The sequence below is a fragment of the Bos javanicus genome, chromosome 13 (assembly GCF_032452875.1).
Source record: "Bos javanicus breed banteng chromosome 13, ARS-OSU_banteng_1.0, whole genome shotgun sequence".
NCBI lineage: Eukaryota > Metazoa > Chordata > Mammalia > Artiodactyla > Bovidae > Bos > Bos javanicus.
This window is the reverse complement of record NC_083880.1, coordinates 51117339-51189427: the sequence shown is the minus strand read 5'-3', so window position 1 is coordinate 51189427 and position 72089 is coordinate 51117339. Positions and strand designations below refer to the sequence as shown.

At 41.6% G+C, this 72089-nt stretch overlaps 1 non-coding gene across 1 annotated transcript; it reads right to left on the bottom strand.

Annotated features, from left to right (window-relative positions):
• Window positions 1-32249: 32249 nt before the first annotated feature.
• Window positions 32250-32321, bottom strand: TRNAS-GGA (transfer RNA serine (anticodon GGA)). The gene has a single exon. It is a non-coding gene; the product is annotated as a tRNA-Ser (tRNA).
• Window positions 32322-72089: the final 39768 nt, after the last annotated feature.

The following is a 72089-nucleotide window of genomic DNA, read 5'->3' as shown; positions in this document are numbered from 1 at the left end:
GGCAACAGTCATGGGGTTGCAAAGAGTCAGACAGGACTGAGCAACTAAACAGCAACAACACTGCCAAATGTGTGACTGAGTCTCTGATGAAATAATATATAGTTGCATATGAGATCGATGATGGTAACAGTGTAACTCTAGATACCAGAAGGAGCAGTAAGAGGGAATGTTTTCCTGGATGGAGAGTCTAGTAAGACAGGTGGTCCAGAGAATTTTGGATACAATTTTATGGCCTAGTCCAGTAACAGCACATTGAATAGCCTGTCAGCAAAATCTTTGTCAGACCTGAAAATGAGCATTCTCACCACTGTGGGATTAAATGGTCATGAAATGCCCCTTTACCCCCAAATCATGGTCAAGTTTATGACCAAGAAGGAACCCTGCCAACTGGAAATTGGCACTTGCCATCTACCTCTTCAAAGATTAAATCATGGCCACTGCAGCTGCTGACCTTCAATACCCTTGAAAGGAATTCAGGGTAAAAATCAGTAATAAGGCACTCTGTGCTATGGGAAAAACTTGTGAACAGGCCTTCAGATAGTTAGATCTTTTCAGGAGAAGATTTTATGAGTCCCAGTTCTTATATCTTCTCATACCTAGAGAAACTCTGACATCGTTTATGGTGACATCTGCATTGGCTATTAAGGAGAATATTACAATTAAAAGTCAAGATAGAGTAGCTATGGTTCAGACATCCAAGGAAATAACTAGGTGACACTATGGATGCAATTTCAGACTAGTCCTTCTACTGCTAAAAGCTTGAGTTTTCTGAGTCATGTCAGGCATGGATGCTGCCGAACATTTTCACAACAATGTCTGCTGGTAACTGTAACCTTACCTTTTATAAAACTAGACAACTGACTACCTGGCTACAAGTCTCCCTGAAGTGCCAGTTCTGGAATGGGTTTCAGGCCTAGTCTTCTGAAAAGAAGTGAGCTTTATATTGTCTATTAAAATTCCAGTTGTCACTTTTCTAACTACTTCTAATTGGGTGTGTTACACCAAAATGGCAAACCAAGGTATTGAGATTTTAATCATCAAGACTCAGATCTAAGACTTGGAACTCAGAAATACTTCCATTTCCATGTCTATTCTCCAAACTGAGGCAGTCCTGTGCCCCATTTTGATAGGAATTTAACAGAGTCATAGTTGCCCAGTTCCCTGAATTAAAACTGAGCAAGACTGCGTGGGGCTCTGGAGTACAGATCCATTCTCTGTTCCCCATTTCTTGTTTGTAGGACATAGGCTTCATTCAGCCTCCTTCACCTTCCCTGAGTCCCAGAGGGCAGATTCAAACAGTTGCTGATCATGGAAGGGAGGGGAAACAGAAAATAGAGAAGGAGCAATCGAATGATGGTATGGCCTTGAGGCTGGGTCCTGGTTCCTGCTCAAGAAATACCCATAACAATGTCTTTGAGCTCTGCAGAACTGGGGCCCCCAACCCGGTGAAGGATGGTAACTTCAGGCTGAGCACAAGATTCCTGGAGCACTGCTCTGTTGCCTCACTACCATCAGAAGAAAGTCACATACCCTGCAGCCCTCACACCAAATGTTGCCTTCTGTTTCCGGGGCCCAGCGATGACCATCTCGTTAGGCCTCCTGTTTGGCCCCTGTCTATTTCATCTCTTACAGGGCTAAATTGCTGTTCCTACAAGGGTGAATGCTGGTTTCAGGCACAGAATACCTTGACTTAGATAAGATAGAGAGAGACTTCTGCTCCACTAGGCAGGCTTAGCCTATGCATAGCAGGAAAAAGTTATAGAAGAAAGAGACCTCCACCAAATTCCCAAGAAGTATCTTGAGTACCAAGCCTCTTGGGGGATTTGTTAGGGGAAGCACACTGACTGAAACTGCCCACCCTGGCCAGGCACCATAGTAACCATGTGCATGAGTTGTTTTACAACAGGAGGTCCTGGTAAGGAACATGGAACTAATAGCCACCACCAACTGGAAGAGTTTTGAACTTTTCAACTGTGGTGTTGGAGAAGACTCTTGAGAGTCACTTGGACAGCAAGGAGATCCAACCAATTCATCCTAAAAGAAATCAGTCCTGAATATTCATTGGAAGGACTGTTGCTGAAGCTGAAACTCCAATACTTTGGCCACCTGATGCAAAGAACTGACTCACTGGAAAAGACCCTGATGTTGGGAAAGATTGAAGGCAGGAAGAGAAGGGGATGACAGAGGATGAGATAGTTTGGATGGCATCACTGACTCAATGGACATGAGTTTGAGTAAGCTCTGGGAGTTGGTGATGGATAGGGTAGCCTGGCGTGCTGCAGTCATGGGGTCACAAAGAGTCGGACACGACTGAGTGACTGAACTGAACTGAACTGAGACAGGACTTAGTGACTAAACAACAACAATGTGTGGGAGGAGTATTCCAGATATTTTGGGGAAGGGATGAGGATTTCCAGAAATTGGGACAGCTACCTACTTTTTGACCTTATGGTTGACCTTGGAACTGTCAGGGTACCAGGAGGTGTGTTATTTAGCTTGCTGATGTGTTACAATGGGAGTTGGCTCATCTGCCATCTTGGACCATGTCCTTGGGCAATGTCATTCTTTTAAAGGCTGTGTCCTGCCCCCTTCTTGTTTCACTTCCTTCTCCTACCCTCCAGGTCTCCTCAACAAAAACCATAAACAGCTCAGGTGCTTTGGGAAGCAAAGGTCCTTGTGAAAAGAGCCTGCAGGCAAGTTCCTTCTGCTCTGGCAAACCAAAAATGCCCAAAGTAAGAGGGGAAGTAAAGACAAACATCTGCAAACATCTCAAGTTACCAAATAGTCACAGTCCCCCAAGGTAAGAGATAGGTGGAGGCATGTGCTGGGTAGAGTGTGGCAAAAGAAAGGATGCCTGTCAACACCTATCTCCCAGCTCCTGACACCAAGAACTTTGGAGTCCTTTTCCTTTCTCTCTTCCTTCCTAGCTCAATTGGAGCAGTTACCAGGAGGGCCTTCACAACTCCAGTTGGTTGATACCTCTCTCTCTGTCTAAATCAGGCCTCCTCATCCCTGTCCAAGCCTATTGCTGAAATCTCAACCCATTCTCATGAAAGTCAATTCTCATGATATGCAGATTTGCCCATTTTACTGTCTTTTCTCTGTCCCTGCCTCAGTGACTCTTTAGCCCTTATTTTCTAGCCATTTCCAGAGCAGCACCAGGGTGTTTCACCTTCAGTACCTGTGTTCCTGCTGTTCCCTTGATTAGGGAGGCAACTTATCTAGCAACACTCAAAAGTCACTATTTTTTTTTTTAATTGAAGGATAATTGCTTTACAGAATTTTGTTGTTTTCTGTCAAACCTCAACATGAATCAGCCACAGGTATACATATATCCCCTCCCTTTTGAACCGCCCTCCCATCTCCCTCCCCATCGCACCCTTCTAGGCTGATACAGAGCCCCTGTTTGAGTTTCCTGAGCCATACAGCAAATTCCTATTGGCTATCTATTTTACATATTGGTAATGTAAGTTTCCATGTTACTCTTTCCATAAATCTCACCCTCTTCTCCCCTCCTCTCCATGTCCAAATGTCTATCCTTTATGTCCATTTCTCCATTACTACCCCGTAAATAAATTCTTCAGTACCATTTTTCTAGATTCCATGTACATGCATTAGAATAAGATATTTATCTTTCTCTTTCTGACTTACTTATAATAGGTTCTAGGTTCATCCACCTCATTAGAACTGACTCAAATGCATTCCTTTTTATGGCTGAGTAATATTCCACTGTGTATATGTACCACAACTTCTTTATCCATTCATATGTCAATGGACATCTAGGTTGCTTCCATGTTCTAGCTATTGTAAATAGTGCTGCAGTGAACAATGAGGTACATGTGTCTTTTTCAATTTTGGTTTCCTCAGGGTATATGCCTAGGAGTGGGATTGCTGGGTCATATGGTGATTTTATTCCTAGTGTTTTAAGGAATCCCCATACCATCTTCCATAGTGGCTGTATCAATTTACATTCCCACCAACAGTGTAAGAGCGTTCCCTTTCTCCACACCCTCTCCAGCATTTATTGTTTGTAGACTTTTTGATGACGGCCACTCTGTAAAGTCACTATTTTTTTTTTTTTTTAAATGAAGTCTTTCTGTCACTGAGTTCAAGCTTGCTCTGCTTGCTGCACAGTAGGCCAATGAATCATGAGATGAGGTGTTAAGGCAAGGACTAGGACTTTTTTCAGAAAGCCAGCAGACTGAGAAAATATCTCAAAATAACCAAAAGCAGTAAAAAGCAAAGGTTAAAGTCAAAGAAAGAGATCCAACATGGAGTCAGTATTGGCTCTTCCCTGTAGTATTTTTCTGTCCCCCCTTGTTACAGACTTTCTTAGCCACACTTAGGGTTCCTACTTTGCATATTTTCTTCCCTAACCAGAATGTGAGAAGAACGCCTTTTGAAGACCCAGCAGATGACTGGCATACAGTGGGTGTGCAATGGTTATTGGTGATGATGTTCCCTTGTGGGCCAGGGAGGGTCTACGGGGGAAAGAAGGGGTAAAACTCCTTTTGATTTCTCCTGCCTTCCCTCCTTCCTCCCCCTGCCCCATGTTTGGAAACCTGTTTTGTTTAGAAGGCTCAGCTAGGAATTTGCTAGTCTAAACAGACTGTAAGATAAAGGGTAAAGCTCCAGCTTCTTGTCCTTTATCCTCATGAAAATTAGGAGGGAAGGATACAGAAAGAGAAAGCTTAAAAATGTAAAGAGTAGGGGCCATGTTCAATTGCTGTTTTAATTTTCATATTAAAATTTTGTTGGGGTATCAGCTAGTCCAACTGCCCTTTGGGGTCAGGGAGAAAGTCTCGCCTTGGGACTGGACAGGTGGAACCGGACAGGTGGAACCCGTCCTCACAGTTTTCACAATATATAAAGCAGGATCCCACTCTTCTATCTGTAGTAGTGAATTGTTTCTTATCCTGTTTGGGGAAGCAGTGAATGTTTTTGTTCTCCTGGTGTCATTTGCTGAAGATTCACTGACTGATACGTGATCCTATCTGCTTAGTGGTACAGAAGGTTCTATTTTCCACTCATGCCTCCCAACACCTGTTTCTTTAGGCAAAATGCATATAGTGGGGTATGGGTGTTTTAAGGAGTTCTGAGCAGTTTAGGTGGTGGTTAAACCTTCCCTGGTAGCTCAGCTGGTAAAGAGTCCACCTGAAATGCAGGAGGCCCCAGTTTGATTCCTGGGTTGGGAAGTTCTCCTGGAGAAGGGATAGGCTACCTACTCCAGTTTTCTTGGGCTTCCCTGGTGGCTCAGTCTGTAAAGAATCCACCTGCAATGTTGGAAACCTGGGTTTGATCCCTGGGTTGGGAAGATCCCCTGGAGAAGGGCGTGGCAACCCCCTCTAGTATTCTTGCCTAGAGAATCCTCATGGTCAGGGAAGCCTGGGGGACTGAAGTTCATGGGGTTGCAAAGAGTCAGACACGACTGAGTAACTAAGCACAGCACAGCACATCCCCAAACAGCAGTCATCCATGAGGATTCTGGTGGTGGCAAGCATTATTTTGGAATCCTCCCTCTAGCTTATTAGCACTTGGATAAAGCCTTGTCCACTAGCCTGTTTGCACATGAACTGAGAAACCTCAGGCTAAGTAGCTAGTCAGATAGGGACACAGCCCCTCCTACCAGCCTGAGCACACAGCTGCCCTAGTGGGCCCAGGATCTAGCCCTGCCCACCAGTTCATCAGCACTAGTTATGGACTTCTGGGGCTCCCCTGCTAGTTGCTGGGACCTAGCCCTGTCCACCAGTGGGTCAACACTAGGACACACAGGGGCTGTAGCCAGAGACTCAGGGACTTGTCTCTGCCCATCAGCAGGCTGACATTACCACAGGGAGCCCTTCCAGGGTGCCAGACACACCAACTAACAGGCTGATACCAGCTCCAAGACACCTTGGAATCCTCAGCCAGCTGCCCTGGGATCGAGCCCCACTAACCAGTGGGTCAGCACTAGGTGTGAGACATCTCAGACCCCACAGCCAGCTGTATTGGAAGTGGACACCACCCATCAACATGTCATCACTAGATCCAGTTCTCCCAGCCCCTCAGCCTTTGACTCTGGAACCCAGTTTCACTCACCAGTGGGCCAGCAGTAGCCTGGGTAACCGGGGCTGCATAGCCAGTCACTTTGTGACCCAGCCCCACCCACCAGCAGCCAGCAGTCTCTGTGCAAATAGGACCTGGCAACCAACCAGACCAGGGACCAGCACATGTACCAGACGACCCAAAGTAGTTAGCCTACCACAATAGAAGGGCCACACAGCCCACATGGGAAGCACCCCTAGGGTATATAGATCTGCTGACTAGAGGAGTATGCTGCTGGGAGGCATAGGGCGTCTCCTATAAAATGCCATTTCCCTAAGACTGGAAAATATAATTAACTTACCAAACACCTGGAAATAAAAATAACAAATTAGGTGGAGTTAGGAGACAAAGAAGTAAGTTCCAAATGAAGGAAGAAGCTAAAACCCCAGAAGAAGACCTAAGTGATGTGGAGATAAGCAATCTACTGGATAAAGAGTTCAAGGTAATGATTGTAAAAACGCTCAAAGAACTTGGGAGAAGAATAGACAAAGTGAATAAGAGATAGAATTTTTAAAAATTTACTTTTTATTAAAGTATATTTGAATTACAATGTGTTAACTATTGCTGTACAGTAATAAACTCAGTTATACATATATACATATTTATATATATTCTCTATTATAAATTATGGCTTATCATGGAATATTGAATATAGTTTCCTGTGCTATAGGGTAGGACCTTGTTATTTATCCATTCTTTGTATAATAGTCTTCATCTTCTAATCCCAAACTCTTTCTCTGACACTCTTCAAACTCCCTTGCCCCTGAAAACCACCAGTCTATTCTGTGTCCCTGATTTTGTCCTCTGTCTCATAGATAGGTTCATTTGCATCATATTTCAGATTGCACATATCAGTGATATCATGTCGTATTTGTCTTTCTGACTTACTTCATTTAGTATGATAATCTTTAGTTGCATCTGTGTTGCTACAAATGGCACTAATTTGTTCTTTTTTATGGCTGAGTAAATTCTATTGTGTGTGTATATATAATATTTTATATATATATATATATATATGCCACGTCTTTATCCATTCATCTCTTGATGAACATTTAGGTTGTTTCCATGTCTTGGATACTGTGAATAATGCTGCTCTGAACATCGGGATGTATGTATCTTTTTGAATTATGGTTTTGTCCGGATGTATGCCCAGGAGTGGAGTTGCTGGATCATATGGTTATTCTATTTTTAGTTTTCTGAGCAACCTCCATACTGTTTTCCACAGTGGCTATCCCAACTTACATTCCCACCAATGGTGTAGGAGGGTTCCCTTTGATAGACAGAATTTTTAAACTGAGAGTTATAAAATATAAAAAGAACTGAATAGAACTAAATACAATAACTGAAATAAAAAAATAACTAGAAGGAAGCAACAGTAAATTAGATGATACAGAGGAATGGATCAGTGAACTGAAAACACAGTAGTGGAAATCATTTCAAACTGAATACAAATAAGAATAAAAAGAAGTGAGGACAGTTTAAGGAACCTCTCAAACAACATCAAACATACTAATATTCACTTTATAGAGATCTCAGAAGGAGAAGAGACAGAGGAAGGGTCAGAGATCATATTTGAAGAGATAATAGTTGAAAGCTTCCCTAACTTGGGAAAGAAAATAGACATGCAGGACCAAGAAGTACAGAGAGTTCCAAACAAGATCAACCTAATGCTGGTGTTGTTTTTTCTGTACAGCAGACAGACTCAGTTTTATATATATATATATATATATATATATATATATATATATATACATACTACATATCAATTACGGCTTATCAGAGGATATTGAATATAGTATAGATATAGAGCTTCTTCATGTTCAGCTGCACAAAATTTAATCAATCTGATTTTGATATTGACCATCTAGGGACATCCATGTGTAGAGTCATCTCTTGTGTTGTTGGAAAGGGATGTTTGCTGTGACCAGTGTAGTCTCTTGGCAAAACTCTGTTAGATTTTGCCCTGCGTTGTTTGGTACTCCAGGGCCAAACTTGCCTGTTATTCCAGGTATCTCTTGACTTCCTATGTTTGCATTCAGCACCCTAGATGAAAAGGACTTATTTATTTATTTTTTTTTTGGTGTTAGTTCTAGAAGGTCTTATAGGTCTTCACAGAACCATTCAATTACAGCTCCTTTGGCATTAATGTTTGGGGCATAGACTTGGATTATTGTGATATTGAATGGTTTCCTTGGAAATGAACCCACATCATTCTGTTGTTTTTGAGATTGCACCCAAGTACTTCATTTTGGACTCTTTCATTGACTATGAGGGCTACTCCATTTCTTCTAAGGGATTCTTGCCCACGGTAATAGATATAATGGTCATCCGAATTAAATTTGCCTATTCCCATCCATTTTAGTTCACTGATTCTGAAAATGTCGATGTTCACTCTTGCCATCTCTTGTTTGACCACTTCCAATTTACCTTGGTTCATGGACCTAACATTCTAGGTTCCTACGCAATATTATTCTTTACAGCATTGGACTTTATTTTCACCACCAGACACATCCACAGTTGGGTGTCATTTCAACTTTGGCTCAGTCTCTTCATTCTTTCTGGAGCAATTTCTCTGTTCTTCTCCAGTAGCATATTGGACACTGACTGACCTGGAGTGGGGGAGCTCATCTTTCAGTGTCATAACTTTCTGCCTTTTCATACTGTTCATGGGGTTCTCAAGGCAAGAATGCTGATGTGGTTTACCATTCCCATAAGCCTCTTATCCTTCTCCACAAGAGGGCAGACAGACTGAAAACCACAGTCACAGAAACTAACCAATCTAATCACATGGACTTTGACTATGTGATTAGATTGTCTAACTTTGCCTAGCTTTGTCTAACTCAATGAAACTATGAGCCATGCCGTGTAGGGCTACCCAAGATGGATGGGTCATGGTGGAGAGATCTGACAAAATGTGGTCCACTGGAGAGAGGAATGGCAAACCACTTCAGTATTCTTGCCTTGAGAACCCCATGAACGGTATGAAAAGGCAAAAAGATAGGACACTGAAAAATGAACTCCCCAGGTCAGTTGGTGCCAAATATGCTACTGGAGATCAGTGGAGAATAACTCCAGAAAGAATGAAGAGATGGAGCCAAAGCAAAAACAACACCCAGTTGTGGATGTGACTGGTGATGGAAACAAGGTCTAATGCTGTAAAGAGCAATATTGCATAGGAACCTGGAATGTTAGGTCCATGAATCAAGGTAAATTGGAAGTGGTCAAACAGGAGATGGCAAGAGTGAACATCAACATTTTAGGAATCAAGGAACTTAAATGGACTGGAATGGGTGAATTTAACTCAGATGACCATTATATCCACTACTGTGGGCAACAATTCCTTAGAAGAAATGGAGTAGCCATCGTAGTCAACAAAGAGTCTGAAATGCAGTACTGGATGCAATCTGAAAAATGACAGAATGATCTTTGTTCCTTTCCAAGGCAAAGCATTCATTATCATGATAATCCAAGTCTATGCCCCGACCAGTAATGCTGAAGAAGCTGAAGTTGAATGGTTCTATGAAGACCTACAAGACCTTTTAGAACTAAACCCCCAAATGATGTCCTTTTCATTATAGGGGACTTGAATGCAAAAGTAGGAGGTCAAGAAACACCTGGAGTACCAGGCAAATTTGGCCTTGGAGTACATAAAGAAGCAGGGTAAAGGCTAATAGAGTTCTGCAAAGAAAATGCACTGGTCATAGCAAACACCCTCTTCCAACAACACAAGAGAAGACTCTACACATGGACATCACCAGATGGTCAACACTGAGATCCGAATGATTATAGTCTTTGCAGCCAAATATGGAGAAGCTCTATACAGTCAGCAAAAACAAGACTGGAAGCTGACTGTGGCTCAGATCATGAACTCCTTATTGCCAAATTCAGACTTAAATTGAAGAAAGTAGGGAAAACCACTAGACCATTCAGGTATGACCTAAATCAAATCCCTTACAATTATACAGTGGAGGTGAGAAATAGATTTAAGGGACTAGATCTGATAGAGTGCCTGATGAACTATGGACAATGGTTCGTGACATTGCACAGGAGACAGGGATCAAGACCATCCCTAAGAAAAAAAGAAATGCAAAAGAGCAAAATGGCTGTCTGAGGAGGCCTTAAAAATAGCTGTGAAAAAAAGAGAAGCGAAAAGCAAAGGAGAAAAGGAAAGATATATCCATTTGAATACATAGTTTGAAGAATAGCAAGGAGAGATAAGAAAGCCTTCCTCAGTGATCAGTGCAAAGAAATAGAGGAAAACGATTGAATGGGAAAGATTAGAGATCTTTTCAAGAAACTTAGAGATACCAAGGGAACATTTCATGCAAAGATGGGCTCAATAAAGGACAGAAATGGTATGGACCTCACAGAAGCAGAAGATATTAAGAAGAGGTGGCAAGAATACATAGAAGAATTATGCAAAAATAGATTTTAGTGACCCAGATAACCATAGTATTGTGATCACTGACATAGAGCCAGACATCCTGGAATGTGAAGTCAAGTGGGCCTTTGGGAGCATCACTGTGAACAAAGCTAGTGGAGGTGATGGAATTCCAGGTGAGCTATTTCAAATCTTAAAAGATGATGCTGTGAAAGTGCTGCACTCATGCCAGCAAATGTGGAAAATTCAGCAGTGGCCACAGGACTGGAAAAGGTCAGTTTTCATTTAATCCCTAAGAAAGGCAATGCCAAAGAATGCTCAAACTACTGCACAATTGTGCTCACCTCACATGCTAGTAAAGTAATGTTCAAAATTCTCCAAACCAGGCTTTAGCAATATGTGAACCGTGAACTTCCAGATGTTCAAGCTGGTTTTAGAAAAGGCAGAGGAACCAGAGATCAAATTGCCAACATCCGCTGGATCATCAAAAGAGCAAGAGAGTTCCAGAAAAATATCTATTTCTGCTTTACTGACTATGCCAAAGCCTTTGACTGTGTGGATCACAATAAACTGTGGAAAATTCTGAAAGAGATGGGAATACCATAACACCTGACCTGCCTCTTGAGAAACCTGTATGCAGGTCAGGAAGCAACAGTTAGAACTAGACATGGAACAACAGACTGGTTCCAAAAAGGAAAAGGAGTATGTCAAGGCTGTATATTGTCACCCTGCTTATTTAACTTCTATGCAGAGTACATCATGAGAAACGCTGGGCTGGAGGAAGCACAAGCTGGAATCAAGATTGCTGGAAGAAATATTAACCTCAGATATGCAGATGAGAAATAGAAGAAGAACTAAAGAGCCTCTTGATGAAAGTGAAAGAGGAGAGTGAAAAAATTGGCTTAAAGCTCAACATTCAGAAAACTAAGATCATGGCATCCGGTCCCATCACTTCATGGCAAATAGATGAGGAAAGAGTGGAAACAGTGGAAACAGTGGCAAACTTCATTTTTTTGGGCTCCAAAATCACTGCAGATGGTGACTGCAGCCATGAAATTAGAAGATGCTTGCTCCTTGGAAAGAAAGTTATGACCAACCTAGACAGCATATTAAAAAGCAGAGGCATTACTTTGCTAACAAAGGTCCATGTAGTCAAGGCTATGGTTTTTCCAATAGTCATGTATGGATGTGAGAGTTGGACTATAAAGAAAGCTGAGTGCCAAAGAATTGATGCTTTTGAACTGTGGTGTTGGAGAAGACTCTTGAGAGTCCCTTGGAGTGCAAGGAGATCCAACCAGTCCATTCTAAAGGAGATCAGTCCTGGGTGTTCTTTGGAAGGAATGATGCTGAAGCTGAAACTCCAGTACTTTGGCTACCTGATGCGAAGAACTGACTCATTTGAAAAGACCCTGATGCTGGGAAAGATTGAAGGCAGGAGAAGGGGATGAGAGGATGAAATGGTTGGATGGCATCACCGACTCAATGGACATGAGTTTGGGTAAACTCCGGGAGTTTTTTGGACAGGGAGGCCTGGTCTGCTGCAGTCCATGGGGTCACAAAGAGTCAGACATGACTGAGCGACTGAACTGAACTCTCCAGTGGACCACATTTTGTCAGAACTCTCCACACTGAGCTGTCTGTCTTGGGTGGCCCTACACTATTGCTCATAGTTTCATTAAATTACAAAAAACTGTGATCCTTGTGATCATTTTGGTTAGTTTTCTGTGATTGTGGTTTTTATTCTGTCTGATGGATGAGGATAAGAGGCTTGTGCAAGCTTCCTGATGGGAGGGACTGTCGGTGAGGATAAGGAGTCTTGCTCTGGTGGGCAATGCCATGCTCAGTAAATCTTTAATCCCATTTTCTGCTTATGGGTGGGGCTATGTTCCCTCCTATGGTAGGAGTAATGGTGACCTCCTCCAAAAGGAGTTATGCCAGCACACCACATCTCCTGGGACTGCTGTTATCAGTGTCCTTGACCCCTTGTCAGGCCACTGTGGATCCATGCCTTTGCCAGAGACTCCCAAACACTCACAGGCAAGTCTGGGTGAGTCTCTTGTGGGGTCAGTGCTCCTTTCTTCTGGGTCCTGGTGTGCACAAGATTTTGTTTCTGCCCTTCAAGAAATTATTTTCCCCTAGTCCTGTGGAAGTACTGTAATCAAATCCTGCTGACTTTCAAAGTCAGGTTCCCTGGGGATTCTCAATCTCTTTGCTGGATCCCCAGGTTGGGAAGTCTGTTGTGGGGCCTAGAACTTTTGCAACAGTGCGAGATCTTTTTTGGTGTAATTATTCTCCCATTTGTGGATCACCCACCTGGTGGTTCTATAGCGGGATTAATGGTGACATCCTCTAGTGGGACTTGCACCACAAGCTGTGCATCCCAGGAGCTGCTGCCAGAGCTCTTGTCCCTGTGGCAGGCCATCTGACCCATGATTCCACAGGAGACTCTGAAACACTCAAAGGCAGATCTGGCTCATTTTCTTGTGGGGTTCACTGCTCCTTCCCCTAGGTCCTGGTGCACACAAGGTTTTGTTTGTGTCCTCCAAGCATCTCTGGTGGGTACGAGGTTTGATTTTAAATGGGATTGCACCTCTCCTGCTGTCTTGTTGCGGCTACTCCTTTGCCCTTGGATGTGGGGTATCCTTTTTTGGTGGATCCCAACATTCTCCTGCCAATGGTTGTTCAGCATCTAGTTGCAATTCTGGTGTTCTTGCAGGAGAAGATTGTGTGGATCACAACAAACTGTGGAAAATTCTAAAACACATGGGAATACCAAGCCATCTTACCTGTCTTCTGAGAAACCTGTACATAGGTCAAGAAGTGACAGAACTTTATGTGGAACAACTGACTGGTTCAAAACTGGGAAAGGAGTACACTGTCACCTTGTTTATTTACCTTATATGCAGAGTACACCATGTGAAATGCTGGGCTGGATGAGTTACAAGCTGGAATCAAGATGGCTAGGAGAAATACCAACAGCCTCAGATATGCAGATGATACCACTCTAATGGCAGAAAGCAAAGAGGAACTAAAGAGCCTCTTGATGAGTGTGAAGGAGGAGAGGGAAAAAACTGATTTGACACTCAACATTCATAAAGCTAAGATCATGGCATCTGGATTCACCACTTCATGGCAAATAGAAGGGGAAAAAGTAGAAGCAGTGACAGATTTTCTCTTCTTGGGCTCCAAAACCACTGTGGATGGTGACTGCAGCCATGCAATTAGAAGTTGCTTGCTTCTTGGAAGGAAAGCTATGACAAACCTAGACAGTGTATTGAAAAGCAGAAACACCACTTTGCTGACACAGGTCCGTATAGTCAAAGCTATGTTTTTTCCAGTAATCATGTGTGGATGTGAGAGTTGGACCATAAAGAAGGCTGAGTGCCAAAGAATTGATGCTTTTGAATTGTGGTGCTGTAGAAGACTCTTGAAAGTCCCTTGGACAGTAAGGTGATCCAACCAGTCAATCCTACAGGAGATCATCCTTGAGTACTCATTGGAGGTACTGATGTGGAAGCTCCAATGCTTTGGCCACCTGATGTGAACAGCCAACTCATTGGAAAAGACTCTTATGTTGGGGAAGATTGAAAGCAAAAGGAGAATAGGGTGGCAGAGAATGAGATGGTTAGATAACATCAGTGACTTAATGGACATGAACTTGGGCAAACTTGGGCAAAAAGATAGTGAGGGACAGGGATGCCTGGCATGCTGCAGTCCATGGGGTCGCAAAGAGTCGGACATTACTTAGCAACTGAACAACAACAAATAAGGCTATCAGCTGACTTTTCAGTAGAAACTCTGCAGGTCAGAAGGGAGGGCACTATATGTTTAAAGTAATGAAAGGAAAACACCTATAACCAAGAATATTTATCAGGCAAGGCTTTCATCAGATTTTATGGAGAAGTCAAAATTTTTACAGACAAGCAAAGGATATAAGAGTGTAACATCAGTAAACTGGCTTCACCAGAAATGTTAAAGGGACTTCTGTAAGCAAAAAAGAAAAGATTGCAACTAGAAATATAGAACTTATGATGGAAAAGTCAGTAAAAACTTGGTAAAGGCAAATATACAGTAAATGTAGTAAATGAACCATTTATAAAGCTAGTAGGAAGGTTAGAAGACAAAAGGAGTAAAATCATCTATAGCTACAATAAGTAGTTAAGGGATATACAAAACAACATGATGTAAAATATGATGTTAACACAGTAAATATGGGGGAGGAGCAGATTGGGTATAAGAAGACAAAGTTGTTAAAATGCATTTGACTTAAGAGATTGCAACTGAAAATAATCATATATAAGTATAGATTGCTGTATATAAACTTCATGGTGTGTGCCTGCATATTAAGTCGCTTCCATTGTGTCCAACTCTTTGGGATGCTTTGGATTGTAGTCCACCAGGCTCCTTTGTCCATGGGATTCTCCAGGCAAGAACACTGGAGTGGGTTGCCATGATCTCCTCCAGGGGATCTTCCTGACCCAGGGATCGAGTGTGTGTCTCTTATGCTGCCTGCACTGGCAGGTGGGTTCTTTACCACTAGCACCACCTGGGAAACCCACAGAGGGGACATACCTCAGTAAAACAAAAGCTATATATGACAAGCCCAGAGCTAGCATCATATTCAATAGTAAAAAGCTGAAAGCATTTCTTTTAGAATCAGAAACAAGTCTAGGATGCCCACTGTCACCATTTTATTCAACATAGTATTGGAAACTGTGGCCACAACAATCAGAAAGAAGGAATCAAGTAATCTAGATTGGAAAGGAAGAAGTAAAACTGTCACTGCTGACAGATGACATGATAGTGTACACAAAAAACCCTAATGTGGTTGCCTTTGTTTAGTCACTAAGTTGTGTCTGACTCTTTTGCAACCCCATGGACTGTAGCCTGTCAGTCTTTTCTGTCTAGGGGATTTCCCAGGCAAGAATACTAGAGAGGGTTGCCATTTCCTTCTCCATAGGATCTTCCTGACTCAGATATTGAACCCATGTCTCCTACATTGGCAGGTGGATTCTTTACCACTGAGCCACCAGGGAAGCCCCAGAAAACCCTAAGCTGTGCTGTGCTTAGTTGCTCAGTCATGTTTGACTCTTTGTGACCCCATGGACTGTAGCCTGCCAGGCTCCTCTGTCCATGGGGATTCTCCAGGCAAGAATACTAGAGTGAGTTGCGTGCCCTCCTCCAGGGGATCTTCCCAATCCAAGGACTGAACCCAGGTCTCCCACATCACAGTCAGATTCTTTACATATGAGCCACTAGGGAAGCCTAAATGCAAGACCAGATGCTCTATAACTGTGAGAGAAAAACATAGGCAGAATACTCTTGGATATAAATTGCAGCAAATTTTTAGATCTATCTCCCAGAGTAATGGAAACAAAAATAAACAAATGGCACCTAATTAAACTTAAAAGGTTTTTCACAGCAAAGAAAACCTTAAAATGAAAAGACATCTCCTGAATGGGAGAAAATATTTGCAAATGATGTCACTGACAAGGGATTAATTTCTAAAACATACAAACAGGTCATATAGCTCAATATAAAAACAACCAACCAACCCAATCAAAAAATGGGCAGAAAACCCAAATAGACATTTCTTCAAAGAAGCCTAAAGATGGCCTACAGACACCTGAAAAGATGTTCAACATCACTAATTATTAGAGAAATGCAATTAAATGCATCACTAATTATTAAAGAAATGCAAATCAAAACTACAATGAGGTATAATCTTAAACCAGTCAGAATGACTATCAGCAAAAATCTACAAATAATAGGGCTTCCTTGGTGATTCAGTGATAAAAAGTTCTCCAGCCAATGCTGGAGACATGGGTTTGATTTGTGGTCTGGGAAGATCCCACATGCCATGGGACAACTAGGCCCACGGCCCACAAATACTGAGCCTGTGATCCAGAGCTTGGGAACTACAACAACCAAGCCCATGTGCCGCAACTACTGAAGCCCATGTGCTCTGGAGCCTGTGCTTCACAACAAGAGAAGCCACCTCAATGAGAAGCCCACGCACAGCAACTAGAGAGCAGCCCCTGCAGGCCACAACTAGAGAAAAGCTTGTGCAGCAACAAAGACCCAGCAAAGCCAAAAAAAAAGAACAGAAAAAGAAAAAAATAAATAAAATTTAATTTTTTTTTTTAATCTACAAATAATAAATGGTGGAGAGAGTGCCAAGAAAAGAGAACTCTCTTAGTCTGCTGGTGGGAATGTACACTGAGGCAGCCACTAGGGAGAACAGTATAGAGTTTTCTTAAAAATCTAAAAATAAAGTTCCTATATGATCCAGAAATTCCACTTCTGGGCATATACCCAGAAAAGATAAAAACCTAATTATAAAAGATACACGTACCCCAATGTACATAGCAGCACGGCGTACAATCCCCAAGACATGAAAGCAACCTACAAGTCTACTGACAAATAAAAATATATATATATTTACAATGGAATGTTACTATAAAAAGGCTAAGCCATTTGTAGCATCAATGAACCTAGAGATTATCATATTAAGTCAAATGACTCATACAGAAAAAGAAATATATGATATTACTCATATGTGGAATCTAAAAAAAGTGACACAAACTTTTTTTATAAAATAGAAATAGACTCACAAACATCAAAAATTAACTTATGGTTACCAAAGGGGAAAAGATGAGGAGGGATAAATTTGGAATTGGAGATTAACAGATACAGACTCAGTTCAGTTCAGTTCAATTGCTCAGTCATTGTCTAACTCTTTGTGACCCCATGAGTCACAGCATGCCAGGCCTCCTGGTCTGTCACCGACTCCTGCAGTCCATCCAAACCCATGTCCATTGAGTCGGTGATGCCATCCAACCATCTCATCCTCTGTCGTCCCTTTCTCCTCCTGCCCTCAATCTTTCCCAACAACAGGATCTTTTCAAGTGAGTCAGCTCTTCGCATCAGGTGGCCAAAGTATTGGAGTTTCAGCTTCAACATCAGTCCTTCCAATGAACACCCAGGACTGATCTCCTTTAGGATGGACTGGTTGGATCTCCTTGCAGTCCAAGGAACTCTCAAGAGTCTTCTCCAAGACCACAGTTCAAAAGCATCAATTCTTCAGCGCTCAGCTTTCTTTATAGTCCAACTCTCACATCCATACATGACCACTGGAAAAACCATAGCTTTGTCTAAACAGACCTTTGTTGGCAAAGTAATGTCTCTGCTTTTTAATATGCTATCTAGGTTGGTCATAACTTTTCTTCCAAGGAGTAAGCGTCTTTTAATTTCATGGCTGCAATCACCATCTGCAGTGATTTTGGAGCCCAGAAAAATAAAGCCAGCCATGGTTTCCGCTGTTTCCCTATCTATTTGCCATGAAGTATGGGACCGGATGCCATGATCTTAGTTTTCTGAATGTTGAGGTTTAAGCCAACTTTTTCACTCTCCTCTTTTACTTTCATCAAGAGGCTCTTTAGTTCTTCTTCCCTTTCTGCCATAAGGGTGGTGTCATCTGTGATTCTGAGGTTATTGATATTTCTCCCAGCAATCTTGAGTCCAGCTTGTGCTTCATCCAGCCCAGCGTTTCTCATGATGTACTCTGCATATAAGGTAAATAAGCAGGGTGACAATATACAGCCTTGACGTACTCCTTTTCCTTCTTGGAACCAGTCTGTTGTTCCATGTCCAGTTCTAACTGTTGCTTCCTGACCTGCATACAGGTTTCTCAAGAGGCAGGTCAGGTGTTATGGTATTCCCATCTCTTTCAGAATTTTCTACAGTTTATTGTGATCCACACAGTCAAAGGTTTTGGCATAGTCAATAAAGCAGAAATAGATGTTTTTCTGGAACTCTCTTGCTTTTTTGATGATCCAGCGGATGTTGGCAATTTGACCTCTGGTTCCTCTGCCTTTTCTAAAACCAGCTTGAACATCTGGAAGTTCATGGTTCACGTATTGCTGAAGCCTGGCTTGGAGAATTTTAAGCATCACTTTACTAGCGTGTGAGATGAGTGCAATTGTGCAGTAGTTTGAGCATTCTTTGGCATTGCCTTTCTTAGGGATTGGAATGAAAACTGACCTTTTCCAGTCCTGTGGCCACTGCTGAGTTTTCCAAATTTGCTGGCATATTGAGTGCAGCACTTTCACAGCATCATCTTTCAGGATTTGAAATAGCTCAACTGGAATTCCATCACCTCCACTAGCTTTGTTTGTAGTGATGTTCCCTAAGGCCCACTTGACTTCACATTCCAGGATGTCTCGCTCTAGGTGAGTGATCACACCATCATGATTATCTGGGTTGTGAGATCTTTTTTTGTATAGTTCTTCTGTGTATTCTTGCCACCTCTTCTTAATATCTTCTACTTCTGTTAGGTCCCTACCATTTCTGTCCTTTAATTTAGCCCATCTTTGGATGAAATGTTCCCTTGGTATTTCTAATTTTCTTGAAGAGATGTCTAGTCTTTCCCATTCTATTGTTTTCCTCTATTTTTTTGCATTGATCACTGAGGAAGGCGTTCTTATCTCTCCTTGCTGTTCTTTGGAACTCTACATTCAAATCGGTATATCTTTCCTTTTCTCCTTTGCTTTTCACTTCCCTTCTTTTCACAGCTATTTATAAGGCCTCTTCAGACAGCCATTTTGCTTCTTTGCATTTCTTTTCCATGGGGATGGTCTTGATCCTTGTCTCCTGTGCAATGTCACAAACCTCTGTCCACAGTTCATCAGGCACTCTGTCTGTCAGATCTATCTAGTCCCTTAAATCTATTTCTCACTTCCACTGTATAGTCATAAGGGATTTGATTTAAGTCATACCTGAATGGTCTAGTGGTTTTCCCCACTTTTTTCAGTTTCAGTCTGAATTTGACAATAAGGAGTTCATGATCTGAACCAGTTTGCTCCCAGTCTTGTTTTTGCTGAGTGTATAGAGTTTCTCCATCTTTGGCTGCAAAGAATATAATCAATCTGATTTTGGTGTTGACCATCTGGTGATGACCATGTGTAGAGTCTTCTGTTGTGTTGTTGGAAGAGGGTATTTGCTATGACCAGTGCCTTCTCTTGGCAGAACTGTATTAGCCTTTGCCCTGCTTTATTCTGTATTCCAAGGCCAAATTTGCCTGTTACTCCAGGTGTTTCTTGACTTCTACTTTTGCATTCCAGTCCCCTATAATTAAAAGGGCATCTTTTTTGGGTGTTAGTTCACCTGTTGAAGGACTTTCAAATTGTTTCTAGTTTTGACTATTACACGTAGTCAAAATTATACAAAAGTTTGTTTACAGGTTTTTGTGTGAATGTGATTTCTCTGGGATAAATGCCCAGGAATGCAACTGCTGAGTCATATGGAAGTTACCAAATTGTTTTCCAAGCAACTGTATAATTTTACATTTCTACCATCAATGTATGAGTGATTCAGGTTACTTTGTATTCTTGTCCGCTTCTGGTGTCACAACTTTTAATTTTAGCCATTCTGGTAGGTGTGTAGTGCTATCTCATTGTATTTTTATTTTGCATTTTCCTAATGGCTAATGATACTGTATTTTTTTTCATTTACTTATTTACTATCTGTATATCTTCTCTGGTGAAATGTTAGGTCAGATCTTTTGTTCATTTTCTAATTGTTCATCTTATCAGTTAGAAGAAAGAAAACCAATTAGGTTTTTTTTTTTTGTTTGTTTTTGATGTGTATGTTTTTTAAACTGTTGAGTTACTGTTTGAGTATTTTCTCCTAGTCTGTGGTTTTTCTTTTAGTCATCTTAAAAGGCCTTTCATAGAGCAAAAGTTCTAAATTTTTATTAAGTTCAATTTATCAAAAATTTTCTTTTATGGATTGTGCTTTTGATGTCAAATTTAAGAACTCTTTACCTAATCTTAGATCCTGAAGGTTTTCTCCCAAATTTTTCCCTAAAGATTTAATTATGCATTCAAGTCCATGACTCATGACTCATTTTGACTTAATTCTTGTGTAAGGTGTGATTTTTAAGTTGAAAGTTTTGTTTTTTTGCCTTTGGATATCCAGTTGTTCCAGCACCATTTGTGGAGAAGGCTATCCTCCTTCTGTTGAATTGTTTTTGCAGGAAACAATTTTTTGTAAGAAATCAGTTGGGCATATTTGTGTGTGATATATTTGTGGGTTTTCTATTCTGTTCCATTGATCTATGTATCTATCCTTTTGTTATATTTTGTATGTATGATTTCAGTTATTTTAAATTGGTTGAGATTTGTTTCATGGCTCAGGTCATGGTTTATCTTATGAATTCTTGAAAAAAATGTGTGTGCTCTTATTACTGGTTGTGATATTCTTTTTAAAATTAATTTTTATTAGAGTATAGTTGTTTTACAATTGCAGTATTCTTCGTGTGTCAATTATATCCTTTTGGTTGATAGTGTTGTTGAGTTTTTCTACATCCTTATCGATTTTCTAATAATTTAATCATTTGCTGAGAATGGGGTTGAAGTCTTCATTTATCATTGTGGATTTGATTATTTCTCCTTTCAGCTCTATCAGGTGTTACAGCATATATTTTGAGACTCTTTTGCAAGTATGCACTTGGGATCCTTGTACTTTCCTGGAGGATGAATCCTTTTATTCTTATGTCATGTTGCTCTTTGTCTCTAGCAGGAAAATTATTATCCTCATTTACAGATGAGGAAACTGAGCTGTGAAAGAATTTAAAACTAGGTCTAGGGACTTGCAGTGGTTAAGACTCCATGCTTCCACTGCATGGGGTACAAGTTTGATCCCTGGTCAGGGAACTTAAAATCCCACATACTACACTATGTGGCCAAAAAAAAAAAAAAAAAAAAAGAAAACAGAAAACACTACAACAAAATTAGGTCAAAAAATGAGGGAAATAGAAAGTTGCCACGAGCCAACTCTACAGTAATAACAGTAGCAGGCAAGATCCATTGATGGTGACTAAAATTAGTGGATAAAAATCAATGAGAAACAAAATCTGAAAGTATCTCTTCAGCATATTTATTAATTATAAAGGGATAATATAAAAGTGGAGAATTCTGGCTGCCAATACTTTAACCAAGGGATCAAGGTAAAGATCACTAATATTAACAATGTTGACATTACATATCCCCTGACATGAAGGGTACACTATTGCTTCTTACAGTCTAATCATGATAAAACAGGTAAACCCAAATTGAGACACACTCTGCAGAGTCCCATAGAGTGCCTGGATTAGAACCCAGAGCCCATACTATTTCCACTTTAGTCAGGAGAGGTATGGAAGCCAGGGATATGGAGGTGTCTCCTTTCTGAAAGGACATGCACTTGCCTCAGTGCTGACTGGACAGATACTTCACTGCTTGGGACTCACTACTTCAGTGCTCTATGTGGCTGGAATCCACATGTCTCTGTCTAAGGGCTTTCTCAAAAGTGTGAAGGTAGTTCTGTTTGTGCTGGCCAAAGAACACCCTCCCATCATTCCTACATGGCCCTCAACGAATGACCAAGAGGAGTAGGTATATAAATATCCCACTCATTTCCTTTTCCCATTGGGCAGAGGTTTGGGGGGGCAAGGGTAACACTGGGACATGTTCTTCATTGGCTTCCAGAGTTCCTCTGTAGGATTGAGCCCTAACTGCCCACTGGCAGCTTATTGATAACCTACATTTATTGACTGCCTTCCCTTCACTGTCTCATTTCCTTACTCCCCTGTTCGTGTTTCCTGGCATCATCTCTTAATTAAACTATTGCATCTAATTCCTTGTTTGAGAGTTTGCTTCTGGGAGAACCTCACTTAAGGCAATGTTTGAAGGACACCGTTATTCTCCAGTCACAGACTGATTGAAGTTAGCCAAGGAATTATGCATGAGTAGTACCAAACAAAGCTGCCAGGAACAGCTTCTCGGGTGGTGCACTATACAGGTACTGGAGTTGTACAAATTGATGCCTGTATTAGTTTCCCGTTGCTGTTGTATCAAGGTAGCTTAAAACAACACAGATTTGTTATCTAGCAGTTCTGGAGGTCAGAAGTTCAAAATGTGTTTCACTGCACCAAAATCAAGGTATTGGCAGATGTATGTTCATTTTAGGGCTCTATCTAGGAAAGGATCTGTTCCTTGCCTTTTTCAAGCTTCTTGAGACTTCTAGTATTCCTTGATTTGTGGCCCTTTTCTCCATCTTCAAAGTCAGCAGTGTAAAACCTTAAAATTTCTTTCTCTTTTACTCCTCTGTTTCCACCATCACATCTCCTTATCTGACTCTTCTGCCTCCCTCTTTCCTTTGAAAAGACCTCCTGTGATTACATCGGACTCAGCTGGATAACCCAGGATAATCTTAAGATACTTAATTTAAGTATATCACAAAGACCTTTATGCCATATAAGGTAACATATTCCCAGGTTCTGAAGATGTAGACTTCTTGGGGGGTTATTAGTCTGCTTACCACAGCATCCATAGTCAAAGGTCCAGAATAAAGAGCCTATGTATGAGGTGGCAACACCTGTGCAGAGAAAGCACAGTGAGGGAGAGGAAGGTGGCCAAAGAGTTATGATATAAAATGGAGAAATACATAGAGGAAGACATATTTCTTATACATATACATATTTCTGTATACACACACACACACACACACACACACACACACATTATTCCTTGTGCTTAGCTGGTAAAGAATCTGCCTGCAATGAGCGAGACCTGGGTTTGATTCCTGGATTGGGAAGATCACCTGGAGAGGAAAAGTCTACCCACTCCAATATTCTGGCCTGGAGAATTGCATGGGCTGTATAGTCCATGGGGTCGCAAAGAATCAGACACAACTGAGCGACTTTCACTTTCATATATAATATACTTACACACACACACATATACATATAGAGAAAGGGAAAGGTACATCCAACTAAACGCAGAGTTCCAAAGAATAGCAAGCAGAGACAAGAAGACCTTCTTCAATGAACAGTGCATAAAAATAGAGGAAAACAATAGAAGGGGAAAGTCTAGAGATCTCTTCAGGAAAATTGGAAATATCAAGGGAACATTTTGCCCAAAGATGGGCACAATAAGGGACAGAAACACTGGAGAATTAGTAGACAGAGAAGACATCAAGAAGAGATGGAAAGAATACATGGAAGAATCGTACAAAAAAAGATCCCAATGAATCAGATAACTATGATGGTGTGGTCAGTCACCCAGAGCCAAACATTGTGGAGTGTGAGACCAAGTGGACCTTAGGAAGCACTGCTGTCAGTAAAGCTAGTGGATGTGATGGAATTCCAGAAGAGCTATTCAAAACCCTAAAAGATGATGCTATCAAAGTATTGCACTCAATATGTCAGCAAATCTGGAATACCCAGCAGTGGCCACAGACTGGAAAAGGTCAGTCCCCATCCCAGTTCCCAAGAAGAGCAGAACTAAAGAATGTTCAAACCACTGGACATTTGCACTCATCTCCCAAGCTAGTAAGGTCATGCTTAAGATCTTGCATGCTAGGCTTCAGCATTACACAACCAAGAACTTCCAGATGTCCAAGCTGGGTTTAGGAAAGGCAGAGGAACCAGAGATCAAATTGCCAATATTTGCTGGATTGTAGAGAAAGCAAGGGGATTTCAAAAAAAGTCTACCTCTGTTTCATTGACTACACTAAAGTCTTTGACTGTGTGGATCATAGCAAACTGTGGAAAGCTCTTAAAGAGATGAGAATGCCAGACCATCTCACCTGTCTTCTGAGAAATTTGTATGTGGGTCAGGAAGCAACAGTTGGAAACCTATATGGAACAACTGATTGATTCAGGATTGAGAAAGGAGTATGACAGGGCTGTCTGCTGTTACCCTATTTATTTAACCTACACGCTGATACCAGTCCATTCTGAAGGAGATCAGCCCTGGGATTTCTTTGGAAGGAATGATGCTAAAGCTGAAACTCCAGTACTTTGGCCACCTCATGTGAAGAGTTGACTCATTGGAAAAGACTCTGATGCTGGGAGGGATAGGGGGCAGGAGGAGAAGGGGACAACAGAGGATGAGATGGCTGGATGGCGTCACTGACTCGATGGATGTGAGTCTGGGTGATCTCTGGGAGTTGGTGATGGACAGGGAGGCCTGGTGTGCTGGGATTCATGGGGTCGCAAAGAGTCGGACACCACTGAGTGACTGAACTGAACTGAACTAATACGCTGAGAACATCATGAGAAATGCCAGGCTGGATGAGTTACAAGCTGGAATTAAGATAGGCCAGAGAAACATCAACTTCAGATATGTGGATGATGCCATTGTAATGGCAGAAGTGAAGAGGCACTAAAGAGCCTCCTGATGAGGGTGAAGGAGGAGAGTGAAAGGCCCGGCTTAAAACTTAATATTAAAAAATTAAGATCATGGCATCCAACCCCATTACTTCATGGCAAATAGAAGGGGAAAAGGTGGAACTAGTGACAGATTTCCTCTTCTTGGGCTCTAAAATCACTGTGAATGGTGACTGCAGCCATGAAATCAGGTTATTGCTACATGGCAGGAAAGCTATGACAAACCTACACAGTGTGTTGAAAACCAGAGACATTACTCTGCTGACAAAGGTCCGTATAGTCAAGGCTATGGTCTTCCCAGTGGTCATGTATGGTTGTGAGAGCTGGACCATAAAGAAGGCAGAATGCCAAAGAATTGATGCCTTCAAATTGTGGTTCTGAAGAAGACTCCTGAGAGTCCCTTGGACAGCAAGGAGATCAAACCAGTCAATCTTAAGGGAAATCAAACCTGAATACTCATTGGGAGGACTGATGCTGAAGCTGAAGCTCCAGTATTTTGCTCATGGAATATGAACAGCCAACTCATTAGAAAAGTCTCTGATGCTGGGAAAGATTGAGGGCTGATGGAGAAGAGGGTGTCAGAGGATGAGATGGTTGGATGGCATCACTAAGACAACGGACATGAACTTGGGCAAACTTTGGGAGATAGTGAAGGACAGGGAGGCCTGGCATGCTGCAGTCCATGGGGTGGCAAAGAGTTGGACACAACTGGGAGACTAAGCATCAACATACATATCATATATTTATACAATTTGTATATAATATATTATCAACAAATTATTGGTATATAAATACACACAGAGAGAAAGAATGTGTGTGTGTGCACGTGCTCACTCACACGTGGCTTCGGGGAGTGAGGTGGAGTGAATGGAATAGTGATAGGATCTGGAAGGAACAAGAGGAACTTTAAGGAGAAAACAGGTAGGATGGGTCTGTGTCTAAGGAAGTGGCCCTATTCAAGGTAGGACTGCAGAGAAGTGAAGCCAATGGATTTTATAGACAGACATCTTAAAAACCACCAGGAAGGTGCACAAGATGAAAAAAAAAAATGAAAGGGCATGTGGTCTGTGGCTCCAGGCAGACCAGATGGTTGGTAGAGCCGTCCCTAAGTGTCCAGGATTGCAGAGAGAGACAAAGAGGCAAGGCTTTGAGACCAGGGAGACGAAAAAGGAGAAGCTAGGTTTGTCATGGGAAATAAGGCTGCAGTTTCACATTTGGAAGTGCTTATGTTTGGGAGACCTGAGTTCAATCCCTGGGTAGGGAAGATCCCCTGGAGAAGGAAATGGCAACCCACTCCAGTATTCTTGCCTGGGAAATCCCATGGACAGAAGAGCCTGGCAGGCTGCAGTCCATGGGGTTGCAAAGAGTTAGACACGACTGAGGGACTGTAACTTTTACTTTTCACTCTGTGTCATGAGTAAGTGTAGGGTTTAGCAACAGGTTGAGGAAGAAATATTACACTTGCAACTTCTATAAAACATTTTGTTCTTCATTAAAAATCCTTGCATATCAAGTGAGATTCATCCATGAATTCATGTAACAAACATTGAGCTGCTGCTTGGCACTGAGCAGTTCTCTGCACTGGAGACAGAAGCAGTGAACAAAGAAGGAGAGTGAAAGGACTCAGGGAAATAGCTAAAAAAGAAAAGAGAAGACAAGTGGGTGAGTGAGGGAGTGGGTGAGTAGATGACAGAGGCAGAAAAGGCTTTTCTTGGCAGGAGGTGATGTGGGTTTTCAGTATCCTTGACATCTGCAAAGAGAGGCTTGCCCAGCTCCCATCCTCCTGCCCATCTGGCCTGGAGAGCAGATTTAAACCAGCGTTCCCCATTCTCCTCCTCCACGAAGTCCTTTCTATTTTCCTTCCTCCTTTTCTTCTTCCCATGTCTTCCTGGAGCTTGGGAGGACCAAGCCTGGAAGAGACAGAGACTATGGTGTCCTTCTCTTGCTTCCACTTTTTTCTTTCCATCTTGGACCCAACTTAAAAAACAAAAATGTGTAGAGGCCTACTGCAGGGAATACAAGATAGGAGACTCCCATTGCCAAGGGCAGTTGTCCAGCAAAGGTCATCTGGGAGCCATTAGCAGCCAATGTGCCCAAAAGCTATAACAGGGTATATCAGATTGTAAAGGGGATCTGTGTGAGGCAGCAACAGTGTCCACAAAAACATTTGTAAAGTAGCAGATAAACTTATACTTGGCTGGAGGGAATGCACATTGGTATAATACTTTGGAGATCAATTTGATAATATCTTACAGCTGCTGCTGCTGCTAAGTCTCTTCAGTCGTGTCCGACTCTTTGCGACCCCATGGACTGCAGCTTACCAGGCTCCTCCGCCCATAGGATTTTCCAGGCAGGAATACTGGAGTGGGTTGCCATTGCCTTCTCCGAATATCTTACAGAGTAGAAGACAAAGTGTTTTATGACCCAGTGCTTCCACTTCCAGTCATATATCCTAGAGATTTCTTTACATGTGGAAGAGTCTTATAGAGAGGGAGAGAGGAGTGCTATAGACTGGGCCCCAAGGGAGCACTGGCATTTAGGCAACTGGAAGAAGATGGAGACTCAATTGTAGACTGGAAGAAGTAGGAACTGTGGTCCTGCTCATTGCAATGTCCCCAGTGACATGTCTGCCCATGAGGAAAGCTCCTGGGGTGCACAGGAAAGGAAGGAAGAAGCAGTGAAGGAGACAGAGGTCAGAGAGAAAAAAAATGATGATCCCTCACCCTGAATACCAGAGAAAGAGATTGTTAAAGGGGATTGGACAGTGAGAAATAAAATATTGCCTGCCATATCAGTAAACGAAGAATGTCACAGTCATCAGCAATTGCAACCACCCTTAACGGTGAGCCTGAGGGAGTTCAGGAAGGAAACAAGGAATGCCAAGCATCTAGCAGCCATCAGACTGTAGCTACCACCAAAGGTGCAGCCTGAGGAAACTGAGGATGAGAAAACACAGGATTCTGATCCCAGATAGCTGAGGTGCACATCTAAGGAATGACTTCAGTGAGCCCAGACTCTTGCATCTTTCCACACATAGAAAAGTGATAAACTCCTTAACTTGAGATATCTAGTTTTCTTTTTATAACTGTAGCCAGAGCTGTGTCATAGCCATCCTTTGGGTCCTCTGCTGCAAAAGTAGAATCAAGTCTCAAATAAAATCTTTTAAATTACATCTGCTAATATTATACATGTAGGACAGTACTGTATCATACTTCTGTGAATGTAAAATATCTTGTACCTGCTTTATGACATGTAGTAGGGACTATGCTATATCACAGCTATTTTTAATGACACTGTTCTAGAATTTTTTTCTTTCTGGATTATGATTGAAAAGCTAATAAAAAAATGGTGCCAAGTACCACAACAGTAACAGAACTTTGCTATTTTCTGGAGTTTTGTTTTTCATCTTTTTTTTTTTTTAATGGAGAATGCTGGATGTGTCTCTAATTTTGCTCAGATGACTGCAGAACCTAGAAAAGCTGTGGATGATATTGATGTATGACATACTGCTATTGGTCTTTTATGTGAATAAATGAATCTATCTATATCTAACTTGAATTTTTAGAAACTTCAGCTGTGCTGTCAACTTTGGAAAAATATCCCAGTTGTACATGTTGGTTGACATTGTACAGAAACTGACAGCCACATTGCTGTGCTGGGTCTTTGTTGCTGCACTCGGGCTTTATCTAGTTGAGGCAAGCAGGAGCTACTCTCTAGCTGCAGAGTATGAACTTCTCATTGTGGTGGCTTCTCTTATTTTGGAGCATGGGCTCTAGACGTGTGGGCTTCCATAGTTGTAGAGCATGGTTTTAGTTGCCCCTTGGCATGGGGAATCCTCCCGGACCAGGGATTGAACCCGAATCCTCTGCATTTGGCAGGTGGATTCTTAACCACTGAATCACGAGGGAAGTCCCAAGACACTTAATTACTTTGGGGATTTTTTTTTTTTTTTTTATCCATTCAGCGAGGACCAAAAACCCAGCCCATAGCAGTGTCGTAGGATTAGAAGCAATATATATAAGTGGCCAATAGAGTCCCTGTGTGGCAGCTGGCCTCCAGTATGGCTCCAGTGATCCTGGCCTCCTGGTGTTCCCCTCTTACACGGACTAGGGCTGGGCTGTGTAACCAGTGTGGAAATGTCAATGTGTAACTTCCAAAGCTAGGTCACAAAAGACACTGCCACTTCCATCTTGTTCTCTCTTGGATCCTTTTCTCTTGGAAGAACAGCTGCCATGTCAGGAGGACACTCAAGCAGCCCTCTGGGCAGGTCTATAAGGCGAGGAGCTGAGGTCTCCTGCTAATGGCCAGTGCTATTTGGCCAGTTGCATGGAAAAGCCAACTTGAAAATGGACCCTCCAGCCCCAGTCAAGCCTTCTGATGTCCACAGCCCTGGCCAAGCTCTTGGCTGCAATCACATAGAAGACACTGAGCTACAACTACCCAGTTAAGCCACTTCCAAATTTCTGACCCTCCCAAACTGGGTGAAACTGTATCAGTATTGTTATTTTAAGCTGCTAAGTTTTAGGGTAATTTGTAACACAGCAATAGGTAACTAATATGCCCTGGCACATGGTTTATATAATGATAAAAAAAAAGCAACTAACAGCCATATTGGTCTAGAAACATTAACATAATTTTTTCCATTTGTATAGGGGCAATGTATTTAATGGTATTAAATATGTAAGATCTTATCTAATGAGTTTGATACAGAAACTAATAAAGTATTCTCAACCTCCCCCAAACAGAAACAAAGCAGTAGCCTTTTGTTCTGACTATGTGGTATTTTTGCAAAAACTTCTGTATATCCTGGCTCCCCCAACCCCTCACTTCCTCTTCAGAACAGTTTTCTTAGAGCTTATGTGAAAGCTTGTCTCCTAGGCTTGAAGTCCTAATAATATCTGCTGAAAAAAACATAACTGTCAGTTCTGGTTCAAGATAGCAGAGTAGAAGGACATGAGCTCATCTCCTCCTGTGAGAGCACCAAAACTGCAACTAGCTGTTGAACAGCCATTGATGGGAGGATGCTGGAACACACCCAAAAAAGATAGCCCATGTCCAAAGACAAAAAAGAAGCTGCAGCAAGACGATAGGAGGGGCACAATCACAGTAAAATCAAATTCCATATCTGCTGGGTGGGTGACCCACAGCCTGGAGAGCAATAATGCCAAAGAAGTTCTTGCACTATTGTGAAGGTTCTGAACCCCATGTCAGGCTTCCCAGCCTGGGGATCTGACAAAGGGACTGGGAATCCCTAGGGAATCTGACCTTGAAGACCAGTGGGATTTGATTATAGGCCTTCCAGAGGACTGAGGGAAACAGAGATTCCAGTCTTGGAGGGCACAAATAAAATTTTGCATGTACCAAGACCCACAGAAGAGGAACAGTGACCCCATAGGAATCAAAACTATGTGCTAGTGTTGGAGGGCCTCCTATGGAGGTGTGAGTTGGCAGGGACTCACCACAGGGATGGGGGCACTGGAAGGTCCCCTTTGGTGAACCCTCTTGTAGTTCACCATTAACCCTACCATAGAGCCTGTAGACCCCAGGCTGGGTTGCCTCAGGCCAAACAACTACCAGGGAGGGAGTGCAACACCACTCAACAGCAGATAATTGGATTAAAGCTTTGCTGAGCAAGGCCCTGCCCACCAGAGCAAGACCCAGTTTTTCCCATCACCAGTCCCTCCCATCAAGAAGCTTACATAAGCCTCTTAGCCTCATCCATCAGAAGGCAGACAGAAGCAAAAAGAAACACAGTCCCAAGGAGGCTAAAACAAAAACCATATTACAGAATGTTAATCACAATGAAAAAGCAGAAAGTTATGTCCCAGATGAAGGGACAAGATAAAATCCAAGAAGAACAACTAAGTGAGGTGTAGATAGGCAAACTTCCCCAAAAAGAATTCAAAATAATGATAGTGAAGATGATACAGGATCTTGGGAAAAGAATGAAGAAGATGCAAGAAATGTTTTCTATAGACCCAGAAGAACTAAAAAACAAACAAACAGAGATGAATAATGCACTAGAAGGAATCAATAGCAGAATAGCAGAGGCAGAATAACTGAGGCAGAAGAATGGATAAATGACCTGGAGGACTGAATGGTGGAAATCACTGACACAGAACAGAATACAGAAAAAAGAACGAAAAGAAATGAGGACAGCCTTAGAGACCTATGGGACAACATTAAATTCTAGCATTCTCACTATAGGGGTCCCAGAAACAGAAGAGAGAGAAAGGACCTGAGAAAATATTTGAAGAGATAATAGCTGAAAACTTCCTGAACATGGGAAAGGAAATAATCAACCAAATCCAGGAAGCACAGAGAGTCCCAAAAAGGACAAACAAGGAGAAACACACCAAGATACATAGTAATCCAACTGTCAAAAATTAAAGACAAAGATAAAATATTAAAAGCAATAAGGGAAAAGAAACAAATAGCATAAAAGGAACTCCCATCAGGCCATCAGCTGGCTTCTCAACAGAAACTCTACAAGTCAGAGGGGAATGGCATGATATATTTATAGTGATGAAAGGGAAGAACCTACAACCAAGACTACTCTACCCAGCAAGTCTGTCCTTCAGATTTGATGGAGAAATCAAAAGGTTCCAGATAAGCAAAAATTAAGAGAATTCAGCACCATCAAATCAGCTTTACAATAAATGCTAAGGGAACTTCTCTAGGCAGGAGATGCAAGAGAAGGAAAAGACCTACAGAAAATAAACCCAAAACAATTATGAAAACGGTAACGGGATCATATATATCAATCATTACCTTAAATGCAAATGGATTAAATGCACCAACCAAAAGACACAGACTGACTGGGTGAATGAAAACATGTGCCTGTATGCACTTCCATTTACCACATCACTCTGCTTGACCCTGCTCCCTGCTGCTTCTGCTGCTAAGTTGCTTCAGTTGTGTCTGACTCTTTCCGACCCCATAGATGGCAGACCACCAGGCTCCTCTGTCCCTGGGATTCTCCAGGTAAGAATACTGGAGTGGGTTGCCATTTCCTTCTCCACCCTCCACCCCAATTGTACGTAATTATTTTAAATTGTTAAGTTAATCACGTTCCCATTATGGCTTGCAATTGTAATTATCTTTTCCTTATTTTGTCTGGTTATTGATTGTGAAAACTGATAAATGTCTTTTTCTATTGTGGTTATGTAACTTTTTTTAAAATTTAAATTAATTAATTTATTTTAATTGGAGGCTAATTACTTTACAATATTGTAGTGGTTTTTGCCAAACATCGACATGAATCAGCCATGGATGCACATGTGTTCCCCATCCAGAACCCCCTTCCCATCCCATCCCCCAGGGTCATCCCAGTGCACCAGCCCTGAGCACCCTGTCTCATGTGGCTATGTTTCTATTATTCACTTAATATCATTGTATCATGATTGGTCAACAGAAAAATAATAGAACTCTATATCACTAAAGAAAGTGAAGTTGCTAAGTCATGTCCGACTCTTTGCAACCCCATGGACTGTAGCCCACCAGGCTCCTCCCTCCATGGGATTCTCCAGGTAAGAGTACTGGAGTAGGTTGCCATTTCCTTCTCCAGGGGATCTTCCCGACCAGGGATCGAACCCGGGTCTCCCGCATTCCAGGCAGACGCTTTAACCTCTGAGCCACCAGGGAAGCCCTAAAACTAGTATCTAAAAAAACCAAACAAACACCTGTAATCACTTTTTAAAATGCAGATGCTTGTCAGAATTATATGGAAATTTTTTGAAAAATACAAATGCTGAGGTGTTGCCTTTTTTCTCTAGAGCTCCAGATAGTTTCTAATGAGCAGTCATATTTAAAAACAACTGGACTCTATGACGATCTTTTACTTTTATGTTTGTTTTACTCTTTCTATTTCATATTCAGTGCTCCCATTTCATTTATGTTCTCCAATTTTTCCATCTGTTCTTTTTTTTTCTTTGATGTTTTCTCAAGCTTTTATCAAGCATAGTAGAAAAACTTTTGTATACATATATATATAAATATTTATAATATATATTTTAGAAAATGTATGAATTTTTGCCTAAATTAAAAAGTTATGACATTGTGATTCTACTTGCTTGACTTAGTATGAATAGAATGCTAGATTTCTAATTAAAAGTGTATATACAAAGCAACAAAGGTTTACTGTACAGCATAGGGAACCATAGTCAATATCTTATAATAACCTATGATGGAAAATAATTTCAAAAATAATATATGTGTATTTGTATAACTGAATCACCTTGCTGTGTACCTGAAACATTGTAAGTCAACTATACTTCAATAAAAAAATATATATATTAAAAAAAAGAAAACATAACTCTCAACTTTTAGGTTGTGCATTTTTTTTTTTTTCAGTTGATAGTTATGGTAACCATGAAGGGACCAGAGCAACTTTCTCTCCTTTGCCTGAACTCTAGAAGGATCCAGAGCCTTGATACCAGCAGAGGCCTCCTGTGCCTCTCTGTCTCCTTGGAGAATCCAGATGAATTGGGTGAGTCTCTACTGGTTCTCAGATCTCCCTATTTTTGGTTGATGATCCTGAGTTTTATTTGGCAGTGTCTAACAAGTAATTTGTTTCGCAGTTGAAAGATATTGGGGAATGACCCCTGCAATTGAAAGATATTGGGGGAGCCTGGTTGAAAAACACTGGGGCTCAGTTTAGACACTGAGTGGATTATCCTCAGTGTAAGCCACTAGGAAGATTTTACTCAGTTTAGACTGACTGGTTTATCCTTGGTTGAAGGACTGGGAAGGCTTTGTTCACTTAAAAGACTGAGTAGTGTTGGATTGAGTAATTAAGAAGACTGGCCTGCCATTTTTCCTTGAGTTGGCTACACTAGTGATATTATTTTGACAAACTGACCTCTGAATGGGGAATAAAAGTTTTCAAAACAAGAAAGACATATTGCCAGCCCCCACCTAATATCCCACCCAGGTTTATATATCTGCAAAATTTACAAGTACTTTCATTGGGAATTAGAGGAAATCCACATTAAAAATGAGGAGGCTCTTTTATTGCATACGTAGTTAAGTTTAAAACACTGGCTTGATAAAAATAGTTTTTCAGAATTCTTACTGTAAACAAAGGCCTTCTGGGGAAACTTGCATTTCTCTTCTTGTGTCTTTGAGATGAAAATGTTCTACCTGATCTTCTTAGGGGGTTTTGTGTGTATGTGTGTGTGTGTAGAAATCTTGATCTCTGTCATACTATTTTTAAGAGTAAACTTTCTGGATATTTTTATTTAGGTGACATCCTCCCCCATTCTTTTATGGAAAAGCCTCTTATGTCTTAATGGTTTGAATTACTATTAATATATATCTCATTAATAGCCAAATATGGATCCTTTAAACTGGAGAAACTTCTAAATTGGTAAAATTTTAGAGCACTCTCATTACAAATAGCTCTTTTATTGGTACTTGTATAAAAATCAAATTAAAGGGAGAAAAAAGAAATATGTTTAATGGTTAACCTACAAACTTCTTTAGTTTAAAGCAAGTAAGAAAAACCAGTTTGGGAAGCTTTATTTGTGGTCTTCACTTCCCCTCAATGGGTTTTACAGATGCCAATAAAACATTAGAATAATGAATGCTAACAAGAAAAAAAACCTGTGAGGAAAGTCTAGATACTTGTTGGGACAAGAAAGAAATTTTAAAAAGGACTTATCTCAAAAAATAAAGAAATCTTCAGATGGTTATTTAAAATGGGATAAATAAAATAGACATGTATGTGATTAAAACACAAGGTTTTGATATTATATTAACTAAGATTAAATGGGCCAAAAGGGATCCCCTACTAATCTCCAACATTAAAAATCACATGAGTCTGCTCTATTTACCCCAGTTTTTAAAATATATATTTAAGAGGCTGGAAAATTTTTTTTTACACTGAGATGCTTAACCAACAATTACTTGGGGCAACAGTTAGGCCAAGAGCCTGAATTCCTTGACTCAAACCTCTGTTGACTTAAAAAATATTAGCAACCTAAAAGTTGAGAATTATGTTTTATTCAGGAGGAATTTTTAGGACTTTAGGCTGAGAGAGAGCATCTCAAAGAACACTGACAGAACTCTCTGAGGAGGTAAGTAAAGGGAGGAGCCAGTTTATATGGAAGTTTTGCAACAAAATAGTCTGGACATCAAAAGATTATTGTTAAAGAAAACCAGATATCCAAAGGTAAGGAATTTTGTGCTTTTCTATGTATGGGAAGATGCAAGAGTCTGTCTCACTGAAGCATTCCTTTGATATGCACGTCAGCTATCTGGGACCAGTATCCTCTGTTTTCACATTCTGAGTTTCCTCAGGGCTCAACGTAGGGAGTGTGTACTGTCTGGTGGCTGCTATATGGCAAGAATTATTATCCTCTTGATGAAAGTGAAAGATGAGAGTGAAAAAGTTGGCTTAAAACTCAACATTCAGAAAACTAAGATCATGGCATCTGGTCTCATTATTTCATGGCAAATAGATGGAGAACCAGTGGAAACAGTGACAGACTTTATTTTTTTGGGCTCCAAAATCACTAGAGATGGTGACTGCAGCCATGAAATTAAAAGACGCTAGCTCCTTGGAAGGAAAGTTATGACCAACCTAGACAGCCTATTAAAAAGCAGAGACATTACTTTGCCAACAAAGGTCTGTATAGAGAAAGCTATGGTTTTTCCAGTGGTCATGTATGGATGTGAGAGTTGGACTATAAAGAAAGCTTAGTGCCGAAGAATTGATGCTTTTGAACTGTGGTGTTGGAGAAGACTCTTGAGAGTCCTTTGGATTGCAAAGAGATCCAACCAGTCTATCCTAAAGGAAATCAGTCCTGAATATTCAATATCCAATACTTTGGCCTGATGTGAAGAACTGATTCATTTGTAAAAACCCTGATGCTGGGAAAGATTGAAGGCAGGAGGAGAAGGGGACAACAGAGGATAAGATGATTGGATGGCATCACCAACTCCATGGACGTTAGTGTGAGTAAGCTCCAGGAGTTGGTGATGGACAGGGAGGCCTGGGGTGCTGCAGTCCATGGTGTTGCAAAGAGTCGGACACGACTGAGCAACTGAATTGAACTGAACTGTCTGATGGCTGCTATATGGCAAGAATTATTATCTTCCTGAGTTCCCTCAGGGCTCACCAGCTCACCATCTGTGGTGGCTGCAATTGCTGGTGACTGCGACATCTGTGTTTACTGATATGGCAGGAAATATTTCATTTCTCACCCCCTCTGGGGACCCCAGAGTACTTTATATAAAATTAGATAAAATGGTTAGGGAGTAAAGGAGAAAAACTTCTAGAACTTCTCCTACACGTGTACCCCAGTGTTCATCGCAGCACTGTTTATAATAGCCAGGACAAGGAAGCAACCTAGATGTCCATCAGCAGATGAATGGATAAGAAAGCTGTGGTACATATACACAATGGAGTATTACTCAGCCATTAAAAAGAATACATTTGAATCAGTTCTAATGAGGTGGATGAAACTGGAGCCTATTATACAGAGTGAAGTAAGCCAGAAGGAAAAACACCAATACAGTATACTAACGCATATATATGGAATTTAGAAAGATGGTAATGATAACCCTGTATACGAGACAGCAAAAGAGACACTGATGTATAGAACAGGCTTATGGACTCTGTGGGAGAGGGAGAGGGTGGGAAGATTTGGGAGAATGGCATTGAAACATGTGAAATGTCATGTATGAAACGAGATGCCAGTCCAGGTTCAATGCACAATGCTGGATGCTTGGGGCTGGTGCACTGGGACGACCCAGAGGGATGGTATGGGGAGGGAGGAGGGAGGAGGGTTCAGGATGGGGAACACATGAGAAATAAAGGAATAAAAAATTAAAAAAAAATAAAATTAAGCTGATCTATTAAAAAAAAAAAAGATTGAAACTTGTCGACTGGATCCTAATGAAAGCTAAATTTAACTGTATAAAAGTTGATAGCACTGAGAAATGCTTCCTTTGTGTGTTATTATAAAACAAGGCATATAGATCTGTCTCTCAGGAAGTATTAACTAAACATACTAAAAGAAACCAATAGGATAATCTGATCCACACAAATAAGCAAAAACTGGAAACTAGCATTCAGGGGTTAATTAAAGTAAAATTAGTGACTTTTGCTCTGGGTTTAACTTGTAAACTTAGGAAGGTGAAAGGTCTTTGCTGAATGTCCTATACAGTCTTTTGAAGGCATGATTAATTAAACTCTAGAAGATAGAATTCATAAATTTCAGTTTAGTTAGAAATCTTTTCACTGATATATAGTCAGACAAATCAATCTTTTAAATTCATCTAGGTGACAGACTGGAGAAGGAGATAGCAACCCACTCCAGTACTCTTGCCTGGAAAATCCCATGGATGGAGGAGCCTGGTAGGCTACAGTCCATGGGGTTGCGAAGAGTCGGACACGACTGAGTGACTTCACTTTCACTTTTCACTCTTATGCATTGGTGAAGGAAATGGCAACCCACTCCAGTGTTCTTGCCTGGAGAATCCCAGGGACAGAGGAGCCTGGTGGGCTGCTGTCTATGGGGTAGCACAGGGTTGGACATGACTGAACAGACTTAGCAAAAGCAGCAGCAGGTGACAGACCAGTTCTTTGGGGAACTAAAGCAACTGTTGATCACTTATAAAGCTCTACAGACCAGAAATGGAAACAGAGGTCACATGGACCCGAGGCTGAGCCTAATTAGCTCAATCAGGCAGAATTTGAAACAAAGGAAAAAAAAATGACAAAGTGGCTGTTCAAGCCACTGGGAATGCTCCCTCAGCCAAGCTTTTCAAAGAATAAAACCTTAGTCTTCTGAGCAAGCAACTTTAATGATTCCAATTGTCCTTTGTAAAATAGTAAGCTTATATTGTACTACCTGATTCATAACTACGTTTTCTTTCTAAAGGTAAGCCATGAGATCTCTAGTTTTGCCCATTTATAGGTCTGTGTACACATTATATTCAAAAGCAGAGACACTACTTTGCCAACAAAGGTCCGTCTAGTCAAGGCTATGGTTTTTCCTGTGGTCACGTATGGATATGACAGTTGGACTGTGAAGAAGGCTGAGCGCCGAAGAATTGATGCTTTTGAACTGTGGTGTTGGAGAAGACTCTTGAGAGTCCCTTGGACTGCAAAGAGATCCAACCAGTCCATTCTGAAGGAGATCAGCCCTAGGATTTCTTTGGAGGTAATGATGCTAAAGCTTAAGTCCAGTACTTTGGCCACTTCATGCGAAGAGTTGACTCATTGGAAAAAACTCTGATGCTGGGAGGGATTGGGGGCTGGAAGAGAAGGGGATGACAGAGGATGAGATGGCTGGATGGCATCACTGACTCGATGGACATGGGTCTGAGTGAACTCTGGGAGTTGGTGATGGACAGGGAGGCCTGGTGTGCTGTGATTCATGGGGTCGCAAAGAGTCGGACATGACTGAGCGACTGAACTGAACTGTACACATTATACATATGAGATATCTTTACCTCCAGAAAGTATTATCAAAATTGAATTTATAAAGAGCTCATTTTAATTTGAAAGTGTTTACAAATTAAATATAAAAGAAACCAGCCAAAATGACTCAGATTCATTCATGCTGGGAAATATTCAATATTAAATTGATATCTGGTACTAAAGTTAAAGTTTGTTGATCTAATTTATATAGACATGTCTTTAGAGTCATCAACATTAAGTATCAGTATAATACTTTATTGTATCTAAGTTTAACAGAAGTCAAATAAGACCTTACTGTATCTTTTGCAGGGGCTTCTCTGGTGGCTCAGTGGTAAAGAATCCCCCTGCCAATGCAGGAGATGTAAGAGATGCAGGTTTGATCCCTGGGTTGGAAGATCCCTTGGAGAAGGAAATAGCATCCCACTCCAGTATTCTTGCCTGGGCAATCCCATGGATAGAGGAACCTGGTGGGTTACAGTTCATAGGGTTGCAAAAGAGAGACACAACTTAGTGACTAAACAACAATGAGACAATGTATCTGTTGCAAGGAAAATAACTTGACATGATGAAACTTTAAGGTAAATGTAAATAAGAGAAGAGCTTTTGAGTAAACTCTTTCAGAATAATTATATTTTAGCTATGTCTACTTAGAGACTTCCCTGGTGGCACAGTGGATAAGAATCTTCCTGCCAATGTGGGGAATATGGATTTGACTCCTGGTCTGGGAAGATCCCACATGCCTCAGAGAAACTAAGCCTGTGTGCCACAGCAACTGAGCCCATGCTCTAGAGCCCATGAGCCATAACTACTGAGCCCACATGCTGAAACTACTAAAACCTGTGTGCCTAGAGCCTATGCAACAAGAGAAGCCATTGCTATGAGAAGTTTGCGCAACACGAAGAAGATTAGACCTCACTCTCGCAACTAGAGAAAGCCTGTACAAAAGCAACCAAGACCCAGTGCAGCCAAAAATACATAAATAAAGAAATAAAATGAAAAAAGTTTCAACCTGAATTATTTGTTTTTTAAAAAAGAAGTGTTTACTTAAAATGATTTCTTAGGAAGAAATGTCTGTTTAAATGTCTACTTAAAATGAACTTTGGTAACAAAGTTCTAGAGTTTTGCTCATTGAAGTGACAGAAGTTTATGAATATGTCAGTCATTCCCAAATAAAATAAGATACTAAGAGAGCAATTACTAAACAGAGAAACAAAAGTATTTAGGACTATTAATGAAAATGTTTGGTGTCACCTTGAGATGTTTTTAGAAATGATCACTGATAGGGTTGGGCAGGAGGCAGAGTTTAGGTGGTCTGTCCACCCCTGTGGTGGTGCTGTGTGCTGGGATCATGCACAATACCCTGCTTTCACTCCCAGTTCAGCTGCTCAGACACGTCTGACTACTTGTGATCCCGTGGACTGCAGCATGCCAGGCTTCCCTGTCCTTCATTAACTCGCAGATCTTGTTCAAACTCATGACCATCAGGTAGGTGATGCCATCCAACTCTCTCATCCTCTGTCATCCCCTTCTCCTCCTGCCTTCCATCTTTCCCAGCATCAGGGTCTTTTCCAAAGAGTCAGTTCTTTGCATCAGGTGGCCAAAATATTGGAGTTTCAGCTTCAGCATCAGTCCTTCCAATGAATATTCAGGACTGATTTCCTTTAGGATGGCTTGGTTGGATCTCCTTGCAGTCTGAAGGACTCTCAAGAGTCTTCTCCAACACCACAGTTGAAAAGCATCAATTCTTCAGCACTCAGCTTTCTTTATAGTTCAACTCTCACATCCATACATGACTACTGGAAAAACCATAGCCTTAACTAGACGGACCTTTGTTGTCAAAGTGATGTATCTGCTTTTTAACAGGCTGTCTAGGTTTGTCGTAGCTTTTCTTCCAAAGAGAAGGCATATTTTAATTTCATGGCTGCAGTCACCATCTGCAGTGATTTTGAAGCCCCCTCAAATAAAGACTGTCACTGTTTCCATTGTTTCCCCATTTATTTGACATAAGGTGATGGGACTGGATGCCATGATCTTAGTTTTTTGAATTGAGTTTTAAGCCAACTTTTTCACTCTCCTCTTTCACTTTCATCAAGAGGCTCTTTAGTTTCTCTTCGCTTTGTGCCATAAGGCTGGTGTCATCTGTGATTCTGAGGTTATTTGTATTTCTCCTGGCAATCTTGATTCCAGTGTGTGCTTCATCCAGCCCAGCATTTCTCATGATGTACTCTGCATGTAAGTTAAATAAGTGAGGTGACAATATACAGACTTGACATACTCCTTTCCTGATTTGGAACCAGTGTGTTTTTCCATGTACAGTTCTTCTGTTACTTCTTTACCTGCATACAAATTTCTCAGGAGGGAGGTAAGGTGGTCTGGTATTTCCATCTCTTTAAGAATTTTTCACAGTTTTTTTGTGCTCCACACAGTAAAGGCTTTGGACTAGTCAATAAAGCAGAAGTAGATGTTTTTCTGGAACTCTCTTGCTTTTTCGATGATCCAATGGATATTGGCAATTTGATCTCTGGTTCCTCTGCCTTTTCTACATCCAGCTTGAACATCTGGAAGTTCATGGTTCATGTACTGTTGAAACCTGGCTTGGAGAATTTTGAGCATTACTTTTCTAGTGTGTGAAATGAGTGCAACTGTGCATTAGTTTGAATATTCTTTGGCATTGCCTTTCTTTGGGATTGGAATGAAAACTGACCTTTTCCAGTCCTGTGGCCACTGCTGAGTTTTCCAAATTAACTGGCATATTGAGTGCAGCTCTTTCACAGCATCATCTTTTAGGATTTGAAATAGCTCAACTGGAATTCCACCACCTCCACTAGTTTTGATCATAGTGATGCTTCCTAAGGCCCACTTGACTTTGCATTCCAGGATGTCTGGCTCTAGGTGAGTGATCACATCATCGTGATTATTTGGGTCATGAAGATCTTTTCTGTATAGTTCTCCTGTGTATTCTTGCTACCTCTTCTTAATATCTTCTGCTTCTGTTAGGTCCATACCATTTCTGTCTTTTATTGTGCCCATCTTTGCATGAAATGTTCCCTTGGTATCTCTAACTTTCTTGAAGAGATGTCTAGTCTTTCCCATTCTATTGTTTTCCTCTTTTTTTTTTTTTTTTTGCACTGATCACTCCCCACCATTTCTGAGGTTAATATTATAGCCTTTTTGTATGCTATTATTCATAATTTGCATGTGTGAGTGACAAAGGCCCACTGTGTCAAAACAGAAATTGAATTCTACTGCCAGAGTTGCAGAGAGATAGTGAATGGAGAAAGGCACACCATGGGGGCATTTTATTGGGAGCTGAATGATATCTGACAGGCTCTTCTTGGTCTTTTCTAGAGTATGGAGGAAAGTGGAAAATGCTTTATTACTTTGGACAGCACATTTTCCTTCTGCTGTTGCGTGTGGGTTTTGAGGATGAAGATATGTTTTTCATCTCTGGTGCATCAACCTTCACTCAGACCATAATGTGACGCTCACTGTGCGAGTCCACACATGGAGTTCCCTGGAGCCTGTGTGCTCTGAGATGACTAAGCCTTTTTAAATGGATGCAGGGAAGTCCACTCTTCTTTATAGTAAGCCAGCACCTGACTTGTTAAGAGGATGTACCAACTGTACACGACAAAGCTGTGTGGTTTCCTTTTATCTGTCAACTTACAGGGAACTCTTCAGCCCAACCAATTATCACTTCCTGTTTTCACTAAGGGATGCTGAGGGGCTCTGCAAGGCAAATATCACTGCCACCATCTCTCAGCAAGGGGACACATTTGTTTTTGATTAGAAAACCTCAGTTGTCACTCTCTTTGTTGGTTGGATGTAGGAAGTATCCCAGGGATATTCAGTGACAGTGGTTTCCTCATGACTGAGAAGACATGGACTGTATTCTTTTACCTTTGGAAATCCACCAACAAGAGTGAATAGGAGCAAACTGTTCATGTGACTTCATTGGCCGATACGGAGGGAATCTAGGTTGTATTTTCAGGAACTTCAGGCAATAAGAAACAAAGAAGCCAGGAAATATGTCTTCTTTCTTTCAGGTGTCTGATTAACTACTTGGTGAAGAATCTGTACAGTGCGTTCTCCCAGGGAAGGCTGTGTACTCAGGCGATGTCCTCTAACAAAGTTATACCTAGGTGTTGTGCAGTCTGCACCAGGACTGTGATTTTAGCTCTTCCTTTCACAGTTCGTGCATCACATGAACCAGTTCTAACCCAACTGTCTCTCCTGTTCCCAAAAAGATCCTGTCCATATGCAGCCCTTTAAGTGAATCACAGATATATGATCACTGCAGTATCTGTGGAATCAGATGTGGAAAGTTGTGAGGTCACGTTGGCTCTCATGGTTAGTTTTGAAAAATACCAGATGATCAAAATGAAACTTCTTGTTATTTCTAGAGGAAATGGAGATTCAAACGTCACAACAGAAAGAGATTTCATGGTGGTGGCCATATAGTTGCTGTTGCTGGTAAGTTTGGTGGGATTGATTGTTAGCATTCAATTACTTTTTGAGTAGGAGTCTTTTATAATTTGCGAGTTTTTTTTCAAAATGAAATATTGTTTTAACAATAATAATTTCTTTTTTCAAAGGCCATTAGAGTGATTCTCCATTGAAAAAGAAAACAATAAAACTCACATTGAAATGGACATCAACTTGGTCACTTTGGAAATGTTCGGGTGTCCTGACATAGATGGTTGTCCATAATTAAGTATGGGCTTCAGATTTGGTTGAATCCAGTAAACTTTCCAATTCAAGCCTGTGGGTTAATTTTCACTTGATGATCCTGGTAGCAAAGTGGTGTTCTCTTTAAATTGAGACTGAACCATTTTTAAAAATATTGATTAATTATAGTTGCTATGAAATAATTTTCTTCTGCAGTAGCATGTTTATAAAATTAGGTTGATAATGAAGTGAAGGGAGCAAAATATCAATAAGTAGTCAATTTGGGGAAAGGTGTATAGGAATTTTTGTTCTGATTTTTCAAATTTTCTATAAGTTTGAACTTTTAATAAAAATTTTAAAGTTATAAAAATTGCATTGACAAAAAGAAGAAATTATTACAGGTAATTTATGTTCACCAATCTTCAAATACTAAAGTAAAAGATAGTTCATAACTGCTTATTTCTTAGTTTTCACTAGATATTAAGATTTTAAGAATTGAGGATTCTAATTTAAACATGTAATTAAAGCTAGTAGAAATAACGAAGCATTTCAGTATACAGTAGGAAAGTAGAATGTGTGTTTTCAGTAAAGAAGGTATGAGGAGTGAAATACATTTTATTGAGGGAAAAGAAAGAAAGTATGTTTTAGAGCTGACTGTTTTGAATGGAAAAACAGGACAAACTGATATTGATACAGAAAGTGATGAAAGGTTGTAGAAAGGAATCCTGAGGGAAAATTTTATATGTGGTCAGGATTATTAAATTTAGGTTGAAGTTGATTAAGTGAGTGGATTTTATTGTTAAGTAATCTAGTACAAGACTGGAATTTGATTTCTTTCTCTGTTAAAAGAATGAAGTTTCATAGAGTGCTCCTTTTTGATAACAGATTGTATGAATTTTGCCCTAAGTCATCTGTATTCGTTTTGTGGGTGTGTGTGTGTGACTTTGGTTAAATGAATGTTTTGCTTCACAGTGACCTATAATCCTGTTGTATTTTAAAAGCTTTGTGGTATCTTTGAGCCCTCATGAAGGGTGGACAGGCAAAGGCCCCAGGAAAAGTACACTCATTTCTTTATAAATTATGTGGTTATAAAAGTGGGAGTTTCACATATGGCTTTTTTTGTATAATCAGGTTAGCAGATAGTACATTAGAGGCCTCATAAAGTCTCCAGCTGCTCTGACTCACAGCATGAGACATCTATGGGGTGAACTAGAGGGTAGGGCTCTGAGGAGGAGTCTGCCTGGTGGCCTACATAATGTGGTGTCAGGTGGGAATATACTTTGGGGCCTAAATGTAACAAAAACCCGGCTTTAGAATCAGTCTGAGTTGAGGTCTTGGTTCCAATACTTGCCAGCTGTGTGACCTTAGATAAGTAATCTTTTCTGAGACTTTGTTTCTAGGTAGGGTCAATGGTGGTAGTTTCAAGGTGAAGGATTGGCCTGGGGAAGTGCAGCTGTCTGCCCTGACAGATCCTTGAAGAGGGCAGTACCTGGATGTGGCCATTAATTTATGGACTCTAATCCTCGACTTTTTTCAGAAATTTAGAGAGTGGCACTTTGTCAAACTGTTAGGCAGTATCTACTAAACTCACTGTATTAGTTTCTTCAGTTCAGTTCAGTCGCTCAGTCGTGTCCAACTCTTTGCGACCCCATGGATCACAGCACACCAGGCATCCCTGTCCATCACCAACTCCCAGAGTTCACTCAGACTCACGTCCATCGAGTCAGTGATGCCATCCAGCCATCTCATCCTCCGTCGTCCCCGTCTCCTCCTGCCCCCAATCCCTCCCAGCATCACAGTCTTTTCCAATGAGTCAACTCTTCGCATGAGGTGGCCAAAGTACTGGAGTTTCAGCTTTAGCATCATTCCTTCCAAAGAAATCCCGGGGCTGATCTCCTTCAGAATGGACTGGTTGGATCTCCTTGCAGTCCAAGGGACTCTCAAGAGTCTTCTCCAACACCACAGTTCAAAAGCATCAATTCTTTGGCGCTCAGCCTTCTTCACAGTCCAACTCTCGCATCCATTAGTTTCTTAGGACTGCCATATCAAAGAACCACAGACAGGAGACTTAAAGTAACAGAAATTTATTCTCTCATAGCTTTAGAAGCTGCAAATCTGAAATCAAAGTGCTAAGAGGGCCAAACTCTCTCCAAGGCTGGAGAAGACTCTTGAGAGTCCCTTGGACAGTAAAGAGATCAGAGCAGTCAATCCTAAAGGCAATCAACACTGAATATTCATTGGAAGGACTGATGCTAAAGTTGAAGCTTCAGTACTTTGGCCACTGAATGCAAAGAGCTGACTCACTGGAAAAGACCCTGATTCTGGGAAAGACTGAGGGCAGGAGGAGAAGTAGGTGACAGAGGATGAGATAGTTGGATGGCATCATTGACTGTATGGACATGAGTTTGAGCAAACTCTGGGAGATGGTGAAGGACAGGGAAGCCTGGTGGGCTGTAGTATATGGGGTTCCAATGGCTTAATGACTGAACACACACACACATGTATCTTAATGTATAAAATACAAGTATATATATATGTGTGTTATATGTATTGACTCTCATAGTAAGTCCAAAATCTGCAGAACGGACCACCAGGCTAGAGACCCAAGTAAGACATGATGTTGCAGTTCAAGTCCAAAGGCCAAGTGCTGGCAGAATTTCCTCTTGTTCAGGGAAGATGAGGCTTTTTTTCTGTATTCAGGCCTTCAACTAATTAATGAGGCCCATTCACATTATGGAAGGCAATACACTTTCTTCAAATCCGCTGGTTTACTCAAAGTCCAATGCTAGGAACTTCTGTCCATAGTTCTTTAGGCACTCTGTCTAATCCCTTGAATCTATTTGTCACTTCCACTGTATAATCATAAGGGATTTGATTTAGGTCATACCTGAATGTCCTAGTGGTTTTCCCAACTATTTTCAGTTAAAGTCCAAATTTGGCAATAAGGAGTTCATGAGGTTCATAACATTGTACAGGAGGCAGTGATCAAAACCATCTTCAAGAAAAAGAAATGCAAAAAGATTGTTTGAGGAGGCCTTACAAATAGCTGAGAAAAGAAGAAACGTGATTGGTCAAGGAGGAAAGGAAAGATATACACATCTGAATGCAGAGTTCCAAAGAATAGCAAGGAGAGATAAGAAAGCCATCCTAAGTGAAAAATATAAAGAAATAGAGGAGAACAATAGAATGGGAAAGACTAGAGATTTCTTCAAGAAAGTTAAAAATACCATGGGAACATTTAATGCAAAGATGGGCACAATAAAGGACAGAAACACTATGGACCTAACAGAAACAGAAGACATTAAGAAGAGGTGGCAAGAACACACAGAAAAACTATACAGAAAACATCTTAATGACCCAGATAACCACAATGATGTGACCACTCACCTAGAGCCAGACATCCTGGAGTGTGACATCAAGTGGGCCTTAGGAAGCATCACTATGAACAAAACTAGTGGAGGTGATGGAATTCCAGCTGAGCTATTTCAAATCCTAAAAGATGATGCTGTGAAAGTGCTGCACTCAATATGCCAGTTAATTTGGAAAACTCAGCAGTGGCCACTGGACTGGAAGAGGTCAGTTTTCATTCCAGTCCCAAAGAAGGGCGATGCCAAAGGGCAGTGTTCAAACTAATGCACAGTTGCATTCATTTCACATGCTAGAAAAGTAAGGCTCAAAATTCTCCAAGCCAGGCTTCAACAGTATGTGAACCGAGAACTTCCAGATATTCAAACTGGATTTAGAAAAAGCAGAGGAACCAGAGATCAAGTTGCCAACATCTGTTGGATCATAGAAAAAGAAAGAGAATTCCAGAAAAACATCTACTTATTCTCTATTGACTATTATAGCCTTTGACTGTGTGGTTCACAACAAACTGTGGAAAATTCTTAAAGAGATGGAAATACCAGAGCGCCTCACCTGCCTCCTGTGAAACCTGTAAGCAGGTCAAGAAGCAACAGTTAGAACTGGACATGGAACAACAGACTGGTTCCAAATTGGTAAAGGAGCATGTCAAGGCTGTACTGTCACCCTGCTTATTTAACTTGTATGCATAATACATTATGTAAAATGCCGGGCTGAATGAAGCTAAGCTGTAATCAAGATTGCAGGGAGAAATATCAGTAACCCCAGAATCACCACCCTTATGGCAGAACACAAAGAAGAACTAAAGAGCCTCTTGATGAAAGTGAAAGAGCAGAGTGGAAAAGCTGTATTAAAACTCAACATTCAAAATACTAAGATCATGGCCTCCGGTCCCATCACTTCATGGCAAATAGATGTTGAAACAATGGAAAAAGCTACAGACTTTATTTTCTTGGGCTCCAAAATCACTGCAGATGGTGAATGAAGCCATGAAATTAAAAGACGTTTGCTCTTTGGGAAAAAAGCTATTTCAAGTTTAGACAGCCTATTAAAAAGCAGAGACATCACTTTGCCGACAAAGGTCCATATAGTCAAAGCTATAGTTTTTCCAGTAGTCATGTAAGGATGTGAGAGTTGGACCATAGGGAAAGCTGAGCACCAAAGAAATGATGCTTTTGAACTGTGGTGAGAAGACTCTTGAGAGTCCCTTGAACTGCAAGAAGATCAAACCAGGCAATCCCAAAGGAAACCAACCCTGAATATTCATTGCAAGTGAAGTGAAAGTCATGTCCGACTCTTTGTGACCCCATAGACTATACAGTCCATGATATTCTCCAGGCCAGAATACTGAGTGGGTGGCCGTTTCCTTCTCCAGGGGATCTTCCCAACCCAGGGATCGAACCCAGGTCTCTTGCCTTGTGGGCAGATTCTTTATAGGTGAGCCACAAAGGAAGCCCTTGTAGAAGGACTTCATTCATTGGAAGGACTGGAGCTAAAGCTGAAGCTCCAATACTTTGGCCACCTAATGCGAAGAGTCAACTGATTAGAAAAGACCATGATGCTGGGTAAGATTGAAGGCAGGAGGACTAGGGGATGAGAGAGGACAAGATAGTTGGATGGCATCACCGATTCAGTGAACATGAGTTTGAGCAAGCTCTGGGAGATGGTGAAGGACAGGGAAGACTGGCGTGCTGCAATCCCTGGAGTCACAAAGAATCGGACACAACTGAGCGACTGAACAACTCAGTCACTGATTTGAATGTTGTTCAGTCATGTGCGACTCTTTGCTACCCCATGCACTGCAGCACGCAAGGCTCCCCTGCCCTTCACTCCCATGGTTCGCTTAAATTCATGTCCATTAAGTCTGTGAAGCTATCTAACCATCTCATCCTCTGCTGTCCCCTTCTCCTCTTGCCCTCAATCTTTCCCAGAACCTGGGTCTTTTCAAATGAGTTGGCTCTTTGCATCAGGTGGCCAAAGTATTGGAGCTTTAGCATCAATCTTTCCAATGAATATTTAGGGTTGATTTCTTTTTGAATTGCTTGTTTTGATCTCCTTGTAGTCCAAGGGACTCTCAAGAGTCTTCTCCAGCACCACAATTCAAAAGCATCAATTCTTCAGTGCTCAGCCTTCATGGTCCAACTCTCACATCTGTACATGGCTATTGGAAAAACCAATATTGACAATATGTATATTGACTATATGGACCTTTGTCGGCAAAGTGATGTCTCTGCTTTTTAATATGATTTCTAGGTTTGTCATAGCTCTCCCTCCAAGGGGCAAGTGTCTTTTAATTTCATGGCTGCAGTCATCATCCGCAGTGATTTTGGAGCCCAAGAAAATAAAATCTGTCATTGCTTCCACTTTTTCCCCATCTATTTGCCATGAAGTGATGGGACTGGATGCTGTGATCTTAGTTTTTTTAAATGTTGAGTTTTAAGCCAGCTTTTTCACTCTCCTCTTTCATTCTCATCAAGAGGCTCTTTAGTTCCTCTTCACTTTCTGCTATTAGAGTGGTGTCTGCATATCTGAGACTGTTGATATTTCTCCTGGCAATATTGATTTGAGCTTGTGAGTAATGCAGCCTAGAATTTTGCATGATGTACTCTGCATAAGCTAAATAAGCATGGGTGACAATATATAACCTTGATGTATTCCTTTCCCAATTTTGAACCAGTCCATTGTTCTGTGTCTGGTTCTAACTGTTATTGACCTGGATATAGGTTTCTCAGGAGGCAGGTAAGGTGGTCTGGCATTCCCATCTCTTTAAGAGTTTTCCATAGTTTATTCTGGTCCGTACAGTCAAAGGCGTTAGCTTGGTCAATGAAGTAGATGCTTTGCTGCAATTCCCTTGCTTTCTCTATGATCCAGTGAATGCTGGCAATTTGAACTCTGGTTTCTCTGTCTTTTCTAAACCCAGCTTGTACATCTGGAAGTTCTTTTTTGAAAAAAATAGTTAATTTAAAAAATTATTTATTTTATTTGGCTTTGCTGGGTCTTAGTTGTGGCATGTTGGATCTAGTTCCCTGAGCAGGGGTCAAACCTGGGCCCTCTGCATTGGGAACATAGAGTCTTAGCCACTGGACCACCAGGGAAGTCCCAAATTATTTATTGTTTAATCAAAGAATAATTGCTTTACAGAATTGTGTTGGTTTCTGCCACACATCAACATGAATCACCCATAAGCACATATATATCCCCTCTCTCTTGAACCTCCCACCCACCCCCCTCCCATCCAATCCTCTAGGTTGTTACAGAGCCCTGGTTTGAGTTCCCTGTGTCATACAGCAAATTCCCATTGGCTATTTATTTTATATAAGCTAATGTAAGTTTCCATGTTACTCTCTCCATACATTCCATCCTCCCCTTCTTCCCTCTGCTCCCATGTCTGTAAGTCTGTTCTCTATGTCTGTGTCTCCATTGCTTCCCTGAAAATAATTTCATTAGTACCATCTTTCTAGATTCCACATATATGCATTAGTGTACGATATTTGTTTTTCTCTTTCTGACTTACTTCACTCTGTATAATAGGCTCTAGGTTCATCCATCTTATCAGAACTGACTCAATCAACTGGGTTCCTTTTTATGGCTGAGTAATATTCTATTGTATATATGTACCACAGCTCATCTGGAAGTTCTTGGTTGATGTACTGCTGAAGCCAGCCTAGCTTGAAGGATCTTGAGCATTACCTTACTAGTATGTGAAATGAGCACAACTGGTAATTTGGACACTGTTTGGCATTGCCCTATTTGGGGATTGGAATATTACTCTCATCCAAAACTCCCTCACAGAAATATTCAGCATAACGTTTGTCCAAATGTATGGGCACCCCACAGACTAGTCAAGCTAACCTCCTGACTTAAAATGACTTCACCAAGCAATAGGAATGGTAGCTTGCAGCCACTGAGAACTTACCTTGTGTTGGCGACCTTGAGTTTACCTCCTAACACACCCACATGATAAGTGTTATGCTTGTTTTATAGAGAATTGGCTGAATCTCGCTCAGTGTGATAGCTAATGTTTGAACCTCAGCTGGCTCTCTTTTCCCATCCAGTAATCCCTTCTTCAGCTGCTGCCAGTGCAGTGGTTTAAAGCTTCCATCTGAGACCTTCTCTGGGCTGACGTCCTTGTCCAGAACCTCCTGAGAACTTTTGTCGTCCTCTTCCATCACACATCCTGTTCTTCAAAGGTGGACAATGACAGATTGACACAGGAATGTAAGAGTCTGACTTGTTTTCCTTAAAAGGGGTTAACTCCTTTTAAGGAGCCCCTGCAGAGCTCCACATGAGATCAGGTGGAGGTTAGACTCCAGCTGAGACCTCATCTTTTGCTGATCATTCCCCCCTTCCTGTCCTAGTTCCCTTCTTCATTTTTTCTTGAGATCATTTCCTCTGCAAATCATGTACTCATGAATCTCCATATCAGGCTCTGATTCTAGGGAATGGGATTTAAGATACCTGTCAGTGAGGAATTTAAAGTCAAGTCTAGCTGGGTTCAGAGCTGGCCCACTGAACCTCTGCATTGTCCATCATTGAGGATGGTAAGCTGGTAGGCATGCATGCATTCCTGGGGAGCTGGGGTCTTAGCTGAGGAAAAGAGAAAAGTCTTAGCTTTTAGGAAGGTCTTGGTGGCTTTGTCACTCTTCCCTTGCTTGCTCACCCCCAGCTGGTGACAAAACACAGCACCAGCAACAAGCTGCCCGGTTAGGTAGTTTCACGGGGATAGGAAGGGGCAAGTTGAAGATTATACTTGTCATAGACTCTGGGTCTGGATTTCCAGACTCTCAGAGCTGAGTCTCAGCTTTCAGGAGTAGGAGGCCAGATGTACAGCAACAATGGACTCAAAAATCCTGAACTGCTCCTTGGGAGCAAGTATTAGCCAATCCAGGCAGGTAGACCTCCTTGTCAGCAGGCTCCAGGCCTAGGCTGTGGTCCGAGACCCCTATTTATAGCCCCCTGCCTGTGGGAATGCTTAGTCACCATGGATTTTTCCATAAGTTGGAGGTTTGACACTGTTCCAGTTAGAATTTTGCTCTTTCTTTACCAGATGGTCTCCAGCCCTCTCCAAGAGACAGATGCTTAAAGGATAAAAAATAGGTGAGATGAGAGAGACTGTAACTGAGAGAGGGGAGCCAAAGCCTGGCAGAGGAATTGCTGGGGGATGGCTGTGGAGTGGAGGAAGGGCTCCTTGCTGGACCCCTTAGAGCCTTCTACTTCATCTGATTGAGTATAAGAAAAGATGGGGCACCTATTGGCAGAAGGCGTCTCCTAACAAAAAGAGGAAGGTTGGGCTGTTCTCTTTGGTTGAAGACATTTACTATTGCCTTCTATGTTAAACATTATAGTGTGGGAACTATGGTGTCGAGTAGACCTGATTAAAAACCTCTATTCTATCTGTATAAATTTTGTGATGCTGGGTAAGTTGCTGAATATTTCAGAATTTGTTTCCTCATCCAGAAAATGGGTGGCCATACTTTATGCACAGAGGTATTATCTGGGATGGGGCAAGTCGGATGAAGGAAATAACTCAGCGAGAGACAGAGATAGACTTGGTGGACTAGGAATGCTAAAGAAAAATTTGGGCAACTTTACCAATTTGCTTCTAGAGCTGGGGCAGTGACATAACATCACTGCTTACCCATTCAAATGCTCAGGCAGGCAGTATTAATTATAGTGGTTTTGGTGTTGAGTTGCTAAGCCCTGTCTGAGTCTTTGCAACTCTATGAACTGCAGAATGCCAGACCACTCGGTTCCTCACTGTTTCCTGGAGTTTGCCCAAGTTCAAGTTCATTGAGTCAGTGATGCTGTTCAACCATCTCATCCTCTGCCCCCCATTTCTTCTCTTGCCCTCAATCTTTCCCAGCATCAAGATACTTTCCCAAAGAGTCAGCTCTTCGCATCAGGTGGCCAAAGTATTGGAGCTTCAGCTTCAGCATCAGTCCTTCCGATGAATAATCAGGGTTGATTATCTTTAAGATGGACTGTTTAAACCTCCTTGCAGTCCAAGGGACTCTCAAGAGTCTTTTCCAGTACCACAGTTAGAAAGCACCAGTTCTTCGGCACTCAGTATTCTTTATGGTCCAGCTCTCACATCCAATCAAGACTACTGGAAAAACCACAGCTTTGACTATATGGACCTTTCTTAGCAGTGATGTCTTTGCTTTTTAATACACTGTTTAGGTTTGTCATATCTTTCCTTCCAAGATGCAAGTGTCTTCTAATTTCATGGCCACAGTCACCATCTGTAATGATTATGGAATTCAAAAAGAAAATCTGAAAAAAAAAAAAAAAGAAAATCTGTCACTTTTCTTTTTCCTGTCGCTTTTTCTTTTTTCTCTTCTATTTGCCATGAAGTTATGAGTCCAGATGTCATGATTTTAGTTTTATGAATACTGAGTTTTAAGCCAGATTTTTCACTCTCCTCATTCACCTTCATCAAGAGGCTCTTTAGTTCCTTTCCAATTTCTGCCACTAGAGTGATATCACCTGTATATCTGAGGTTATTGATATTTCTCCTGGCAAGCTTGATTCTAACCTGTAACTCATCTAGCCAAGCATTTTGCATGATGTACTGTACATTTAAGTTAAATAAACAGGGTGACAGTATACAGCCTTGCCAAACTCCTTTCTGAATTTTGAACCTGTCAGATGTTCCCTGTAAGGTTCTGCCTGTTGCTTCTTGACCCACATACAGGTTTCTCAGGAGACAGGTAAGATGGTCTGGTGTTCCCACCTCTTTAATAATTTTCCAGTTTGTTGTGATCCACACAGTCAAAGGCTTTCATGTAGTCAATGAAGCAGAAGTAGATGTTTTTCTGGAATTCCTTTGCTTTCTTTATGATCCAATGGATGTTGGCAATTTGATCTCTGGCTCCTCTGACTTTTCTAAACCCAGTTTGTACATTTGGAAGTTCTTGATTCAAGTACTACTGAAGACTAGCTCGAAGGATTTTGAGCATAACCCTACAAGCATAGGAAGTGAGTGCAATTGTCTGGTAGCTTGAATATTCTTTATCACTTCCCTTCTTTGGGATTGGGATGAAGACTGACCTTTTCCAGTTCTGTGGCCACTGCTGAGTGTTCCAAGTTTGCAAACCTATTGAGTGCAGCAATTTTACAGCATCATCTTTTAGGATTTGAAATAGCTCAGCTGGAATTCCATCACCTCCTGTAGCTTTGTTGGTAGTAATGCTTCCTAAGGCCCACTTGACTTCACCCTCCAGGATATATGGCTCTAGGTGAGTGAACACACCATTGTGGTTGTTGAGGTCATTAAGACCTTTTTTTGTATAGTTCTTCTGTGTATTCTTGCTACCTCTTCTTAATCTCTTCTGCCTCTGTCAGGTCCTTACTGTTTTTGTCATTTATTGTGCCCACACTTGCATCAAATGTTCCTTTAACATCTCCAGTTTTCTTCAAGAGATCTCTAGTGTTTCCCATTCTATTATTTTCCTCTCTTTCTTTGAAGGCCTATTCATTGAAGATGGTCTTCCGATCTCTCCTTGCTATTTTCTGGAACTCTGCATTCAGTTGGGTATATGTTTCCCTTTCTCTCTTGCTTTTCACTTCTGTTTTTCCCTTAGTTAGTTAGTTCAGTCGCTCAGTCGTGTCCGACTCTTTGCACCCCATGAACTGCAGCATGCCAGACCTCCCTGTCCATCACCAGCTTCCAGAGTTCACTCAAACTCACGTTCACCAAGTTGGTGAGGCCATCCAGCCATCTCATCCTCTGTCATCCCCTTCTCCTCCTGCCTCCAATCCCTCCCAGCACCAGAGTCTTTTCCAGTGAGTCAACTCTTCTCATGAGGTGGCCAAAGTACTGGAGTTTCAGCTTTAGCATCATTCCTTCCAAAGAACACCCAGGACTGATCTCCTTTAGAATGGACTGGTTGGATGTCCTTGCAGTCCAAGGGACTCTCAAGAGTCTTCTCCAGCACCACAGTTCAAAAGCATCAATTCTTCAGCATTCAGCTTTCTTCACAGTCCAACTCTCACATCCATACATGACTACTGGAAAAGCCACAGCCTTGACTAGACAGAACTTTGTTGGCAAAGTAATGTCTCTGGTTTTTAACATGTTGTCTAGGTTGGTCATAACTTTCCTTCCAAGGAGTAAACATCTTTTAATTTCATGGCTGCAATCACCATCCTCAATGATTTTGGAGCCCCCCAAAATAAAGTCTGACACTGTTTCCACTGTTTCCCCATCTATTTCCCATGAAGTGATGGGACCAGATGCCATGATCTTTGTTTTCTGAATGTTGAGCTTTAAGCCAATGTTTTCACTCTCCTCTTTCACTTTCATCAAGAGGCTTTTTAAACCTCCTTAGACAACCATTTTTTCTTTCTGCATTTCTTTTTCTTTGGGATGGTTTTGGTCAATGCCTCCTGTACAGTGTTATGAACCTCTGTCCATAGTTCTACAGGTGTTTTGTATATCAGATCTAATCCCTTGAATCTATTTGTCACTTCCACTGTATAATCGTAAGGCATTTTATTGAGGTCATGCCTGAATGGCCTAGTGGTTTTCTCTACTTTATTCAGCTTAAGCCTGAATTTTGCAATAAGGGCTGATAATCTGAGCCACAGTCAGCTCTAGGTCTTGTTTTTGCTGACTGTATAGAGCTTCTCCATCTTTGGCTGCAAAGAATGTAATCAATCTGATTTTGGTATTGATCATTTGGTGATGTCCATGTATAGAGTTATCTCTTGTGTTGTTGGAAAAGGGTGTTTGCTATGACCAGTGTGTTCTCTTGGCAAAACTTTGTTAGCTTTTGCCCTGCTTCATTTTGTACTCCAAGGCCAAAGTTGCGTGTTTCCTCAGATATCTCTTGACTTCCTCTTTTGCATTCCAATCCCTTATGATGAAAAGGACACCTTTTTTTGGTGTTAATTGTACAAGGTCTTGTAGGTCATCATAGAACCATTCATCTTCAGCTTCTTTGGCATTAGTGCTTGGGGCATAGACTTGGCTTATCATGATGTTGAATGGTTTGCCTTGGAAATGAACTGAGATGATTCTATTGTTTTTGAGATTGCACCCAGGTATTGCATTTTGGACTCTTGTTGATTATGAGGGCTACTCCATTTTTTCTATGGGATTTTTGCCCACAGTAGTAGATATAATGGTCACCTGAATTAAATTCACCCATTCCTGTCCATTTTAGTTCACTGATCCCTAAGATGTTGATGATTACCCTTGCCATCTCCTGTTTGACCACGTTCAATTTACCTTGATTCACGGATCTAGCATTCCAAGTTCCTATGCAATATAGTTCTTTACAGCACCAGACTTTATTTTCACCATCAGGCACATTCACAACTGAGTGTTGTTTCTGCTTTTGCCCAGCCACTTCATTCTTTCTGGAACTATTAATAATTGCTCACCACTCTTCCCCAGTATCATATTGGACACCATCCAACCTGGGGGGAATCTTTTGGTGTCATATCTTTTTTTTTTAATTTAAAAAATAATCGCTTTACAGAATTTTATTGTTTTATGCCAAGTATCAACATGAATCAGCCATAGGTATACATATGTCCCCTCCCTCTTGAAACTCCCTCCCATCTCCCTCCCCATCCCACCCCACTGGATTGTTACAGAGTTCCTCTTTGAGTTCTTTGAGTCATACAGCAAATTCCCATTTGCTATCTATTTTACATATGGTATTGTAAGTTTCCATGTTACTCTCTTCCTCTCATTCTTACATCTCACCCTCTCATTCTTCCCCTCCTCCCATGTCCATAAGTCTGTTCTCCATGTATGTTTCTCCATTACTGCCCTGCAAATAAATTCATCAGTATCATCGTTCTAGATTCCACATAGATGTGTTAGTATACAATATTTATCTTTCTCTTTCTGACTTACTTCACTCTGTATAATAGGCTCTAGGTTTGTCCACCTCATTAGAATTGACTCAAACGCATTCCTTTTTTAACTACATTGTATGTATGTACCACAGCTTCTTTATTTATTCACCTGTTGATGGACATCTAGGTTGCTTCCATGTTCTAGCTATTGTAAATATGTTGCAATGAACATTGGGGTACATGTGTCTTTTTCAATTTTGGTTTCCTCAGGGTATATGCCTAGTAGTGGGATTGCTGGGTCATATGGTGGTTTTATTCCTAGTTTTTAAAGGAATCTCCATACCATCTTTTATAGTGACTGTATCAATTTACATTCCCATCAGCATTGCAAGAGGGTTCTCTTTTCTCCGCACCCTCTCTAGCATTTATTGTTTGTAGACCTTTTAATGATGGCCATTCTGACCAGTGTGAGGTGGTATCTCATTGTAGTTTTGATTTGCATTTCTCTAATAATGAGTGATTTTCAAAGAATAGCAAGGAGAGATAAGAAAGCCTTCCTCAGTGATCAATGCAAAGAAACAGAGGAAAACAGTAGAATGGGAAAGACTAGAGACCTCTTCAAGAAAATTTGAGATACCAAGGGAACATTTCATGCAAAGATGGGCACATTAAAGGACAGAAACACTATGGACCTAACAGAAGCAGAAGATATTAAGAAGAGGTGGCAAGAATACACAGAAGAACTATGCAAAAAAGATCTTTGTGACCGAGGTAACCACGATGGTGTGATCATTCACCTAGAGCCAGACATCCTGGAATGCAAAGTCAAGTGGGCCTTAAGAAGCATCACTATGAACAAAACTAATGGAGATGATGCAATTCCAGTTGAGCTATTTCAAATAGTAAAACATGATGCTGTTAAGGTGCTTTACTCAATATGCCAATATTGAAAACTCAATATGCCAATTGAGTGGCATGAAAAACTATGGAAAACTCAGCAGTGGCCACAGGATTGGAAAAGGTCAGCTTTCTTCCCAATCCCAAAGACAATGCCAAAGAATGTTCAAACTACTGCACAATTGCACTCATTTCACATGCTAGGAAAGTAATGCTCAAAATTCTCCAAGCCAGGCTTCAACAGTACATGAACCGAGAACTTCCAGATGTTCAAACTGGATTTCAAAAAGCAGAGGAAACAGAGAGCAAGTTGCCAATATCCGCTGGATCATAGAAGAAGCAAGAGAGTTCAAGGAAAACATCTATTTCTGCTTTATTGACTATGGCAAAGCCTTTGACTGTGTGGATCACAACAAACTGTGGAAAATTCTTAAAGAGATGAGAATACCAGACCACATGACCTTCCTCTTGAGAAATCTGTATGCAGGTCAAGAAGCAGCAGTTAGAACTGTACTTGGAACAAAAGACTGGATCCAAATTGGGAAAGGAGTACATCAAGGCTGTATATTGTCACCTTGTTTATTTAACTTATATGCAGAGTTCATCTTGCAAAACGCTGGGCTGGATGAAACCAAGCTGGAATCAAGTTTGCCAGGAGAAATATCAATAACCTCAGATATGCAGATAACACCATCCTTATGCAGAAAGTGAAGAGAAACTAAAGAGCCTCTTGATGAAAGTGAAAGAGGAGAGTGAAAAAGTTGGCTTAAAGCTCAACATTCAAAAAACTAAGGTCATGGCATCTGGTCCCATCATTTCATGGCAAATAGATGGAGAAACAATGGAAGCAGTGACAAGCTTTATTTTCTTGGGCTTGAAAATCACTGCAGATGGTGACTGAAGCCATGAAATTAAAAGACACTTGCTCCTTGGAAGTAAAGCTATGACAAACCTAGACAGCCTATTAAAAAGCACAGACATTGCTTTGCAGGCAAAGGTCCATATAGTCAAAGCTATAGTTTTTCCCAGTAGTCATGTAAGGATGTGAGAATTGGACCATAAAGAAGGCTGAGCACAGAAGAATTGATGCTTTTGAACTGTGGTGTTGGAGAAGACTCTTGAGAGTCCCCTGGACTGCAAGGAGATCCAACCGGTCCATCCTAAAGGAGATCAGTCCTGAATATTCATTGGAAAAACTAATACTGAAGCTTAAACTTCAATACTTTGGCCACCTGATGCAAAGAACTGACTCATTGGAAAAGACCCTGATGCTGGGAAAGATTGAAGGCAGGAGAAGGGGATGACAGAGGATGAAATAGTTGGATGGCATCACTGACTTGATAGACATGAGTTTGAGCAAGATCTTGGAGTTGGTGATGGACAGGGAAGCCTGGCTTTCTGCAGTCCATGGGGTTGCAAAGAGTCGGACATGACCGAGCTACTGAACCTACTTTCCTATGTTGGGGAAGTTTTCAAGTACAATTTCTTCAAAAATTTTCTCAGTGCTTTTCTATTTTTCGTTTTCCTCTGGGACCCCTATAATTGAATGTTGATGCATTTAATATTGTCCCAAAGGTCTTGAGACCATCCTCAATTGTTTTCATTCTTTTTCCTTTATTCTGCTCTTCAGCAAATACTTCCACCATTCTATCTTCCAGCTCACTTATCCGATCTTCTGTCTCAGTTATTTTGCTACTGGTTTCTTCAAGAGTATTTTTAATTTCAGTAATTGTGCTATTCATCACTGCTTATTCTTTATTTCTTCTATGTCCATGGTAATTGTATTAACTGCATTAATGGTTTCTTGAATTTTCTCCATACTATTTTCAAGTCTTCAGATCATCTTTACTATCATTATTTTGAATTCTCTTTCAGGTAGGTTGGTTATTTCCTCTTTGTTTATTTGGTCTTGTGAGTTTGTTGTTTCATTGTGCTGTATTTCTGTCTTTTCATTTTTTCCCCTTAACTTACTCTGCTTGAGGTTTGAGGTCTCCTTTTTCCAGGCTTTAGGTTTGTATTACTTCTCCTCTTGGTTTTTGCCCTTCGAGGGAAAGGTTGGTTGAGTGGTTTGTGTTGACTTCTTGTTAAGGGTGACTTGTGCCTGTGTTCTAGTGGGAGGAAGTGAGGTTTTTTTTTTCCTATAATGGGCAGGACTGTGTAAGGTGGTATATTTTTGAGTGTCTATGGGACTCCTGTCTGTTGATGATTGTTTTTGTGTTTTTGTCTTGCTTTTTGTTTGGGTAAAGTGTCCTGGAGTGTATGCTGTCAACAGCTGGGTGATAGTAGGCTTTGTGTACAGTTGTTGAAGTTCTTAGTAATTAATACCCGCTGGGCTTAGGAATTCTCTGGTAGTCTGGGATCTTGGACTCAATGCTCCCACCTCAATGGTTCAGGTGTGATCCTTGGTCAGGAGATTGGGGCTCTGTAAGTCGCTTGTTACAGGATTAAAGGGGGGTTAAAGCAAACTCACCAAGACAAAAGTGCAAAGCATGACATGAAATAAAAGATGAACCCAGATAGTTAATACAAGATCCAGCAGGTAATTACAGAAATAATGGTACATTTTCACACACTTCCACACACACAGATATAACCAGAGTATTCTAAAGAAAAGAGTACAGGAGATTGACTTGGTGAAGAAGGAAACCAAAAGAGATATCAGTCAATTAAAAGCATCACTAACTAACACTCAATCTGAAAAACTGAGACTGAGCAGAGTGCCAGTTGGGGAATATAGTAAAGAGAGTACAACAATTTAACTTATATGGTGAAAAAAGAAACAGTGAAGGAAAAAAGAGAGAAGAAAAAAAAAAAAGAGGAGAAGGGAAAGAAAAGAGAAAAAGGGTTGAAAGAAAAGGTAAAAAATAAAGAAAATAAAAATAGAAAAGCAAAGCTAAATATACATATGTGAAAAAGGTTTATATGTATTCAGGAATAGCTACAGCCTTTAAAGAGCTATAAGAAAAGCAATCAAATATATCAAAATAAAAATCGGAAAAATCACCAAAAAACGGGTGAAAAAAATCTTAAAAAAATTTTTTTAGCAAGAAAAACAAAGAAGAACTCCACAGTGCCACAAAAGGCTAATGTGAAGTTAAAAATATGTAGGGAGAATAGGCATATTTAAAAGAGGGGGGAAAAAAAAGCTTCTCAAGGTTGTAGTTCTTCTTGGTTGTGGAGTCTGCCCCTGTGGATGGGTCTGGATTAGTTTCCTGTGAAGTTTACCTGGTTGGGGGAGCTTGTGCCTGTGTTCTGGATGACTGAGCTGGATCTCATCTCTCTGAAGGGCAGGGCAGTGTCCAGTAGTAGGTTTCGGGGTGTCTATGGGTTCAGTATGTCTTTGGGCAGTCCTTCTGACTTTGGCAGTGTTAAACACATCTATTTCTGCAGCCGTGTCAAAGTGGCCCTCTCAGCGTATCTTCACTGCTGCTAGCCCCTTACTTGTCCATTGAATGTATGCCAGTGCTTCTGTCCACTGTCCTGGCCTGCACTGCAGGCTTAAACTTGCTAGGTAGGGGCTTGTTTGGATCTTTTCTCAACTCATCAACCCTGTCTTCTGCATCTCAGAGACTTGTATGGGGCTTCCCTCAGCCCCCTGAGCTCGCCCTTTATGTCGTGAGGCTTGTGCACTCTTCTTTTGGTTCTGGGGGCCCACAGTCTGTGCTGCATGGTTTATACGCACTGCAGAGGTTTGTGTGAATGCCTCTCTTGGCACCCTGGACCCACCCTCTGCACTGCTGGGTTTCTGTGGGCTTCTCTCAGTTCCCCAAGCCCGCCATCTGGTCAGGGCCACAGTATGTGAGCTGTTTATGGGCTGAGAAGTGCAGCTTTCTCTGTTTTCTGCTCTCTGGGTCCCTGCTTTACCCAGCTTCCTGAGATTCCACAGCTCCCCCTTGGGCTTCGTTTGCGAGGGAGCTTCCCAGTACATGGGAACTCTTCCTTCTTCAAGACTCCTTCCCTCCATCAGGGCACAAGCTTCCATACAGAAGTTCTCAGTCTTTTCCCTTTATATGTCTCCATCCTCTCTGCTACCTCATTTCAGGGAGCTTAGCTGTACCCCCTGGAGGCCTGGCATCTTCTGCTGTCTCCTAGAGGTTGCTTTTTAGGAGTTGTTCCATATCTTGATGAGTTTTTGATGTGTTTGTGGGGAGGCTTCAATCTCCCTGTCTTACTTCTCCTACCAACCTGATGGGCTTATCATCTGATGTCACATCTTTTTATACTGTTCATGGGGTTCTTGCAGCAAGAATACTGGAATGGTTTGCCATTTCCTCCCTGAGTGTACCACGTTTTGTCAGACCTCTTCACTTAGACCTATCTATCTTGAGTGGCCCTGCATGGCATGGCTCATAGCTTCATTGAGTTGCACAAGCCCCTTTGCCTCAACAAGGCTGTGGTCTGTGAATTGGATTAATTATAGTTGCATACCTTCAATCCCAAGATGGTGGAGTAGAAGGACATGCGCTCATTTCTCCTGTGAGAACACCAAAATCACAACTAGCTGTTGAACAACCATCGACAGGAGGATGTAGGAACCCACCAAAAAGAGACATCCTATGTCCAAAGACAAATGAGAATCCACAACGAGATGGTCGAAGGGGGGCAATCATGTTAAAATCAAATTCCATACCTGCTGGGTGAGTGACCTACAAACTGAAGAACAATAATATCAAAGAAGTTCTCACAATGCTGTGAAGGTTCCTGGCCCCACATCAGATTTATCAAGCTGGTAATCCAGCACAGAGGGTTGGAATACCCAGGGAATCTGGCTTTGAAGGTCAGCAGGATTTGATTGCAGAACTTCCACAGGAATGGGAAAAACAGACTCTTGGAGGGCACAAACAAAACCTTTGTGCACACCAGTGACCCCACAGGAGACTGAGCCAGACCTGACTGTGAGTGTTTGAGGGTCTCCTGTGGAGGCATAGGTTGGCAGTGGCCTACCACATTTACAGGGGCACTGGCAGCATCAGTCCTGGGAGGTGTGTGTTGGGATAAATCCTCTTTGAGGTCACCATTAGCCCTACCATAGAGCCTATAGATTTCAGGAATGGGTTGCCTCAGGCCTAACAACTAACAAGGAGGGAGAACAGCCCCATCCATCAACAGACAATTGGATTAAAGATTTCCTGAGCTTGGCCCTGCCCACCAGAGCAAGACCCAGTTTTCCCTACACCCAATCTCTCTGATTAGGAAGTTTGCAATTGATCAGGAAGCCTCTTATCCTCATCCATCAAAGGACAGACAGAAGAAGCAAGAACTATAATTCCACAGCATCCAAAACAAAAACTATAATCACAGAAAGCTAACCAAAATGATCACGTGGATCACAGCCCTGTGTAACTCAATGAAACTATGAGCCATGCTGTGCAGATTCACCCAAGATGGACTGGTCAGAGTGGAGAGTACTGAAAAAATGTGGTCTACTGTAAAATGAAATGGCAAACCACTCTAGTATTCTTGTGTCAAGAACTCCATGAACAGTATGAAAAAACAAAAAGATATGACCCCAGATGATGACCCAACCAGGCTGGTAGGTGTCCAATGTGCTACTGGGGAAGAGTGGGGAGATAGCTCCTGAAAGAATGAACAGGCTTGGCCAAGCAAAAATGACACAGAGTTACAGATGTGTCTGGTGGTGAAAATAAAGTCTGATGCTGTAAAGAACAATATTGCATAGGAACCTGGAATGTTAGGTCCATGAATCAAGGTAAATTGAACGTGGTCAAGCAGGAGATGGCAAGGGTAATCATCAACATCTTAGGAATCAGTGAACTAAAATGGACAGGAATGGGTGGATTTAATTCAGGTGACCATTATATCTACTACTGTGGGCAAAATCCCATGGAAGAAATGGAGTAGCCCTCATAATCAACAGAAGAGTCCAAAATGCAATACTTGAGTTCAATCTCAAAAACAATAGAATCATCTCAGTTCATTTCCAAGGCAAACCATTCAACATCACAGTAATCCAAATCTGTGCCCCAACCACTAATGCCAAAGAGGCTGAATGGTTCTGTGAAGACCTACAAGACCTTTTAAAACTAACACCAAAAAAAGGTGTCCTTTTCATCTTAAGGGATTGGAATGCAAAAGTAGGAAGTCAAGAGATACCTGGGGTAACAGGCAAGTTTGGCTTTGGAGTACAAAATGAAGCAGGGCAAAGGCTAACAGAATTTTGCCAAGAAAAACATACTGAGGAGCAAAAGGGAAAAGCATTCATCCGTTGGCTTTTAACTGTCATTGGTCAAGGGAAACCCCACTGATTCCTTGTTGTTTTTTTGTTGAAAGAGCTCACGGGTTAAAGGAGGCTGAAAAGCTGCTGCTGCTGCTAAGTTGCTTCAGTCGTGTCCGACTCTGTGCGACCCCATAGACGGCAACCCACCAGGCTCCGCCGTCCCTGGGATTCTCCAGGCAAGAACACTGGAGTGGGCTGCCATTTCCTTTTCCAATGCGTAAAAGTGAAAAGTGAAAGCGAAGTCGCTCAGTCGTGCCCAACTCTTAGCGACCCCATGGACTGCAGCCTACCAGGCTCCTCCATCCATGGGATTTTCCGGGCAAGAGTACTGGAGTGGGGTGCCGGTGCCTTCTCCGAGGCTGAAAAGCAACTTCCTATAAATCAAGGGAAGCTGCTTTGCCTGCTTTGTAAATCTGGGTATTCAGCTACGTGTGCCTGGAGAAGTAGGGAATGATAGGATTATATTTTAAAGGGACATCGAAAAGTTCAGCTCACTTAAAAAAAATGATTAAAAACCCTCTGTTTTCTTAAAGTACACGTGAGTTAGGGCTCAGTGGGAAACAATGCACCTGCCAAACAGAAGACAAGGGTTGGGAAGATCCTCTGGAGAAGGAAATGGCAACCCACTCCAGCATTCTTGCCTGGGAAATCCCATGAACAGAGGACCCTGGTGGGCTACAGTCCATCAGGTTGCAAAGAGTCAGGCATGTCTTAGTGACTAAACAACAACAAGCATTCACTGCTTTTTAACTCCCATTAGCCAAGGGAAACCCCATTGACTCATACTTCTCCCACATTTCTGTATTGATCATGCATGAGAGCCAGGCAGGCTCTCTTGGGGTTCCATTTGGCTGTATTGGAGAAGCCTCAGGTTAGGGTGAGGGCTTCCTAAAACAGGTCAGCTAAGCACTGACTGGAGGCAGAGGTTTGGCCAAAAAGTTTTTGAGGCAGTATGTAAAGAGTGTTGGACACATTCATCTTTGCAATAAGAAAGAGATTCTGTAAGGATTGGGCTGAATTCAATGCCTAGATAACACAGAACCTGGATTCTGAGGTCCTGGGTAGTGCAAGGGCTATGGCAGACCTCCCCCTCTAAATCTAGAGTGTGAGACTAAGGGAAGGCCAAGGAGTAGGGCAACCCTGAAAGGTTGCTGAGCAAAGAAGGTGCTCTATCAAGGTAGTTCATCGGGGCTAGGCAAAGAGGCCCAAGCAAGATAGTGGGAAAGGTAATGGGTTCTAGGAGATGAAGAGGAAATAGCCAGGAGTGATCCCTTGGGCCAGGTGTGAAGTGAAGTGTGTCCTAATAGGTACCCGAGGCCTTGCTCCTGTGAGGAGAAGAAAACTGATGAAGCCACAATATGTAACAGAAAAGGTACACTGACAAACCAGACCACAGTCTCCTTAACCTGGTGTCAAACCCCTGTAGGTCCTGCATGGCAACAGTGGGTTTTGTTCTTTTACAGTGTTACTGATCATCCACCGTCATATCAATATCTAACCTTGATCTGTCTCAGGGATGTAAATCAATCTGAAAGCAGCCCCTGCCTTTTATGTATATTACAGCCTAGGCCAGGGGTTCTTAATTTAAGATACTATGGATACAATTTAGGGGGTCCATGAGACATAATTGAAAAAAATTAAATCTATATTTTGTTCCAAATTAAATAAAAAGTTTCCTTTTTGAGTATAGGCAACACATCACATAGCTGAATCTTTGTTCCCAACAGAAGCCACAGTATCTTCATATCACAGTACAGTTATAAATACTTTGAAAGATCATTGTATATCAAAATTGCAATAGTTATTAGACACTATCCTTCCCACCACTAGATCTTGTTGTATAGTATATTAAAGATGAAGCACATGTTATATATTTTTAAATATTTTGATAAAAGTATTTCAATATAATTGGTTTTCTTTATAATCTGATGTATTTTATTTTATGCATTTTGTTATTTTTAGAAAGGATCTATAGGGTTCATCAGACAAATGGTTCAAGAGTCCCTGTATTAGACCATGAAAGGCCAATATTGACCTGCATGCTAGGACCCCTCTTGTCTGTCCCAGTGGCAGACATTATTAATCAATCATGGCAATCTTTCCAGCAGATGCCTCTGCAGGCATCTTCTGCTAACTCATCCGTGTAGACATATGAGGCCAAGTTTGTTCTTCCTGCTCTATAATGAACTATATAAGCCAATTAGGAATAAAGCAAGGCAGGACAGGGATATGATTAAGTGCTTCTTTGGCAAGCACAGCAAATTAGAGTGAAGTTTGAGACTAACATGCAAAGGCCTTAAAGCAACACGAGGCACTATCGTGGAAGACTCCAGAGTGAAGTATTGAAGGAAAAACATAATTTTGAGAGATGGAGAGAGGAGGGTGACATGGTATTCAGGTGTGTGTGGAGGGGTAAACGTGAGAAGTTCAAGAGTGGAAAGAGCCAGAAATATCAGGGGACACTGTGGAGACCAGGCTTTGGAGAAACTGCAGTGAATGAAACTGAGGTATCAACTTCATTAGGAAGACTGTGAATACCTGGGATGAGGAGCTTGGTCTGGGAAGCCCCTTAGAGTCAGTGAGGAGGGAACAAAGGTTATATCAGTTTGCTTTTGCTGTGTAAGCCTAAATTTATTGGTTTAATACCACAATGATTATTTCTCACTAATCTTTGAGTTGGCTAGCTGGTTCTTCTGGTCTGGGTTGGCTTAGCTGATTATGGTGGTTCCCTCAAGCATATTAGGTCAGTTAATGGGTAGGCTAGGGACTGGTTGATTCAGGATGGCCTCATTGCATGGTTGGCATTTGGCTAGCTATTGGCTGGGCCAGTGGGATTCTGGGCCAAATGATTTCTCATTCTTCAGAAGGCTAGCCTGGGCTTGTTCACATGGTGACTGGATAGATTTCCAGGAAGTGGAAATGCACATGGCCTCTTGAAGCCTATGTGGAACTGGTACTTTGTCATTTCTACCATATTCTATCGGCCAAAGCAACTCACAAGGCAAACTTAGATTCAAGGAATAGGGAAATAGACTCTGCCTCTTGATGGGAAGAGATACAGTCACATTACAAACAGTGTAGCCATGTTTGCAATTAATTATCACACAGGGTTTTGATGGTAGTTGGTACAACATGAAAGAGTAAGAGAAGAGCCCCAAGGACAGGGAGACTGACTGGAAAACAATTTTAGTAGTTATCAGGAAGAGAAGGATAAGATGTTCGCCCAGACTCTAAGATTGAGTAGACCTAGATGGGAGACAATAGAGGAAATGGGGATGAAACAGGTCTCTGAATTTGGAGGCTGACCAGGCCAGGCAAAGGACAAACAAAGCCATTTACAGAGCTGACATGTCAGCAGGTGGCTTCTGGTGAAAGACCTGTCTGATTTGGAGCCCTACACTGGAAGGGCCTTGGAGGTTTTGAGAGATGCCAGCTTTCATGTGCATTTGAGACCTGAGGCCTCTGCTGTCTATAGGCTTGGAGATCTTGTCAAACCCTTTAACATTTCCTGGGCTTGGCGTTTCCCTCTATAGAGTAAGGAGAGAAATTCAAAGCTTATAGGGCTGTTAGATGATAGATTTAGAGGCACAATATGTGGAAGCATTTTGTAAACTTTTTGGGATGAACACTTATTAGTGGTTTCATGGCTTGGTTTTGTTTTTAACTTAAGAGATATTAGTCACCTAGGGATGGTGGTTAGGAGGGACCTAAGCAATGGGACTCGCTCGAAGCCAGTCACACCTCAGATGGGACTTGAACCCACAACCTTCCAACTGAAACCACCCAACTTATCTCAGGACTTAATGAAGCTCAGGTTCTTTAAGTCTCAGAAGGAATTCAATGAATGGTAAAGATAATAAGCAGATAGATTTATTAATAACCTTTGTAAAGAGGTTGCAGGAAAATGGGGCACAAGGAGTTGGTCATGTCCCAAATCTTGAGCAAGTTCCTGGGATGGGCCCAAGTGATAGTCCTTGGCTTCTCGCAGGAAAGAATTCAAGAGTGAATCACAGTAAAGTGAAAACGAAAATACATCCCGTAGGCAGAACACAATCTGTCTCTTAAGCCAAGAGTGGCCCTGGGAGACACACTCCATGAACAGGTGAGAGCGGCCCCAAAACGTAAGATAGTTTTTATGAACTCCAGCAGATCTTCCCAAACCAGGAATCAAACCAGGGTCTCCTGCATTGCAGGTAGATTCTTTACCAACTGAGCTATCAGGGTAGTATTCTTGGGCTTCCCTTGTGGCTCAGCTGGTAAATAATCCACCTGCAATGCGGGAGACCTGGGTTCGATCCCTGGGTTGGGAGGATCCCCTGGAGAAGGGAACAGCTACCCACTCTAGTATTCTGGCCTGGAGAATTCAATAGTCCACGAACTCCCAAAGAATTGGACACAACTGAGTGACTTTCACTTTATGGGCTTGGTAATTTCATAGGCAAAGAGTGGGAGGATTATTCCAACTATTTGGGGAGGGATGGGGATTTTCAGGAACTGGCCACTACCCACTTTTTGCCCTTTTATGATCGCAGAACCGTCATGGTGCTGGTGAGTGTGTCATTTAGTTTATGCTAATGTATTACAATGAGCATATAATAAGGCTCAAGGAATGTCCCACCGTGTTGGGCTTCTACGGTTCTAACCAGTTTTTATCATGTTCTCAACAGCTCTATCATTCTTTTAAAGGTTGTGCCCTGCCCTCCTTCTTCCTAACTCACGAAGAGGAAGCTTGAAGAGGGAAGAGAAAGACAAGGTTTGAGGGAAAGGCCTGCTATTAGAAGCTGGGAAGAAAAGAAGGATCCAGAGAAAGAAAGAGCATGGCGAGTCCACCATCTCTACAACTTGGGGTTGGGGAAGCCTCAGGACAGCCACAGTGTGGGGTGTTCACTCATGGCTATTCTGTGCTTATTCAGATACTGGGCTCAGAGAATTGGAAGCCAGAGTAGGGGCAGTGTGGTGGAAGTTATTTTCCATGCTTAGTTTTCCAAAGGCAAACTTCTGGGAGGTCTGGACCAAGGTCAGTAAAACTCTTCCTTCTTTTCTCCCTCCTTATGCCTGCTGCTCTGAAAAGTCCAGTGGCATCACTGCTTCCAGATGTGGCCTCCAGATGTGGCCTGGAACTGTTCCAGGCAGATAAAGGATGCAGAGACTACAGTCAGTCTCCCGGCTTTTCCTCCTCCCTCGTCCAGTGGGGCCTGTCCAATGCTTTCCCTCCTCTGCTTCCCTTCCTTCACTAGGTCAGGGTACCAGATGCCTTGTGGATGGATAAATAAATACCAGTTATGAATAAACCTGAGCCAGACAGATGCATCTTTATTCATGTTGGAAAGAGCTTATAACTGGGGGAGTGGAAAACTTTCAAATGTTTCCATTCTGACCACTCCCAGAGGCTCTCGGAGAAGGAAGTGAGCCGTTTCTTTGGTTGGGAAGCTGCCAGGGCACTGGGCTCAGGGCCAGCCAGGGCCTGGGAGGAGCTCCTGAAATCTTCCCTCTTCATGGGAACAGCCTAGGCCCTGGTGTCTCACCAGGATGGAGCCCCAGTTAGAGGAGAAAAGCAGCTCGTTTATTAATAGCAGGCCATGCTACCAACCCAGGTGGTTCTGTAGAAGTGAGTTCTCCTGTTGCTGGACAAGTATGTATTAGAGTGTACCATGTGCTTGAGTTCCCTAAAGCTCTTGTTCAAATGCAGATTCTGATTCAGTCCATGTAGGATGAGGCCTGGGATTCTGCATTTCTAACTAGCTCTAGGTGATTCTGAAGCTGCCAGCGTGTAGACCATATTTTGAGTAGCAAAAGTCTAGACTGGACATCTAAAACATGTCTAAACTTCTTCTTTCAATTCTTAAAAAATTTTTTAAAATTGGTAGAAAATTGCTTTACAATGTTGTGCTGGTTTCTGCCATACAACAACATGAATCAGATATTGGGCAACAACATATATACATATATAAATTATGACTGATTCTAATATATATATTATATATATATATATGTATATATATATATATATATACCCTCCCTCTCTCACCTTCCGGCATACCACTCCTTTAGATCATTACAGAGCACCAGGCTGGGCTCTCTGTGTTATATAGTGACTTCCCACTAACTACTTTGCACATGATAATATATATATAAAAACTAAAACATTTATATATAAATCAGGTTTTCCTGACTTTTTGTTTTGTTTTGTTTTTAAGTTCCCAAAGTACTGGAGCATAGACAGTGAAAAAAGTCTACTTTTGTCCCCAACAACCCAATGATACCTTTCCATGGCCAATCGGTGTTGTTGGTTTTTGTGTATATCCATCCAGAGATATTTTATGAACATTCAAGCAAGTACATATTTTCTCTTCTCTCTCCTTGCCCTTGTATATTACTTGATGCATACTGTTTTGGTCTAGGGCAGTACCATCCTGAACGTGCGTAATCTTTTCTGATATATACTGTTTTGCAGTTTGCTTTTTTGACTTAACAGCATATCTTGAACTTCACTCTAGTTCCTTTTTTCTCTTTTTAAAGTCACACAGTTTCATTATATACCATAACTTACTGGGCAAATCCCTTTTGATGGATACTTGATACCAATTTTTTGCTCTTGCTACTAGTGGCCCAATAAATATCTTAGTATCCTATTACTTCTTCCAGATGTGAGTCTATTTGGAAGATAAATGTCTGCAAGTGGAAATGTAGGATCAAGGGATATATGCATTTGTAATTTTGATGAATACGTCAAACTGATCTCCACAGAGGAGTTGTGTTAACAACATAAGAGGGTCTATTTCCCTTACTCTCACAATGCCACATGTTAAACTCTGATATTTGCCAATTTGATGTGTAAGAAATAACTACTTTTTTTTTTCTTCATTTGTTTTTGACTGCTCCAAGCAGCTTACAGGAACTAATGGCAGTGAAAGCACCAGCAGTCCTAACCACTGGGCCACGAGGGAAGTCCCCAAAACTCTTCTTTATGAAGCTCTCTCTTTCTTTAGTTTCCATGGTTCTCTTCAACTACATTTGTCTTATAATCATTGAATTCATCTTCTGTAGGCCAGGTATCTTATCAGGTGCTGGGAATCCAAAGGAAAACAACACATGAATAATCCTTATGCTTTTCTTTAGTAGGAAAGACAATTAATTAGTCAATAATTCCTGATAGGCAGGAAGAGTGCTATGATAAGGGGGGGGGGGCGACTTCTTAAGACAGTGCTACTCAAACCTCAACGTGTTCAGGAGGATCTTGCTGTAGTACAGAATCTGACTCCACAGGTCTAGGGCGGGGTCTGAGATGCTGCAGTTCTAACAAGTTTCCAGGTGAAGCTGAGGCTGCTGGTCCCAGGACTGTATTTTGAGTAGCTAGGGCCTATGAAGATTTTTCTGTAAAAAACCAGATAGTGAATACTTTTGGTTTTGTGGGACACATGATCTCTGTTTTAGCTATTTACTTTGTCTTTGAAAGCAGCCATAGACAATATGTGAATGGACTGACAAGACTGTTTCAATAAAAGTTTATTTATGAAATAGGCGGTGGCTGGATTTGGCCAGCAGACCATGGATTGCTGACCCCCAGTCTAGAATAGCACAGGCATCCAATAGCTGTTTTTGAAGCAACGACTGAAGTGTGCTATTTGAGTAGCCGCAGGCACCTGAGTCCCTGTGATCCATGGTGCCTGGAGGAATGGTGTATTAGTCAGAGTCCTACCAGGAAAACAAACACCAGGTTTTAAACCAAGGTAATTAAATGCAAGAAATTTTGCACAGTTAATGGAAGAGCTGAGATGTCTACCAGGGGAACCGAGAGATTAGCAATAGCAGGAAGCTGTTACCACCCCAGGGAAGAGAAGAGAGGAGATGGTATTGTTGGGGCTGAGGTCACCCAATGGGAGCTGGAGCTGTGGTGAAGACACATGGCTGGAGAGTCTGGGGAGAAATATCATTGGAAACTTCCTTCTTCTTGCCTTCCTATCTTCCATCCATTGGCCAAACTCATCTGTGATCCAATCTATACTGGAAGCTGTAGGGGCCAACCCCTGTCATATGGAATAAAGCAGGAGAAGTCAAGCATGGTCTGAGGCCAACAGGTCAAGGGCCAGTCAAATGGACACTTAGAATGAGACTTGAAGTGCTGGTAGTTGACCAGAAAATTGGGAGAGGAAAGGTGGATGTTTCAGGCACAGAAAGCAAGCATAAGGTGTGTAGGGGTAAGTGCATGGGATGAGGCCAGCAGGCAAGCCACTTCTTTAAGTGGGATGAGATTTATGCTTTAGAACAGAGGTGGGCAAATATCTTTGTCACATAGTTTTATTCTTTTGTTTAAAAAACATGTAAACACGTTAAAGAATCTACCTGCAATGCAGGAGACCTGGATACGATCCCTAGGTTGGCAAGATCCCCTGGAGAAGGGCATGGCAACTCACTTCAGTATTCTTGTCTGGAGAATCCCCATGAACAGAGGAGCCTGGCAGGCTATAGTCCATGGGGTCGCAAAGAGTTGGACATGACTGAGTGACTAAGCACAGCACACAAACATGTAGAAACCATTTTTTGCTCAAACGCTGCACAAAAATAGGCCTCAGGCAGCCTTTGGCCCATAGTAGTTTGATGGCCTCTTTCGGAAAGATCCACTTTAGAAGTGTTGTAGGAAGGCAGACCCCTTCCAGAGCCGGAAACTGGGCTCTTGTCTAACACTCGGAAATGAATTGTCTGAGGAGACACATGTGCTGACAAAGCAAGAGATTTTATTGGGAAAGGGCACCCGGGCGGAGAGCAGTAGGGTAAGGGAACCCAGGAGAACTGCTCTGCCCCGTGGCTCGCAGTCTCGGGTTTTATGGTGATGGGATTAGTTTCTGGGTGGCCTTTGACCAATCATTCTAATTCAGAGTCTTTCCTGGTGGCGCACGCATCGCTCAGCCAAGATGGATGCTAGCGAGAGGGATTCTGGGAAGTGGACGGACACGTGGTGTCTCCTTTAGACCTTTCCCAAACTCTTCCGGTTGGTGGTGGCTTATTA